Genomic DNA, 72,089 nt, shown 5'->3' on the forward strand with positions numbered 1-72,089 from the left:
CCCACTTTCCCATGTGTACTTCTTGGTGGTATATTGGCCTTTTTTGGAGATACAATCTCTTGTAAATACAGTGCATGCACTCAGGGTGTTCAATGTCTAGACTGTGTTTACACGCACAGCAAATGGGGAGATGCCCAATTTTAACAATGAAGGGTGTTAAGCTTCTGGTGGCCAGTGTTTTTTTTTTGTTTGTTTTGTTTTTTGTTTTGCTTTTGACAGTTTCATTCTACAGAGAATTAGATTCCAGTGGAATGAAGTAACTTTTGAATATTTTCTCACAATTGTATGCTACAAAGTGAAAGGGAAGTCACTCAGTCATGTCCGACTCTTTGCAACTCCATGGACTGTAGCCCTCCAGGCTCCTCCATCCATGGGATTTTCCAGGCAAGGATACTGGAGTGGGTTGCCATTTCCTTCTCCAAGGCATCTTCCTGACCCAGGGATCAAACCTGGGTCTCCTGCACTGAGAGCTTGAGAGCCTACACTAGGGTATTTTGTCAGATGAGAAAGGTCAAGAGAGGCCTCTAGAAAGGAGTGAAGCTTGAATTGATATCTCAAGAATAAGTAGGAAGAACCCAGTGGAAAAGAGGAAGGAAGCGCATTCTAAAAGACTGAACAGAACATGCAAAGGAACTGTGGCATGAGGAACACAGTAAGTATGGGGGACAGAAAATGTTACAGAATAGCTAGAAAAGGAAAAATAAAGAAGATACTTGGTGGAAAATTAAGGTCACAGAAATCAAAGGGGCAAATGGTTCATAACATATGTAAGGAGGAGAAAGTATTAAAATTTGGTTCTTACTTTGGCTATAATGTGAAGAGCAGATTTAAGAGGGACTAATATGAAAGCATGAAATTGTGCGGTAGGATGAGACAGAAATAAGGGAATGCCAATAAATGAGAATTTTGTTAAGTTCATAATGGATGAAATACAGAGCAGGAAGAAAGATGGATCTGAGGATCAGTTCTAGGTTTCTGACTTGTGCAGCTCAGATGAATTCTCAGTAACTGGTCTATCATCTACTTAACAGCATAGTATAGGGAATGTGCAATGGGAAAATAATTTTACTTAACTCATGGGGTTATTGCGAATATTAATGAAACAATGTATGAAAAACATTTAAAACAGTATTTCACATAAGTTATACCCAATGTATAGGTATTATTATTTTATTATTATTATTTAACTATGCTATTATCTTCCTTGTTGCTATTCACCAATAAACTCAAGAAATTTTCCGATTGACTGGACACCTTGTCATCTGAACCACAGTCTCTCATCATGCCAGCTGACTTCAATACCCTCACAGCCAAGCACCATAGCTTACTACACTCTTCTCCCATTGCCATATCTTTGGCCATGTCACTACCATAAAGATTCATTCTCAAAAAGCACTAATTCAAATATTTTCTTTGACCAAAGCCTCCATTCAACTTTCTGTTCAATTTTGTTCTCGCTCTGCTTTCTGACTACATGGGGAACTCATGACACATACATTGATGCCTAAATTGCTTATCAAGCTATTGGTCCTCTCCTCTCTTTACTTCCACAATATATCAGGCTTAAATTTCAGGGTATACTATTTCACAGATCTTCTTACTTTAACCCAAATTCCCTTGGCCATCTGACCTTTTGCCATCTTGCTCTAAACCCCATAGTCCTATATCAATCCAAGAGCCCTCATTTCTTTGCTGGAGAAAATTACAGGAAGCGGGCGGTGGTGGGGGGGATTCCATTAAAATTCAAGAACAACAATGAAATAGATCCTCATGCAACTGACTTTCCACAACAGACATTATTTAAAATGCACCCCACCACTTTCCACACAGCTTTCCTTCTCTAGGTTGCTAGCCTGTTGTATTAGAAAATCAGGGAGTTTTGATCATCTGGCTTCCATCCTCAGCCCTAGGTTTCATTGATGCTTTGATGATCGATAATCAAATGGGCAGATACATCTGTAGAATTTATAAACTGAAGTTTTCTTCAGACATGTTAGTGATGGCTTTATTATCATTATTACCTTTGCTGGTTTGCAGATTTATTGGATGATGGGGCTTTTCACTGGGACAAGGAATACTAAGCAAGACTGAGTATGGGGGAGGAGGTAGGAAATCTTAACCCTGAATAAATTCTACAAGTATATTACAGTTAGATTCCCAACATTCAGTGCTCGTTCGTCTCTAAAATTTAGCTAAGTGACAAAATATCAAAAACTATTTTGACAGATGCATTGACCACAGTTGCAGCAGAATCCCTGATCTTTGCTTTGACAATTCAGAACAGACGGATCTTTAGCCACAACTTAGACTGGAACAGAACATATTTCGTTTTCACTAAATACCAATGTGAAGATCGATCAATGTTTTAATCTGTTTTGACAGTAGCCAGGTGAGTTACTTTCCTTAGATGTGTGTTAGCATAATATTAATAACACACATACACACACACACACATTCTTGACACATGAACACCATTCCCTTTCAAAGATACTCAAAAGTGCACAACACACGTTTACCCTCTTAAGAGCAAGAGGTGAGACAGACTAAGCACTATGGATAATATTCAAAATATAAGGAAACTTAAAGATAAAACTGTACTCGAGTTAGCCAAAGATGTATGAAAAGAAATTGGTAGAACTCAAAAGAGAGCTCAGTTTCCTAGGTTCCCAGTCACCTCTGGAAAGTCCTGTTCCCAAAATTCCCCTTCCTTTTGCTGGCACTGCCATTGAAGACGATGAAATCTGGCTTTACATGTCTTTTTAAAAAAGTTTATCTTCTTTTAAATGCATCTTATTCTAATTAGCACTTTGCTTTTAACTATCGCTTCCCTCCAGAAGAGGAGAAATCTCTATTTTCAGGCAGCAAAATAATCATTAGTTATTGAGTACATATTGTGAAGGATCAATCTGTTCTTTACCTTTCTGATACACTGTCTTTAAATAGTTCCCCACAATACCCATCAGGTACTTCACCCACTAATCCTAAGTATTAAACATTGCATCTGTGGACCAGAGTTTTGAGAGTCAAGTAGTCTCTTATCTGACTATTTCAGATAGCAGCAAATTGCAGAAAGCTGCTTATCAGAACTCCAACACTCTGTAGTGTATTCATTTCATACAAGAGGTCAAGGGATAGACAGTGTTTCAACTGCCTCTAACTTTCTTGCTATACTGCTTTTACACCTCCTGCTTCCAAAAATCATCTGTTTACTATGGAAAAAGGAAAAAAAGAAGGGAAGGAAGACAATGGCAGACAGTGGACAGAACGTGGCTACTTGCAGATACAAGAGAGACTGGGAATTTGATGCTCTGTTTTATATGAGAGACAGGCAAAGACAAGGGGAATAGAAGTATGAAATGAGCAAACCCACTGTTTCTGCCTAGATAGTATATTGAAGAGTAGAGACATTACTTTGCCAACAAAGGTCTGTCTAGTCAAGGCTATGGTTTTTCCAGTGCTCATGTATGGATGTGAGAGTTGGACTGTGAAGAAAGCTGATCGCCGAAGAATTGATGCTTTTGAACTGTGGTGTTGGAGAAGACTCTTGAGAGTCCCTTGGACTGCAAGGAGATCCAACCAGTCCATTCTGAAAGAGATCGATCCTGGGTGTTCATTGGAAGGACTGATGCTAAAGCTGAAACTACAATACTTTGGCCACCTCATGCGACAAGTTGACTCACTGGAAAAGACTCTGATGCTTGGAAGGATTGGGGGAGGGAAGAGAAGGGGACGACAGAGAATGAGATGGCTGGATGGCATCACCAAATCGATGGACATGAGTTTGAGTGACCTCCAGGAGTTGGTGATGGACAGGGAGGCCTGGCATGCTGTGATTCATGGGGTCGCAAAGAGTCGGTCACGACTGAGCGACTGAACTGAACTGAACTGTTTCTGCCACACAATCTCTCCTCTTCCTCTTCCTAATTCTATCTTGCCTAGTCAAACTGAACAGACAGCCACTGATGCAGAGAGAAAAATCAGGGAGATGTTTAGGGAATATAACCTAGAAAGCTTTCCTATATTAGTTCTTCTTAAGTAATGCCTGTACAAACTCTCTGATTCCCAGAGTCACAAATTGAATTTTTCACAAAATAGGCACCCAAAGATACTGAAAGAATTAATAAAAGAGCTATACAAGCTATTCTAAAAAGCAAAAAAAAAAAAAAAAAAACTCAGAATACCCAAGATATCCTTGATATGGGCTATATTAAGGAGCTTCTTCTGCAGCATTGTTCACACTTTAAGCCTGCCTGTTGAGTCTGTTTAACAATACAGAGACCTGTCAGTAGCAAGGCCAGCAAGTCATCCTCATGAGGATTATTTGTATTCACATTTTTAAAATGACTTACTCCTCTTTTCCACTCAGGATTATCCTGCCTTTTGGAAAAAAAAAAAAAAAAAACAACTGAGGTCAGAAACATCTAGCATGCCTAGAATAATACAGAACAGTTTGAAGTACTTGTTACATGACCTTGAGCATGATATTCTTTCTGAATTGTACTTGTATCATCTATTAGCAAAGTCTTTATACCAGAAAGAGGCTACAAATGTCAAAGGAACCAACATCTGTCACTTTACAGGTAAGGAATTATTAGCCATACATTATTTCATTCCCAGAGAATTCTTTAAGAAATAGTTAAAAGTTCTAGAGGTGTGAGAATGAAAGTTACTCACCAATGAAATTGCTCACCCTCTTGAAACCAAAAGATTATCAAAACAACAACTATCATTACTCTTATTATCACAACATCTATGATTTCCCATGTGTCCACTGTTAGCTAAGAATATTAGACGTGGTGTTCCTCCTAAGAAACTCACTTTACAGATGGAAAAACTAAGATCTGTGGGATTCTCATGAGCCCAAGATAACCTTACTACCAAGTGATGGCCCTGGATTCATACCCTAATTTTTTAAAATTTGAGTCCCAATTACTCCCTGGTCTCTAGGTATTCAGTAAAAGGCTGTGAAAATACTCCATTCCATCTTTTGCGCCTTCGAATCGTGCATCTCCTTAACTGAAATATGAGCTCTTTGACAGCATACAACCTATGAATCTGGTTCATTGCTGTATTTCAATAGTCTAGGACAGTGTTCTCAGTGGATAAATGAATAAATGATGAACAGTTGAATCAATGTTTTATTAAAACGAAAATGCTTCGGTTTGGTGGCTTAGTTTGGCTCAGTTGTGTCTGACTCTTTGTGACCCCATGAACTGCAGCACACCAGGCCTCCCTGTCCATCACCAGCTCCCAGAGTTTACCCAAACTCATGTCCATCAAGTCAGTGATGCCATCCAGCCATCTCATCCTCTGTCGTCTCCTTCTCCTCCTGCCCTCAATCTTTCCCAGAAAAATGCTTAGTTATAGGAGGCCTTTCTTCTGATGTTCTGGAAAATATTTGCACAGTTTTTTGTAACCCCTTGAACTGAAAAAGATCATTTACATATTGAGTCACAGGAATAAAGACCTTCATAGTTAATTCCCCATTTTAAGTTATTTGAAAAAATCTTTGAAACATTCCTCATAGTACTGTGTTTATAACCAATATGGTGCTACATATCGATTGCTTTAGAAACTAACAGGTATTTAGACAGCAATAAAAAATTAATGCTATATAAAGTGTATACAGGCTAAACAAAAACATGTAAAATATTTACATTTGTGCACAGAAAAGGTTAGAAGGGACTATTCTAAGGCCAGCAAAGACTTGGAAGAAAGACTTCTCAAGAGTACTAGTAAGGTAGAGGATGAGCAGACACTGAGTGGGAGGAAAAGCACTCAGCTGGGTGTGTCCAGCAGCTAGCTGCAGGCTTATAAGGAAAGGTGAAATCTGAAATGCTGCTTACAGTCAGATGGTAGAGTTATGTCGATTCTAGGCCCAGAAGACTGATTTTTACTTGAAGAAAGTTTAGAGGGTGTTGGGGAAAAGAGGGTCATAGCCCTTTTGGTTACACTGAATTTCAAAACATTTAAACAAGGACATAGCAAATGCCAATTGGAAGAATGGATTAGAAACTCAATGAAAAAATTTGCACAGAAGAAAGAAAAGCAGGCATCATCTCTACATAAGTGGATGTGATGTCCCAAGGAGGTGGTTTAGCGTGGGCAGCGTAGAATCTAGAACTGAGTCTTGGGGGCCACAACAGTTAATGGCCAAGTGGAATGAGGATCAGAGGAAACCAGTTACGAGGTTGTTAAATAATTTCAGGCCATTGCTAGTGAAGAGCTGATCTGGCATGATGACTATAGAACTGGAAAGAAAGGGACGAATAAAGATCACTTCTGTTATCATTTATATTTTAAATACAAAGGAAAACTATCTACTATGTGAATGACCAGTTTGCATCTATACCTGTAATTCCCAAAGCTGGCTACCTATGGCCATTACCTGGACATGCTTTTAGTGATGCTAATTCCTACCTCAACTTTTCCCCAATATTGCCTCCCCAAATCTGATTCAATAGGTTTTTGATGGGACCCAAGGAGCTGGTAAATTTACAGAGCTCTAAAGTAAGCTCAATAAGCAGCCAGATGTGAGAACTGCTGGTCTAAGTAGTCCATTTCAACCCCATTCCAGCCCAGCAATCTAAGTGACCTTAACTGAAGTTGATAGGGCTGTGCTAGGATATTCCCCAGTGGCATCAAGTTCAAGTTGCCATGGAGGTAGCTCACATGATAAAACTTCCTTTATGAGCTGCCTGCCTTTTCCAGTCTCATTGTGTCTTTCTTTAAAATGTTTCCTTCACCTTTCAAATAAATGGTTTTCATTTAAATCTTTTACTTAGGGACTGCTTCTGGAAAACCAAAACTAAGATCCCTGGTTTTGAAGTGCAGAAATAGTGTCTTTGCAACCATAGTATAAGACCACTGATCATCACAGTCTAGAGACTGGTGATGGAGCAACAGAGCTACTATAATTAACAGTGGAGAAGAACCAGACACCAGTGACCACGCTTGGCAGACCGTCAAGAAGAAACTCACAGTATACTCTTGAACCCCACCCCTGCCAATTTCACCACACACAGCCACACACACACACACACAGCCACACACACACACACAGCCACACACATGGGGACACACTCACAATCCCAGTGATTTTTAGAAGGAATAAGTGGAGAATGGAAAACTAAGGAAAGACTGCAGTTTTGTTAATCAAGTGACTGGAGTGTTAGATTTTTGTGTAGTATCTCAGTAAATGCAATATGCTTTTTAATTTCATTGTGAAGATCTGAAAATTACATGTTACATATATATGCATATGCATATGGTCAGAGATCAGTATAAAATATGCTAAAATGATTACCATTTTATGTTGACTTTGTTACTTTATTACCAAGGAGGGAGCAAGATGGCAGAGGAATAGGATGGCGAGACCACTTTCTCCCCCACAAATTCAGCAAAAGAACATTTGAACGCTGAGTAAATTCCACAAAACAACTTCTGAATGCCGTCAGAGGACATCAGGCACCCAGAAAAGCAGCCCATTGTCTTCGAAAGGAGGTAGGAAAAAAACATAAGAGATAAAAAGAGAGACAAAAGAGGTAGGGACAGAGCTCCGTCCTGGGAAGGGAGGCTTAAAAAAGAGAGAAGTTTCCAAACACCAGGAAACACTCTCACTGGCGAGTCTGTGGCGAGCCTTGAAAGCTCAGAGTGCAACATAACCGGGAGGAAAAAGAAAGAAATAATTAAAACCCACAGATTACCCGCCAAACGGTAACTCCCAGTGGAGAAGCAGCGCAGATGCCCGCATCCGCCATTAGCAAGCGGGGGCTGGACAGGGAGGAGCCGACTGAACCACTTAGAGAAAGGACTGGGCCTGAATGACATGAGAGCAATCTGAGAGAACTAATTGGGGATAGCAAAGCACACTGTGGGATAGCTACCCCGCGAAACGGCGAAAAGCCCTAACCTAAGACTCTGCCAGCCCAGCTCACAGAACAAAGGACTGAGCAGAGCTAGCTGGTTGCGGTCAGCCCATCCCCTGCCGAGACAGGCAGGGGATGGCAGCCAGAGCCGGAAGGGAGCAACCGTGGCCCCAGAGAGGCATCCAATACCAAACAGCAGACAGGCTTCATTGCTCACCAAGACTTCATGGGTTTCTGACCGGTCAACATCAGCCTAAGAAGGTGCGCTGGCTGTACACCCAGAAAACCAAGTGGGAGGGACTGGGGAGGCGATGAGTCTCAGCGACTGCGCTCAACAAACACCTGGTCACCTGAGCTGCTCAGACCAGGGAAGGCACAAAACGCAGGCCCAACCAAGTCTGCACCTTTGTGGAGTACCCGAGTACCTGAACCTGAGCCTGGGAAGTGCATACAACCCAGAGCTGGCCTCGGACAGTTCCCAGCAGAGCAACCTAGAGCCTGTGCAGTGTAGACTGGGACAGCACACACGCCATGAGCGGGGGCAAACCCAGTGTGGCCGAGACATTGCGAGCACTCCCCACAGATGCCAGAGATATTTGTCTGCAGCGTTCCTCCCTTCCCAGAACAGGACTGAACAACTGAGCCTTAAAAAGTGTCCACCACCGCCCCCTAGTGTCAGGGCGGAAATTAGACACTGAAGAGACCAGCAAACAGAAGCTAAAACAGAGGGAACCACCTTGGAAATGACAGATAGAGAAGTCTAGAGGTTACTCCAAGAATAAGACCAAAAACCAGAGGCAAGAGGCTTAAGCACAAATCTTGAGAACACCAGAGAACTTCTGACTCCAGGGAACATTAATCGATAGGAGCTCATCAAATGCCTCCATACATACACTGAAACCAAGCACCACCCAAGGGTCAACAAGTTCCAAAACAAGACATACCATGCAAATTCTCCAGCAACACAGGAAAATAGCCCTGAGCTTCAATATACAGGCTGCCCAAAGTCACTCCAAACCCACTGACATCTCATAACTCATTACTGGACACTTCATTGCACTCCAGAGAGAAGAAATCCAGCTCCACCCACCAGAACACCGACACAAGCTTCCCTAACCAGGGAACCTTGACAAGTCACCTGTCCAACCCTGCACACAGCGACAAAACTACATAATAAAGAGAACTCCACAAACGGCCAGAAGACGGAAAGGCCACCCCAAGCACAGCAATATAAGCAAGATGAAGAGGCAGAGAAATACCAGCAAGTAAAGGAACAGGATAAATGCCCAACAACCCAAACAAAAGAGGAAGATATAGGGAATCTACCTGATAAAGAATTTCGAATTTTGGTGGTGAAAATGATTCAAAATCTTGAAAGCAATATGGAGTTACAGATAAATAACCTGTAGAAATGAGTGAGAAGATGGAAGAAAGGTTTAATAAGGACTTAGAGGAAATAAAAAAGAGTCAATAGACAATGAATAATGCAATAGATGAGATCAGAAACACTCTGGAGGGAACAAACAGTAGAATAACAGAGGCAGAAGACAGGATAAGCGAGCTAGAAGATAGAATTGTAGAAATAAACGAAACAGAGAGAAAAAAGAAAAACTAATTAAAAGAAATGAGGACAATATTAGAGAACTCTGGGACAATGTTAAACATCCCAACATTCGAATCATAGGAGTCCCAGAAGAAGACAAAAAGAAAGACCATGAGAGAATACTTGAGGATAATATAGTTGAAAACTTCCCTAAAATGGGGAAGGAAATAATCACCCAAGTCCAAGAAACACAGAGAGTCCCTAAGGATAAACCCAAGGCAAAATACTCCAAGACACATATTAATCAAATTAACAAAGATCAAACACAAAGAACAAATATTAAATTCAGCAAGGGAAAAGCAACAAATAACAGACAAGGGGATTCCCATAGGATAACAGCTGATCTTTCAACAGAAACTCTTCAGGTCAGGAGGGAATGGCAAGACATACTTAAAGTGATGAAAGAAAGTAACCTATAGCCCAGATTACTGTACACAGCAAGGATCTCATTCAAATATGAAGGAGAAATCAAAAGCTTTACAGACAAGCAAAAGCTGAGAGAATTCAGCATCACCAAACCAGCTCTCCAACAAATGCTAAAGGATCTTCTCTAGACAGGAAACAGAGAAAGGGTGTATAAACTCGAACCCAAAACAATAAAGAAAATGGCAACGGGATCATGCTGCTGCTGCTGCTGCTAAGTTGCATCAGTCGTGTCCAACTCTCTGAAACCCCATAGATGGCAGCCCAACAGGCTCCTCTGTCCCTGGGATTCTCCAACAAGAATACTGGAGTGGGTTGCCATTACCTTAAACGTAATTGGGTTGAATGCCCCAACCAAAAGACAAAGGCTGGCTGAATGATCCATTCATTCAGACCCCCCATATATGTTGTCTACAAGAGAACCACCTCAAAACGAGGGACACATACAGACTGAAAGTGAAGGGCTGGAAAAAGTTATTCCACACAAATAGAGACCAAAAGAAAGCAGGAGTAGCAATACTCATATCAGATAAAATAGACTTTAAAACAAAGGCTGTGAAAAGAGACAAAGAAGGAAACTACATAATGATCAAAGGATCAATCCAAGAAGAAGATATAACAATTATAAATATTTATGCACCCAACATAGGAGCACCGCAATATGTAAGACAGTTACTAACAAGTATGAAAGGGGAAATTAACAACAATGCAATAATAGTGGGAGACTTTAATACCCCACTCACACCTATGGATAGATCAACTAAACAGACAATTAACAAGGAAACACAAACTTTAAATGATGCAATAGACCAGTTAGACCTAATAGATCTCTATAGGACATTTCACCCCAAAACAATGAATTTCACCTTTTTCTCAAGCGCACATGGAACCTTTTCCAGGATAGATCACATCCTGGGCCATAAATCTAGCCTTGGTAAATTCAAAAAAATTGAAATCATTCCAAGCATCTTTTCTGACCACAATGCAGTAAGATTAGATCTCAATTACAGGAGAAAAACTATTAAAAATGCCAACATATGGAGGCTGAACAACACACTGCTGAATAACGAACAAATCATAGAAGAAATCAAAAGAGAAATCAAAATATTCATAGAAATGAATGAAAATGAAAACACAACAACCCAAAACCTCTGGGACACTGTAAAAGCAGTGCTAAGGGGAAGGTTCATAGCAATAGAGGCACACCTCAAGAAACAAGAAAAAAGTCAACTAAATAACCTAACTCTACATCTAAAGAAACTAGAAAAGGAAGAAATGAAGAACCCCAGTGTTAGGAGAAGGAAAGAAATCTTAAAAATTAGGGCAGAGATAAATGCAAAAGAAACTAAAGAGACCATAGCAAAAATCAACAAAGCCAAAAGCTGGTTCTTTAAGAAGGTAAATCAAATTGACAAACCACTAGCCAGACTCATCAACCAACAAAGGGAGAAGAAACAAATCAATAAAATTAGAAGTGAAAATGGAGATATCATAACCGACAACACAGAAATATGAAGGATCATTAGAGAATACTATCAGAAATTATATGGCAATAAAATGGACAATTTGGAAGAAATGGACAAATTCTTAGAAAAGTACAACTTTCCAAACTGAACCAGGAAGAAATAGAAAATCTGAATAGACCCATCACAAGCACAGAAATAGAAGCTGTAATCAGAAGTCTTCCAGCAAACAAAAGCCCAGATACAGTCAGCTTCACAGCTGAATTCTACCAAAAATTTAGAGAAGAGCTAACACCTATTCTACCCAAACTCTTCCAGAAAATTGCTGAGGAAAAGAAACTTCCAAACTCATTCTATGAGGCCACCATCACACTAATACCAAAACCTGGTAAAGATCCCACAAAAAAAGAAAACTACAGGCCAATATCACTGATGAACACAGATGCAAAAATCCTTAACAAAACTCTAGCAATCAGAATCCAACAACACATTAAGAAGATCCTACATCATGACCAAGTGGGCTTTATCCCAGGAATGCAAGGATTCTTCAAAATCCGCAAATCAATCAATGTAATACACCACATTAAAAAACTGAAAAATAAAAATCATATGATTATCTCAATAGATGCAGAGAAAGCCTTTGACAAAATTCAACATCCATTTATGATAAAAACCCTCCAGAAGGTGGGAATAGAAGGAACATACCTCAACATAATAAAAGCTATATATGACAAACCCACAGCAAACATTATCCTCAATGGTGAAAAACTGAAAGCATTTCCCCTAAAGTCAGGAGCAAGACAAAGGTGCCCATTCTCACGACTACTATTCAACATAGTTCTGGAAGTTTTGGCCACAGCAATCAGAGCAGAAAAAGACATAAAAGGAATCCAAATTGGAAAAGAAGTAAAACTTTCTCTGTTCGCTGATGACATGGTCCTCTACACAGAAAACCCTAAAGACTCTACCAGAAAACTACTAGAGCTAATCAATGAATACAGTAAAGTTGTAGGAAATAAAATCAACACACAGAAGTACCTTGCATTCCTATACACTAATAATGAGAAAATAGAAATATTAATTAAGGAAACTATTCCATTCTTTGTTGCAACGAAAAGAATAAATACTTAGGAATATATCTACCTAGATATATCTACAAAAGACCTGTGCATAGAAAACTATAAAACACTGGTGAAAGTAATCAGAGGACACTAATAGATGGAGAAATATACCGTGTTCATGGATTGGAAGAATAAATATTGTGAAAATAAGTATACTACCCAAAGTAAGATTTGAAATAGCTCAACTGGAATTCCATCACCTCCACTAGCTTTGTTCGTAGTGATGCTTTCTAAGGCCCACTTGACTTCACATTCCAAGATGTCTGGCTCTAGGTCAGTGATCACATTATCATGACTATCTTGGTCATGAAGATCTTTTTTGTACAGTTCTTCTGTGTATTCTTGCCACCTCTTCTTAATATCTTCTGCTTCTGTTAGGTCCATACCATTTCTGTCCTTTATCGCATGAGGTGGCCACAAGACAGCAAAGGGACACAGGTTTATAGAACAGTCTTTGGGACTCTGTGGGAGAGGGTGAGTGTGGGTTGATTTGGGAGAATGGCATTGAAATATGTATATTATCATATGTGAAACGAATCACCAGTCCAGGTTCGACGCATGATACAGGATGCTCGGGGCTGGTGCACGGGGATGACCCAGAGGGAGGATAAGGGGAGGAGGGAGTTGGGAGGGGTTTTCAGGAAGGGGAACTCATGTACACCCGGGGTGGATTCATGTCAATGTATGGCAAAACCAACCAATATAATATTGGAAAATAATTATCCCCCAATTAAAAAAAATTTCATGACCATAAAAGACAATAAACTCAGACATAAAAATGACCGACAATCATTTAGATAGTGGAAAGAAATACAGTGTCTGCTATTGGCATTTGAAAAATGGTAGCAACTTTTTGAAATCTAAATAAGCACAGATTTGGGTTATGCAGACATAGTAACTCTGTGGGTTGAATGACTTTTCTCCTCTCTTCCTTAGGCACAGCATAGCTCCCCTAGAGTGAAATGGGCTCCAGTGGTTACAGATACCCAAATCAGGTCTCCTGGGCCTAAAAACAGGGGCATTTCTCTTGGATAATGGTCTCCAACACAGCTGGCTTCATGAGCATGCAACCTGGAACTCAAAGAATATGAAGCTGTTCCTGAATCCCTAGGTACAACTATGAATGCTCCAGGCTATGGTGCACTGGCTGCAAGAATATAGTTATCTACTGGGGGGTAAGAAGTCCAAGGAAGAGTCCAGGGGAAGCTAGGAGGAAGGGAGCCAGAGCAAAGCAAGAGATGTAGCTTTAAAATAATATGTATACATTTCTCTACTCCACAACATGAAAGGCTCCAATGTACTGATTCTGTGACTGCAGCATGCTGAGTATCATCATATGGGAGGTAAGAGGGTGTTACTATCAACAGTATCTACAAGAGAAGGTATAGTGGGCATGCTATAGATTCCCAGCTGCACTTGGATCAAATAAAAGGCAAATGAGCTTTTGTTGTGTTTACCCATGTTTCTGGAATTACTTTCTCCTCCACTGCAACCTGCTTTTTCTATTGAAAGAAAGGTTGTGTTAACATTATATTACATGTTTCATGCAACATGTTTGCCTCAGTTTCTCCATGCAGGATATAATTTAAAGTTGGATGGGAAATGATCATGGATCCCTTCATTCATCCAACCATCCAAAAAATCTTTGTTGAGTATTCTACTAGATTTTCAATCATCTTTCTAGAGTAAAAATTGATTCTTTTAGGATTTTTATACCGTGCATCATAATATAATTGGAAACTGAATAAAATTTTAAAAAATGACTGACCTAAAATTTTAAGATTGTGTTAGTTATGTGAATATACATTCCAGAAGCTCTTAGCAATTACTGTTGATTAATATAATTTAACCAGAGATGATCCCTCAAACATTTATGGCTTTGATTTCAATGGCTCTAAAATTCTTGCAAAGTTGGTTAAAAATGATGATATAGTTCATGATACAAAAGATATGTAATTGCTTAAATGAATTAGTCATTAAATCTTACCTTCAAGGTGGGCATTACTTTACCTTAGATTGCTACATTACAGACAGATTAAAAAATAAAACTAAAATTAACCTCTTTAGTTGAAAAGAAACTGGAGGAAACTAATTCAAAGAGATACATGCGCCGCAATGTTCACAGGAGAACCATTTACAATAGCCAAGACATGGAAGGAACCTAAGTGTCCATGAACAGATGAGTGGATAAAGATGTGACACATATTACTCAGCCATTAAGACAGAATGAGATAATGCTATTTGCAGAAACGTGGATGGACCTAGAGATTATCATATTAAGTGAAGTTAAGTCAGACAAAGGCAAATAATATATGATATCATTTAAATGTATAACCTAAAAAATTATATAAATGAACTTATTTACAAAACAGAAATAAACCCACAGACATAGGAAACAAACTTACAGTTATCAGAGGGGGCAGTGGTGGGTGGGAGGTAAATTAGGAGTTTGGAATTAATATATATACATTCAGTCAGTTCAGTCGCTCAGTCATGTCCGACTCTCCGCGACCCCATGAATCACAGCACGCCAGGCCTCCCTGTCCATCACCAACTCCCGGAGTTCACTCAAACTCATGTCCACAGAGTCGGTGATGCCATCCAGCCATCTCATTCTCCGTCGTCCCCTTCTCCTCCCGCCCCCAACCTTTCCCAGCATCAGAGTCTTTTCCAGTGAGTCAACTCGTTGCATGAGGTGGCCAAAGTATTGCAGCTTCAGCTTTAGCATCAGTCCCTCCAATGAACATCCAGGATTGATCTCCTTTAGAATGGACTGGTTGGATCTCCTTGCAGTATAAGGGACTCTCAAGAGTCTTCTCCAACACCACAGTTCAAAAGCATCAATTCTTCCGCGATCAGCTTTCTTCACAGTCCAACTCTCACATCCAAACATGACCACGGGAAAAACCATTACCTTGACTAGACGGACCTTGGTTGGCAAAGTAATGTCTCTGCTTTTTAATATACTATCAAGGTTGGTCATAACTTTCCTTCCAAGGAGCAAGCGTCTTTTAATTTCATGGCTGCAATCAGCATCTGCAGTGATTTTGGAGCCCAAAAAAACAAAGTCTGACACTGTTTCCACTGTTTTTCCATCTATTTTCCATGAAGTGATGGGACCAGATGCCATGATCTTTGTTTTCTGAATGTTGAGCTTCAAGCCAACCTTTTCACTCTCCTCTTTCACTTTCATCAAGAGGCTTTTGAGTTCCTCTTCACTTTCTGCCATAAGGGTAGTGTCATCTGCATATCTGAGGTTATTGATATTTCTCCCAGCAATCTTGATTCCAGCTTGTGCTTCTTCCAGCCCAGCGTTCCTCATGATGTACTCTGCATAGAAGTTAAATAAGCAAGGTGACAATATACAACCTTGACGTACACCTTTTCCTATTTGGAACCAGTCTGTTGTTCCATGTACAGTTCTGACTGTTGCTTCCTGACCTGCATACAGGTTTCTCAAGAGGCAGGTCAGGTGGTCTGGGATTCCCATCTCTTTCAGAATGTTCCACAGTTTATTGTGATCGACACAGTCAAAGGCTTTGGCATAGTCAATGAAGCAGAAATAGATGTTTTTCTGAAGCTCTCTTGCTTTCTCCATGATCCTGTAATATATACATTACTATGTACAAAATAGATAAATAACAAGGATATACTCTATAGAACAGAGAAATGAATTCAATGTCTTGCAATAACTTATAATGTAAGAGAATCTGAAAAAGAATGTGTATATAAACATATACATATATAACTCAATCACTCTGCTGTATACCTAAAGCTAAGGCAATACTGTTCATTAACTATACTTCAACAAAAAAGAAAGAAATTAGTTACTGTTTTATTAAACTGTAGATATTACTAGTTAAATGCACATAGAATATTTATTTTCCTCTGCATTATGGGAAGATGAAGAAAAATTAATGCTACTAGAATGCTTTACTTCTACAAATGTCTATATTCTTCTAATGTTGAATATCTAACAGTAAAATGTTTGCTTTTATATGAAATAAAAATGAATATATAGTTTCAATGGTTAATTTGCATTCCCATGCTAATTTCCCCAAAGAAATTTTGCTTTAGTGAGTATCCCTTTTGAGACTGTTTTGTAGAGAGTCTTTAGGACCTAAGTATAAGCAAACTATGTGTTATCCATCAACATCTGGAGGTCTCTATAAACTACAGCTTGAATGGAGGCAAGAAAATGACCCTGGACCTAAGAAGGCCCAGCCTAATGTCACTGGAGCACTTAATACAAAAATGAGCTTGGCAAGCAGCCTCATTTTTACAGTTCCAGTTCTTCACCCATGAATTAGAGATAATCATTTCTACTATAAAGTTTCCATTTCAGCACTCAGAGATATCACTTAGAGAACTAATTTTATCAGTAACCCTGATGGATATTAGTGATGGAAAATAAAATATCCACAAATTCCATTTGTAAGAATGAAATAATGAACAGAATAGTGGTTTGTAAACTATCTTTGCTACACATGCTATCAGTATTATTATATTTGTATAGTTATGTTTCATTACATAATAAAAAGAAAAATGGAAGTATTTTGAGGCTCAAAGATGACGAATATATGTGTGCATTTCATCACTATAGCAAAATATTTGTAACACAAGACACAGACGTTCCTGTCTGGTGCTGGCTGGGCAACAGTAATGGGGCCTCTCTTCATGCATTTTCTGCCATGAGCATAACACTTTTTAAAGGGTGTTCTTTCTGTAAAAAATGAGATTCAAATTTATCAATCTGGGTCACAGTTTAAGGTATGGACAGGGGCTGAATTATTATTAGACTGGTTTGAATACTCCAGATTAACATTTGTCTAAGAAATGTTTATTGAATTGTAGCTTTACACTTAATCCTCCTGAAATCTGAGATTTTCATGTAAAACATCTCTTTCTAATAGTTTTTTTCTAAATAATCATGGGTGGGAAAAGAAGTTGAACAATTTCTTTGCTCTCTCAACCCCCAAGGACGTTATTTATCACTATGCAGTCTAGATGATTAAATGGACTGTATGCTCAGAGTAAATTAATTTTCCTCTGTATCCACATCTACCTATTTTGGAAAATAATGATATTCAAAAGAGATTGAGTATTAAAGCAGCAATTCAGTTCAGGCCTGCCTTAAGATCTATACAATAATAGGGTTACTGCATGTTTGATGGAGTAATTCAGGGAGGATTTGATCAGACCTACCAATTATTCTTCCTTTCTGTTAAAATTTGTCTAATACCATAGAAAGTGGATTACAGTAAAATAGGTATCATAAGATAATATATCTGCTCAAATATATGTACTGCCCCCATACTTTTTAAATCACTGCTGCACTTTAAATAAGTATTCATTACTTCCTTGTGCATTGCTCAAATCCAAATAAAATATTTCAGAAAACAGTCTATTATTTCCTTAAAACAAAGACTGACATATTATATTTCAGTATTTTGTACAATACTCTTTAAAGTAAAAATCATAATACTTTGGCTATATTTCCATATCAAAAACAAGAATAGGATCTATTTCCAATAGTTTGAAATAAAATTCAGGCAACTTGTTTTCTATACTTTCTGTTAATACCTCCTGATACTGCTGGTGGGAACCAAAGCATGCAGAATTCATAGTATGAAATCATCTCTTTGAGAAATCATCTTGATGCCTCATTATAAAAATAATTTATTATAATTATACCAAAAACACATTAAAAAAAATAAGCACTGTGTCAAGAGGTCTAAATGGAGTAAATGTAAGTAAGTATAGATAATACAAGTATTAGATAACTGGAAATATGTAAAGCAAACATTCAAGGCAAATATTTGGGTATCAAAAATGTCCACAATTTAATGCATTTTTCAATATAAACATTTGGAATTATTCAGATTAACCATTCTAAATTGAGTAGATTTTATATAGAGATCATATTTAGATATTTGGCAGCACAATGTTAAAAACTTTGGGGGTAGAAATACTAGCTCACACTTAGGGTCATACTAATTTGGAAATTAGAGAAATCAAAATTATAATCCATTTTGGAAGCAGAAAAAAGGACTACTATTAAATTTTGCTTTTAGCTTCAGTTCAGTTCAGTCACTCAGTCGTGTCCGACTCTCTACGACTCCATGAATCACAGCACGCCAGGCCTCCCTGTCCATCAACAACTCCCAGAGTTCACTCAAACTCACGTCCATCGATCGGTGATGCCATCCAGCCATCTCATTCTCGGTGGTCCCCGTCTCCTCCCACCCCCAATCCCTCCCAGCAACAGACTCTTTTCCATTGAGTCAACTCGTCGCATGAGGTGGCTAAAGTATTGCAGTTTCAGCTTTAGCATCAGTCCTTCCAATGAACACCCAGGACTGATCTCCTTTAGAATGGACTGGTTGGATCTCCTTGCAGTCCAAGGGACTCTCAAGAATCTTCTCCAGCACCACAGTTCAAAAGCATCAATTCTTTGGCGATCAGCTTTCTTCACAGTCCAACTCTCACATCCATACATGACCACAGGAAAAACCATAGCCTTGACTAGACAGACCTTGGTTGGCAAAGTAATGTCTCTGCTTTTTAACATGCTATCTAGGTTGGTAATAACTTTCCTTCCAAGGAGTAAGCGTCTTTTAATTTCATGGCCGCAATCAGCATCTGCAGTGATTTTGGAGCCCCAAAAAATAAAGTCTGACACTATTTCCACTGTTTCCCCATCTTTGTCCCATGAAATGATGGGACCAGATGCCATGATCTTCGTTTTCTGAATGTTGAGCTTCAAGCCAACCTTTTCACTCTCCTCTTTCACTTTCATCAAGAGGCCTTTGAGTTCCTCTTCACTTTCTGCCATAAGGGTGGTGTCATCTGCATATCTGAGGTTAATGATATTTCTCCCGGCAATCTTGATTCCAGCTTGTGCTTCTTCCAGCCCAGCATTCCTCATGATGTACTCTGCATATAAGTTAAATAAGCAGGGTGACAATGTACAACCTTGACGTACTCCTTTTCCTATTTGGAACCAGTCTGTTGTTCCATGTCCAGTTCTAACTGTTGCTTCCTGACCTGCATACAGGTTTCTCAAGAGGCAGGTCAGGTGGTCTGGGATTCCCATCTCTTTCAGAATGTTCCACAGTTGATTGTGATCCACACAGTCAAAGGCTTTGGCATAGTCAATGAAGCAGAAATAGATGTTTTTCTGGAACTCTCTTTGGTTAAGAGACATGATAAGAAACATTTCAGGAAAACTGAAACAAAGTAATCAAAACCTCATTTGTCCTGTTCAAGTTTGATTTACTTTTAAAGTTTTTCTTTTTGTCTGGCTACTAATATCATGTGGTGATAGCTCTGAATTAGTATGGCTATAAATACCCTATAAACTTTTTTCAATTTGTCTCCTGTATACATACATTAATCAATAACTCATCACTGGAGAATAAGTAAATAAAGTAATTAATAAGTAATTAGTAATAAGTAAATAATGTAAATAAGGTTACTGGAAGTGTTGTTGCTGTTTTATATTTATTAACCAAATGTGAAAAACAAAATACAGTCAGAATAAAAAATGTCATCTTTCTGTGGTCTAAAAGTGTTCAAGTTAGTATTTTATTATCAAGTTAATCCATTTGTGCATTTTAACTAGCTTCAATTAGAAACTCAGTCATAGTTTTGTTTTCTTTTTTACTGCAAAATCTATGTAGGTATTCAAGGAGTACTTCCGTAAATAATCACTATAAGTGTGTCTTATAGAAGACAGACATACAAATATGTTAGCTGCTTTGATGGCTTTGTATTCTTTTTTGGCTCTGATTTATCTATTCTTTTCCTTTCTGTACCACAAGGAAAAAAACATATTTGTCATAAATCAGGAAATTCTAAGTGCAGTTCCCAAATCAATTTTATCATTTGGGACCAATGAATATTTCTTGAAAGAGAGGAATGTTAGCGTTTTAGACTTTTAGGAAATTCTCTCCACACCATACCCCTATATTACAACTGAGTCAAGTTACACTTGAATCATGCACAGACTTGGGTGTGTGGTAGAGGGGGTGACAGAGGGCAGGCCTGAGGGACAGACATCCCGCCAGGGGACTTTCTGGAGCCACTTGGCCCCCTCTTTCCTTTCAGTCACATTCATGGAGTAGTATCCCCTCACCATTTTTCACTTTTAGAATTTTTTGGGTAGATGTGTAAGACTGAGAGTGTGACCGCCTCCCCAGCCCACATCCATCCCTGTCTCCTTTGTTCTACCCCTGCCACCTCACCCCCACGCTGCTCTGCTTCAACCCCGTGCTCCTCATACAGTATAAACATGCTTCTAGACTGTCTCTGAGGGAGAAGAAGGATTATTTATTAAGTTTCCACAAAGATTACATCGGGTCTTGCTGTGATGAAGTCTCAAGTCTCCACAATCTGGATATATAGATACGTGCCATGTTAACAAGCCTCCTATCACTAGTAGGCTTCTAGAGATATTCATAAGAAGTATGGCAATCTTTAGTTCAAGAGGGGAACATTTTTGAGTTGAAGAGTTAACAGGGCCACATGTTTCACTTGGAAAGCTACTGCTATAGTGTTTCATACTTACTAATCTGGCTTTACATGCAGCAGATCACAAACAAATATAAAAACCTAGTATGATTTCATAAGAATTTGAGTATTTGCCACCTAGGGGTACAACGACAAAACATACGTTTGCATTATTTACAACTAGCCCCCCAACACACACATACACACATGCCATCCTGACCTCAGATATGGCATCCATTAAATAAAATTAATATCAGGCTATTTCATCTGCTGTTCACTAGTCAAGTGAAAGAGGAGCATGTTTACTGTTACAACAGTGGATTTAGGGACATGTGCATGTCTGATGTCTTCTGACTTTATGTCATCAAGTCATTCCTCTAAAAGAAACAGGAACAATTTTGGAAATCAAGATTTATCAGCAACCTCTGCAGGTTTCACGTGATTCATCAGGTTTGAATTTCCTGGGAGAGTATCTTACAAGAGTTGCTTGAGGCCTTTACTTAATGTTTAGTATTCACTTGATGATTGTTTCTCTCTGGAGGGATTCTTACTGTCACATGGGTCATTTCATAGTTTTAAGATTCAAGGGTATCTCTCCCTTTGGTGGTAGTTTACTCCAGTCATCTGCTTCCCTTTAACATAGACTTTATCTGGATCTTTGCCTAACTGCCTTGGTGAAAGGCCTCTCCAAGCTCCCTATGTCTGCGATCAAGAATTGAGTAACTGTGTGCTGGATGTATCTCTCACAACTTCAATTTAAATTAACTTTCATTAAGGCCAAGTCTTTAAACTATTGAGGTAGTTAAAACAATTAAGCAATGCTATTTGATAGCCATGTCTCAGCATCTTGGTTTTCAGATGATAAGAGAAAATCTACCTGTTTGGGCTATTGCTCTTGCAAAAATGTGCAAGCATCTGATATTCATTTTAACAGTGCATAAATCATGGCAACATCCATAAATCAAAGCAATGTTTCCCATTTCAGATTCCAAGAGCCAAGAGAGATAAGCTGATCTTAAAAGATCCAACTAAATGAGGGAAACAGATGTCAGAGACTGCATTTCAGTTTTTTCCTCTGTAAAAATGTTAATTTGTCCCCTTGGTCATAAAGCCCTGAGAAAGCAAAAAGTTGCATGCCATACCTTATCATAATAAGCACTGTATCACCTAACATTAAAGTACAAAGGAGAAGAGCTAAATTCAGTGATATAGACCAAATAAGTGATCAGAAGCATTATATTTCAGTGCCTTATTTGTATAAGAGGCTAAGAATAGGGACCAAATTCACATGGGTTTCTTTTGGGAACTACTTAATTGAGTGCTTTGGAAAACAAAGTATAAACACATTACTTTTAAATTAACTACATATATTATACCAATCAAAAAACCAATAGTAGTATGTTGAGCAAAACACTGGAGTATAAATTAGGGGATGTGGGTTCTAATCTTTACCGTTCCACACTAATAACCATGGTCTGCATTCAGACAAGTCACATAAAACCTCTCTCCCATTTCTTTAGCTCTTAAATTAGGATAGGGCTTCACTGGTAACTCAGCTGGTAAAGAATCCACCTGCAATGCAGGAGACCTGAGTTCAATCCCTGGGTTGGGATAGATCCTCTGGAGAAGGGAAAGGATACCCACTCCAGTATTTTGACCTGGAGAATTCCATGGACTGTATAGACCGTGGGGTCACAAAGAGTCAGACACGACTGAGCAACTTTCACTTAAATTAGGATAATATACTTCTGTCAGCTAATTAGGATGGATGTTGTGAGACTCAAACAGGTAAATATTCTAAACTTTTTTGAGAACTCAAAATATGCATAAATATATTTTCAATATAAAATCCATTTTGTGGTCACCAACAGAAATTTTATAGTTTGGTCATTTAATTTAGTCATTCATATGTTCATTTAACAAAAATGTATTTATCCCTGCTCTTTCAAGCACAATACACAATTTAAAGTAATAATCTAGAGCTTCCTCCATAATCTAGTGAGGAAAACAGGCATACAAGTAATTATGTTACAGTCAATAACGTACTCTTGCCTGGAAAATCCCATGGATGGAGGAGCCTGGTAGGCTGCAGTCCATGGGGTCGCTAAGAGTCGGGCATGACTGAGCAATTCACTTTCACTTTTCACTTTCATGCATTGGAGAAGGAAATGGCAACCCACTCCAGTATTCTTGTCTGGAGAATCCCAGGGACAGAGGAGCCTAGTGGGCTGCCGTCTATAGGGTCACACAGATTTGGACACGACTGAAGTGACTTAACAGCAGCAGCAGCAGCAGCAATAATGTAAAGCCTCAGACTTCTATGAGAATATGGATACAGGATCCATTATACCTTCCTCAAAGAGGCATTTAAGAAGATATAGAAAGATGACTAGGAATCTACCATGCAGAAAAGTCAGAGCTTACTTCAGAAGCTAAAAGTGAAAGCTAAGAGAGAAGAACTTTTTGAAGAACTTGAAGGATTTCAGTGCAGTGAGGACGTAGACTGAGGACTGAAAGCACTGTTGGTTTGGGGAAGAACACTGGTGGTGGTATTGGTCTAGTCACTAAGTCGTGTCCAACTCTTGAAACCCCATGGACTGTAGCCCTCCAGGCTCCTCTGTCTATGGAATTCTCCAGGCAAGAATATGGTAGTGGATTACCATCTCTTTCTTCGGGGGATCTCCTTGACCCAGGGATCAAACCTGAGTCTCCTGCATTGCAGGCGGATTCTTTACTGCTGAGCCACTAGAGAAACCGGAAAAAACATAGGACATGTTGAATTTGAGGTGCCATGAGCCAGCCAGATGGCTGTGGACTCTAGGGGGAGAAATCTGAGTGAAATAGAGGTCTCCAGGTCCTCAAGGTAGCTGTAGCCATTATATAAGAGTTGGTGCAAAGACGCAAAAGGAGTGTCCACTGGCATACCTGGTATTTGTCAGAGAGAAGTTTTTAAACTTTTTGCTTTGAAATAATCACAAATTCAAAGGAAAGATAGTACAGAGAAGATACCAAGTTTCTCCCAATGGCTATATCTTAAGTAATTGTGGTAAAATATCAAAGCCTGGTAACTGACATTGGTACAATGAATGTATGTAGTTCTATGTCAATTTATCACATGTAACCATGTCCAGAATCAGGATACAGAACTATTCCAATAGCATGAAGATGTCTCATGCTTCCACTTGAGAGCCACACCCTCCTCTCCATCAGTAGGTTGATCAAACAATGAACATTTATCTCTCATGGAATGGAGGTGAGACTACCACACACTCTGCAAGCTTGCCAGTTAGATTCATAGGCTGAGATTCCTTTCCAAGAGATGGAACTAATGGTCCATTGTGAGGATGTATCATATGTGATCCATCATAGACCTCTTAAGTGAGAATACAAATCCAAAAACTTGAAGAGGCTGAAACTTAAAGTCAAAATTCCAGGTTAACCTTATAAGGAAGAAATAAAAAATTAACCTCTCACTCACACACACTCATGTATTCATTCAAACCACAGTTATGAATAGTTTCTCATTTCAACAATTCTCAGGAGAGGCTGAGTGAAAGAACATTGAATTAAATCATATTAATTCTCTTATTAGGCCTGATATCAGTAACTCTGAATAAAAAATGTTCCCTTTGATTTGTCCTAATCTTATGACTCAGCCATTAAGAGGAAATAACATGGGACAAATCTGACTGAGCCCTTTGCTTTTACACAAATATTATACTTTATTTCCCTGATTATACTCCTGCATTTTGTATTCTTCAACAAATAGCCAGAGTACTCATATGAAAATGTAAATCAGGCTATGACACCCCATTTTGAAAACTCTTCAGTGGCTTCCCGTTGTGCTTGAAATAAAATCCATATGCTTGGATCTCCCTTCAGCAACAAAGGACTCACTTCACTAGCTGCTGGGAATGAGGCCAAGTCAACCCTCAGGCTGACTCCTTGTGGACTGCCTTGGCTGAAGAATATTGCTGCTGCTGCTGCTGCTTTTTCCTTCTCTCAGGAGCAGCCCATGTTCAGTGCCTAAATCAATGTTACAACGTGGCTTGGGACAACTCTAAAGGGCCATCCCAGCTCCACTGCCCCCATGGGAGTGGCTGACAGCTTTGTCAGAACTACAGAAGAGCTCATTATCTCCCTTTGCCTCCACCTCGGGCACCCCTGTCCACCAAAGTTGGTCCTAAGAGCACTTCTCATCAATGTTCCCCATACTCATTTCTCTCTTAAAGACTGCTTCTCAGAACTCAGCCGGGGACCCTGATCACTGCCTACAGGGATCTAATACTCTGGCCCTACCCAGCTTTCCAATTCATCTCACTTCACTGCCTTTCGCTCACTACTAGACATGATACCTTCCTATAGCTCTTTAATTGCACCTCCCCTTGAAGACCTCTGCATTTTCACTGTCCCCTGCTAGATCACCCTCCTGCCTCTTTATTCAGCTAGATGTTTCTTGCTTTTCAGGCATCAGCTCTTCAAAGTTCTTTCCAGACCACCTTAACTCTAATAACCCCTAGAAACTTCTCCTTTCCAAGTCACACTCTGTGCCTTTTTTTTTTCTTTCATTGTACTTATAACTCTGAAAAGATCCTGACTCTCTCCTCCTCTTGACTAGTAGCTCCAGGAAAGCAGGGACCTTGTGTGTTTCACCATTGCGCCTAGAAGGGTAGTTACCACATGATAGCGATAACGAATACCTACAGAATGAATGGAAAACTGGAAAACTTGATGCCTCAGGAATAAATTTAATTTTAGAAGACTCTTGAGAGTCCCTTGGACCATACGGAGATCAAACCAATCAATTCAAAAGGAAATTAACCCAGAATATTCATTGGAAAGATTTATGCTGAAGCTCCAATACTGTGGCCACCTGATGAGAAAAGTTGAATCATTGGAAAAGACCTTGATACTGGGAAAGCTGAAGGCAAAAGGTAAAGGGGATGGCAGAGGATGAGATGGTTAGATAGCATCACCGACTCAATAGACATGAGTGTGAGCAAACTCCAGGAGATAGTGAAGGACAGGGAGCCTGGAGTGCTGCAGTCCACAGGGTCAAAGAACCAGACACAACTTAGCAACTGAACAACAACAAAGAGAACTTTGTTTCCAACTTTAAGGTTCGTGAGTGGTATGAGAGTAGAGTCAGTAACACTTAACACCCACATGCCCCTTCAACACACACACACACACACACACCATTTCAACATTAGTCTACTGCATACAAGTCCCACAGTTTGAATGCGATAGTATTTTAGGTAGCTAAAATTTTAATTCAACTCATTAACCTTTATTCATGTATTTAGCTTTTTGTTTTTTTTGAGTTATTGGACTTTTTCAAAGACCTCATAATCACTTTAAATTGAGATATCATTTGTCTTGACTGTGTTATTTATGGGGGAAAATGTCCTTCAATAAGTAGAATTCAGTGTCCTTCCCCAGTGGTAAAGAATCTGCCTGTAACACAGGAGCCACAGGACAGGTTCTGAAGATCCCCTGGAGGAGGACATGGCAACCCTCCCCAGTATTCTTGCCTGAAGAATCCCATGGACAGAAGAGGCTGGGGAACTACAGTCCATAAGGTTGCAAAGAGTTGGACACAACTGAAGTGACTTAGCATGCATGCAGGTGTATTTACCTGCTTCTCTAAGGTGAAGATTATGTAAGAAAGTGACAGACAAGCATGACCTTTTACCATGCTGCTGCTGCTGCTAAGTTGCTTCAGTCGTGTCCAACTCTGTGCAACCTCCTAGACGGCAGCCCACCAGGCTCCCCCAACCATGGGATTCTCCAGGCAAGAATACTGGAGTGGGTTGCCATCGCCTTCTCTCCTTTTACCATGAGAGAATGTGATAACTCTGGGGAAGCAGAGGGCATGGAAGCATGCTGTAGAATAGCATGGGCATCAAACATTCACAAGTGAAGTCACTTATGGAAATTACTCTTTTGATGAATCAGAGCAATCTCTGTGAGACATTCAGATTTAAAGCAACAAGTAGAGCCTGACGATAAATCCTACAAAATGTACATCTTGGTACTTTCTGGAGGCCTGGACAGAATAGCAAATACTTACCTGTCAGATGACTACAGCTGTATTTTGCTATCAGGAACCTAATAGGCAAATGCACTTTGAAGTTCCTGGGACTCATTTGTGTCCACATGTTCTTTAATCGCATGCTCTCATTTTTGTGCATACCAACACCTGGCTCTGGCAGGACACCAGAAATAATATTCAAAGCAATTCCGTGCTGTCAGTACTGAGTACAAACAGCTTGGTGATGGATATTTTACTTACATTACTCCAAGTTTGAGTTTCAAGAGGCTGAATAAATCATCCCAGCCTCAATACACTAACATCCTTCAAGACAACTAATTTACTTTGCAACAGAAGCATCCTCCTGAAAGAAGGCACTTTTTGATGGAAAATAAATTCTTTCTCAGAATATGTTTCAGAAGTGTGAATGTTAATCATATAGGAACTGTATGGAGAAAACATGAATATGTTTGGTAGAGATCTAGTTTTATTAATAGAGACAAATATAACTCAATTTTGGCTTTATTCTAGCTCTTGCTTGCCAATCAGTTTTCCTAACAGTGACAGGATATTTTTTTATTTTCCCAGAGTTCTCACATTGATAGAGTTCTGTCCCATATATATCCGATCATATTAAAAATTACCACAGATTTTAATTCAAATTAGATTACTAAGGACTGTTACCAGAAAGATCTATTTTAAGTTAAATATCCTTCTATATACTTGCATTATGAGATAATTTTGTAACATTCTTAGGAAAGCGTGGCTCTTTTTTAACACTAAATTGACATATATCCATTAACAAATATTTCAGGACTTTTTATAAAAGCCACTCATTGAACAATGAGAGGCAAAAATTGACTCACTGTTTAAGATACCAAGTGTTTTAAAAAGCAAAATGGTGGTCATGCTCAAAACTTTTATAGTAATAAATAAGTCATCAAGATACATAAGGCAAATAATAAGTATTTTATGGAACAAGTTGAGGCTTTTCTACCCTCTCCCTTCTCCTATTTTTAAGTAGTGCCTGATGTAAATTAAAATTGCTATCCAGAGATCTTTTCCATGTATCCATCTTCTGAAGCTCAGTTTTTACTAAGTTTTACATATCAGTTAATCTTCAAAGAGAGACCCCATAGTCAACTGATATTGAAATTAATATTTTAAGAAAAATCAATAGCATATGTGGAAAGGGGCAATGTATATATGCAGGAAATCTTTTAAAAACTGTCATTTCCAGGTCTATATTGGATACCACTGAAATACATATATGTGGCATCATTTTAGTATGACAGAAATCTTGGAAACTTGGAATGGGGTTCTGAGCTCTAGTTCTCCAGTCTGGGCTCAGTGATCCCTCAGTAGAATCTCTTGTAGTGATTCTAAGTAATTTGTGTAATGCTAGATGGGTAGAGTAAATCTCTAAATTTATTGTCCAATGTAAAAGTGTTAGTCGTTCACTCAAATACGACTCTGCATCCCTGTGGACTGTAGCCCTTGAGGCTCCTCTGTCCATGGAATTCTCCAGGCAAGAGTACTGGAGTGGGTAGCCATTCCCTTCTCCAGGGCATCTTCCAAACCCAGGGATCAAACCCACGTTTCATGCATTGCAGGTGGATTCTTTACTGTCTGAGCCACCAGTGAAGCCCTTATTGTCCTAACCAGTATAAAATGTGGCACTTTAATAATTATACTGCTAGATTTTGTGAAAGCTTGGGCTGACTCATGCATACTGGGATGGGATAGACACTATTGATTGGGATAAATTAGAGAATCATCAGGCCAGTTTGTTCTTCTCTGGGCAATTAGACTGCAGCAGCTTAAAGAAGAGATATGCCTACCCATGTAGCAGATAATCAATAACTTTCAGTTAAATTAAAATGCATTCACTTTAGGACACTAAAGGGGTCTCATGTTTAGAAGATATCAAAGATACTGTCCGGGCTTCCCTGTTGGCTCAGAGGTTAAAGCGTCTGCCTCCAATGCGGGAGACGTGGGTTCGATCCCTGGGTCGGGAAGATCCCCTGGAGAAGGAGATGGTAACCCACTCCAGTATTCTTGCCTGGAGAATCCCACGGACTGAGAAGCCTGGTAGGCTACAGTCCATGGGGTTGCAAAGAGTTGGACACGACTGAGCGACGGAACGGAACGGAAAGATAGTGTCCTGAGAAATGCTTTCTTTCGTATTTCCATCATTGTATTAATAGCTGTTGCTGGGACATGCCCAACCCCTCAGTCCCACTTCTCTGCAGCTGCTTTACGACAGTGGCTAGCTCTGATGAGTAAAACATGAGCAAATTTTATGTGTGTAATTTCTGATTGACTTAAAACTGTGTTTCCTCTTCAGTGAATGAAAAGGCAATGGCCACAACAATCCTGCAAGTCATCTGCTGAAAGTAGCAAATCCATCATCAGGCTGAACCTCTGAATTACCATAGAGCAGAGTGCCCTCACATCTGAAAGTTGACTTGAGAACCACTACATGAAAGAGAGGTAACCTGTAGGTCCTTAAACAACAATATTGGCTGAGTTTCTTTATTAGGCACCCTTGCCTTTAACTCCATCTCACACAGGGCAAGAAGTTACATGGATCGTCTCTTTTTGATTAGAAGCAACAGACTTAAGGCCAAACAGATAGAGATGGATATGGGAAGCTGGTTCTTTTGGAGAACATGTCTGAAGTTTTAGCAACCCAAATGTTTAATTAGTACACTGCTTTGAGTGTCAGATGGGTGAGACCAAAGATGACGTTGTATTATACAATCTCAGGAAGCACCATTCACCTCTTGTCTAGCTGAATGATGGCCCATGGAGTTGTACACTGTTCAGAGATATACAGAGGCCAAGCTCTGCCAGAAGACATTTCAAATGATAGCTACAATCACACCATGTTGTCTATCCTAATTTGTCTACTGGGAATGCTAGACAAGCTAGATCTACAGTAATTTTTTTTTCATTCATTCCTGTTTTTAGCACTAATTGGGATATCCTTCAAGCTACCATCTCACTTGTCACAACTGTGCTTATTGTTCTGACTTCTAACCTCAAAGCAGCCTTCCACCTTGCTTTCTGACTGATCCCATTACTGAGTTACTTTTTCCACCAAAAGACTCCTGAATTTTTATTTACTAAGTAAAAGATTTTCTGCTTTTTGACAAATGATATTGAGGATATACAAGAATGCATGCACACAAATTGGGAAGCAATTCTAGTGAATGATTTCTCCTGTTTATTCTAGAAGGGGCCTTGAGCCAATGAAGAATGAAAGCCTGATGCTTAGTTTGGGGCTAAACGTAACTTGTGCTTCTAACAAGAAGAGGTTTGTTTTTTTTCTTCTTAAAATTCATATTAAAATTCTATTCCTCTAGATACACTGTTGGGCTACAAACTATTAAAATAAATATAAAGAAATAAAGTAGCTGTAGCTATGGGTTTTGGTGGGAAAATAATTAAGTTTGGATTAATTTCCTACAAAACCACTATTTTTTCTGCGTAACAGAAATGAGTACAATGCTGTAAAACCTAGTTAAAGAGTCATTAGTTTAAAGTTTTAAATATACTTACTTAGGGCTTACAAATTTTCCATGAAGGGTACTGCTGTACCAGTATGGTTAAGAAAGAAAGAAAAACTATCACACACAAAGTTTAAGGGATCCAGGGGATTGTAAAAACAATTACAGTGAAACAGAGAACTCCAGCTCTTCCTACATTTATTACACACACAAAAGCAAATTTGAGGAGCTCTGAAACCAAATAAACCAAACTTCCTTTTAACCAGAACTAAACCAATTCCAGAATAGTAGACTGTGTTGGAAGGGTTGGCAACTAAATAGGAAATAGGAACAAAAGAAGGGCATTAGGGATCACTTCAAGTGGACATAAATCAAAGCAGCTTGGGCTGGAGCAATGCCTTTAAAGTAAAGCCAGTGAGGAAAGCCAACAGCAGACCTGCCAAAACGGTTCTCATTTTTTTCATCCCTCCCTTTCATGAAAATAATAATAATAATGACTAATATCACTTTGTTTTAAGTAACTAATTCTTAAGTGCCTTATGAAATTTTGTCTATGCTATAGGTACAACTCTACAAAGAGCCACAAAAAAATCTCACTGGTACTCTGTTGGGAGGAAGATTTTTTTTCCTGGCTGGTGTAGAGAGTAGAGGAGGTAAAGAGATTTTATAGATAATTAATGTCACCCCGAAACCCATCTAGAGGTCAGAAAATCACACTCATTAGTTTAACCATACACTAATTGAAGTTGCGAGCACCTACTTAAATGGATCTACTATCTTTGACTTTTCAAAAACCTCTTCAATGAATGCCAATTCGGAGAATAAAAAAAACTTCAACACACCACAACCCTGCCAAGGATGCTTGTGGGATGCTATTTTGATCATTTCTCTGCCTTTTAAGTAGAATCCAAAAGAAAATTTCCAAATAAAGAGTCTTGTTCTGAAGCTTTTATTCTCTAACTCAAACACCAAAGCAAGAATCCCAAACTCTCCCTCATTCTTCAAAGGCACATTCAAATGCACATAATGGGATAATGGGTCTGCCCTAGTGAAGGATTAGGGAATGCATCAAAAATTCTTTGAAAAGTACCCTAAATGGTGTAGTGAATTCTAAATCCTAATATTTGGGTTATTCGGACTTCCTGATGGAGACAAGGAAATTGTTTGGTGAGAGATGTTAATCATCAAAGGAAATACTTGGACAAATGTCAGGAAATGCCATGGTCACAGCCAAACATACACATGCTTCTATTATTATTTATCCTGTTAATATGCCTATTGAAGAAAAAAATCAAAGTACTGACACATTAAATGAATTTTTCAACTATTCAAATAGAACTTTTTTTTAGCATGTTCTTTCCTGAGTGCACATATTTTCATTGTTCAGCATAATGTAAATGCCATTTTGTATTTGCTAGTTTTATTTAACTTTCTATCATAATTTCTACTTCTGTCAATGTTTACATTAACAGGCATATAATACTCTATTTTGTTGTTGGAAAACGGTATATTAAATAATATCGCATAAGATAAGTAAACCATTTCTATGTTTTCTTTATAGATATCGTGAATAATACTATTATGTAGTTTGCAGCTTTTTTGCTTCTTCAGAATTATTTCCTTAGTATGCACGCTTCAATCTCAAATTTCCACATCAAGATATTTACTTATGATTCCTTTTACAAATGCCTACATTTATTTTCTAAAAGCTTTTCCCAATTACACTTCCACCAAAAATTAATAAGGGTAGCACCCTCAGAAGAATTTTTTTGACAATTATTACTCTCCTAAAAATTTGACTGTTTAAATATTAAGCTATATTTTCTTTAGCTGAGTTTTTTAAAAAATTTAGGTAGGCTAAACTTTTTTCACTCACTTTAAAATATCATTTATTTATACAAAAACAGTAAATGAAACAAAGATGTTACTGGAATTATTATATGTATGGGATCACACATATTTCCTTTCTATGAACTGCTAGTTCAAATTCTCAGTTTACTTCACACTGAATATTGAATTTTATTTACAATCCAAATGAGTTATTATTATATTATAGTTATTATCCATCTTATTAAATGAGAATATCTTTCCTAATCTATTTTCTTTTGGGTTTTGTTGCATTTAAATTTAGTTTTGTTAAGTTCCATTAGAGTACATAAACTTTGAAGTGAAGTTGCTCATTCGTGTCCAACTCTTTGTGACCCCATGGACTGTAGCCTACAAGGCCCCTCGGTCCATGGGATTTTCCAGACAAGAACACTGGAGTGGGTTGCCATTTCCTTCTCCAGGGGATCTTGCCCACCAAGGGATTGAACTTGGGTCTCCCACATTGTAGGCAGACCCTTTACCTCCTGAGCCACCAGGGAAGTCCCACATAAACTTTAGATTTTCTAAATAATCTGTTAAGCTATTTTACAAAGACTGTTTTTTAAACTTTAAAGCATTAACATCCTTTCTATACCAAATGCCGATGCAAATTAAAACTGAAAACCACAGTAGATAAAAGGGAAAATGAAACAGAAATCTTAAAATGAGAAATGAATGCAAGCCATCAAGGGGGGAGGGGAGCTATCCTTATTTGTGACAGTAATCAAAAATGCACATTTAAAGCACAATTAGATATCCTCTGTTGCCTGCCCACAAGCTGGATATGACATGGCAGCTGAGCCTTCCACTTGCACAGTCTTCTGTCCTCTTCCTACTGCCTTCATTTCTGCCATTCCAGGGACCACAGGACAACAGAGGACAGCAGTGCTCACAGCCAGAAGGGAAGACAGACAGGCTAGATATGTAACCATTTCACTCCTGACACATGGAAACCAACATACAACAAACCCTGCGAAATGCAAATAACAGCCAGAAGACAAGGAGGGTAAACTCTGACAAAAAAAAAGGAAGCTCTGAGAATGAAGACTTCATATTAGATAGAGGACTGTGCTGTGCTGAGTTGTGTCCAACTCTTTGGGACCCCATGGACTATAGCCTGCCACACTCCTCAGTCCATGGGAATTCTTCAGGCAAGAATATTGTAGTGGGTTGCCATGCCGTCTTCCAGTGGATTGCCACAACTCAGGGATCGAACCCAGGTCTCCCAAATCGTAGTTGGATTCTTTACCATCTGAGCCACCATGGAAGTCAAAAGTTTCATAACTGAACTGGATTAAAAACTGTTCTGAGTCTCCAGATTAAGTTTGGTTTTCCCATCCCTGAAGTGAAGTACTAGTCACTCAGTCATGTATCCCTGTGACCCCATGGACTGTAGCCTACCAGGCTCCTCTATCCACTGAATTTTCCAAGCAAGAATACTGCAGCGGGTAGCCATTCCCTTCTGCAGGGGATCTTTCCAATCCAGAGATTGAACCCAGGTCTCTTGCATTGCAGGCATATTAATCTGAGCCACCAGGGAAGCCCTACACATGCCAGAGAAGGAATAATGACTTTTCAAGAAATTTAAGTGGTTAGCAAAATAAAGCAGGTCTTATCACTCATATCTAAGTAATAACCATCAGGTGATATACTGTATTTATACAAAATTAGCCAATACTTTATTTTCCATTGTGAATAATCGGTACTGCCATGGAGTCATGAACTCAGGACTCACGAGTATGGTTCTAGAGGATGAAGCATTGCACAGTGCTACAAGTGCCCCAGGCTCCCCTCTGAGTTCCTTGATTCCTGATCTCCTCTTCCTTCCTCTGGTAAGGTTTATTTTTCTTCCTCTTCCAGATTTGCCATCATCTCAAGCCAGCCAGTCTATCTCCCCCTCCAGGGGAATTGTCCATGAACATCTCTCTCCTGCCTAGAGAGAATCCCTCATCACTCCAAAATGAATAAACTCTGTTTCCCCTATAAATCCTTATTTTTGGCTCACTTAGAATCTCTGACAATTAAACTGTCCATTCTCTTGGTGGAAGCTTCATATCTCTAATATCTTGTGGTTTGACTTTTCCCAAGCCTTCACAAAGACAAGCTAACTCCAATATAAAACTTCACATCTTCTCTGAAGTAACTCATTTTGGTTAATTCACCATCCTTAGTTGCCCACAAGGTCAGCACACAGGTAATTGTCTTAAATCAGCATAATTAATAAGATCCTGCCAGTTCAGTTCAGTTCAGTCGCTCAGTCGTGTCCGACTCTCTGCGACCCCATGAATCACAGCACGCCAGACATCCCTGTCCAACAACAACTCCTGGAGTTCACTCAAAGTCATGTCCACAGAGTCGGTGATGCCAGCCAGCCATCTCATTCTCTGTCTTCCCCTTCTCCTCCTACCCCCAACCTTTCCCAGCATCAGAGTCTTTTCCAGTGAGTCAACTCGTCGCATGAGGTGGCCAAAGTATTGCAGTTTCAGCTTTAGCCTCAGTCCTTCCAATGAACACCCAGGATTGATCTCCTCTAGAATGGACTAGTTGGATCTCCTTGCAGTCCAGGGACTCTCAAGAGTCTTCTCCAGCACCACAGTCCCAAAGCATCAATTCTTCGGCGATCAGCTTTCTTCACAGTCCAACTCTCACATCCATACATGACCACGGGAAAAACCATAGCCTTGACTAGATGGACCTTGGTTGGCAAAGTAATGTCTCTGCTTTTTAATATACTATCTAGGTTGGTCATAACTTTCCTTCCAAGGAGTAAGTGTCTTTTAATTTCATGGCTGCAATCAGCATCTGCAGTGACTGTGGAGCCCAAAAAAATAAAGTCTGACACTGTTTCCGCTGTTTCCCCATCTATTTCCCATGAAGTGAAGGGACCAGATGCCATGATCTTTGTTTTCTGAATGTTGAACTTAAGCCAACCTTTTCATTCTCCTCTTTCACTTTCATCAAGAGGCTTTTGAGTTCCTCTTCATTTTCTGCCATAAGGGTAGTGTCATCTGCATATCTGAGGTTATTGATATTTCTCCCAGCAATCTTGATTCCAGCTTGTGCTTCTTCCAGCCCAGCATTCCTCATGATGTACTCTGCATAGAAGTTAAATAAGCAGGGTGACAATATACAGCCTTGACGTACTCCTTTTCCTATTTGGAACCAGTCTGTTGTTCCATGTCCAGTTCAGACTGTTGCTTCCTGACCTGCATACAGGTTTCTCAAGAGACAGGTCAGGTGGTCTGGTATTCCCATCTCTTTCAGAATGTTCCACAGTTTATTGTGATCCACACAGTCAAAGACTTTGGCATAGTCAATGAAGCAGAAATAGATGTTTTTCTGGAACTCTCTTGCCTTCTCCATGATCCAGCGGATGTTGGCAATTTGATCTCTGGTGCCTCTGCCTTTTCTAAAACCTGCTTGAACATCTGGGAGTTCACGGTTCACATATTGCTGAAGCCTGGCTTGGAGAATTTTGAGCATGACTTTACTAGCGTGTGAGATGAGTGTAATAATGCGGTAGTTTGAGCATTCTTTGGCATTGCCTTTCTTTGGGATTGGAATGAAGACTGACCTTTTCCAGTCCTGTGGCCACTACTGAGTTTTCCAAATTTGCTGGCATATTGAGTGCAGCACTTTCACAGCATCATCTTTCAAGATTTGAAATAGCTCAACTGGAATTCCATCACCTCCACTAGCTTTGTTCGTAGTGATGCTTTCTAAGGCCCACTTGACTTCACATTCCAAGATGTCTGGCTCTAGGTCAGTGATCACGTTATCGTGACTATCTTGCTCGTGAAGATCTTTTTTGTACAGTTCTTCTGTGTATTCTCGCCACCTCTTCTTAATATCTTCTGCTTCTGTTAGGTCCATACCATTTCTGTCCTTTATCTAGCCCATCTTTGCATGAAATGTCCCCTTGGAATCTCTAATTTTCTTGAAGAGATCTCTTGTTTTTCCTATTCTGTTGTTTTCCTCTATTTTTTTTGCATTGATCACTGAGGAAGGCTTTCTTATCTCTCCTTGCTATTCTTTGGAACTTTGCATTCAGATGCTTATATCTTTCCTTTTCTCCTTTGCTTTTCATGTCTCTTCACAGCTATTTGTAAGGCCTCCTCAGACAGCCATTTTGCTTTTTTGCATTTCTTTTCCATGGGGATGGTCTTGGTCCCTGTCTCCTGTACAATGTCACGAACCTCCGTCCAGAGTTCATCAGGCACTCTATCAGATCTAGTCCCTTAAATCTATTTCTCACTTCCACTGTATAATCATAAGGTCCCCAGCAGCGCAGACGCGAGAGATGCCGACCCTGGCGCAACCGACCACGCAAAGAGGCGCGGCAGTGAGGATCTACCCCATGCCTGAGGCCAGGGCCAGCGGCGGAGAGGAGCTACCCCACGTCCAATAGGCGGTGGCTGCCCGGGCGCAGGAGGGCCGAGAGGAGTTACTCCACGTTCAAGGTCAGGAGGGGCGGCCTGGAGGAGATACCCCTAGTCCAAGGTAAGGTACAGCAGCTGCGCTTTCTTGGAGCAGCTGTGAAGAGATATCCCATGCCCAAGGTAAGAAGAGAGTGAAAAGGTTGGCTTGAAGCTCAACATTCAGAAAATGAAGATCATGGCATCTGGTCCCATCACTTCATGGGAAATAGATGGAAAAACAGTGGACACAGTGTCAGACTTTATTTTTTGGGGGCTCCAAAATCACTGCAGATGCTGATTGCAGCCATGAAATTAAAAGACGCTTACTCCTTGGAAGGAAAGTTATGACCAACCTTGATAATATATTAAAAAGCAGGGATATTACTTTGCCAACAAAGGTCCGTCTAGTCAAGGCTATGCTTTTTCCCATAGTCATGTATGGATGTGAGAGTTGGACTGTGAAGAAAGCTGATCGCCAAAGAATTGATGCTTTTGAACTGTGGTGCTGGAGAATACTCTTGAGAGTCCCTTGTACCACAAGGAGATCCAACCAGTCCATTCTAAGGGAGATCGATCCTGGGTGTTCATTGGAAGGACTGATGCTAAAGCTGAAACTGCAATACTTTGGCCACCTCATGCGATGAGTTGACTCACTGGAAAAGACTCTGATGCTGGGAAAGGTTGGGGGCGGGAGGAGAAGGGGATGACAGAATGAGATGGCTGGATGGCATCACCAACTTGATGGACATGAGTTTGAGTGAACTCCGGGTGTTGGTGATGGACAGGGAGGCCTGGCGTGCTGTGATTCATGGGGTAGCGGAGAGTCGGACACAACTGAGCGACTGAACTGAACTGAACTGAACTGAAGGTAAGAGAAACCCAAATAAGACGGTAGGTATTGTGAGGGGGCATCAGAGGGCAGACACACTGAAATCATAATCACAGGAAACTAGTTGATCTGATCACATGGACCACAGCCGAATGTGGTCCACTGGAGAAGGGAATGGCAAACCACTTCAGTATACTTGCCTTGAGAACCCCATGAACAGTATCAAAGGGCAAAATGATAGGATACTGAATGAGGAATTCCCCAGGTCGTTAGGTGCCCAGTATGCTACTGGTGATCAGTGGAGAAATAACTCCAGAAAGAATAAAGGGATGGAGCCAAAGCGAAACAAATACCCAGTTATGGATGTGACTGGTGATAGAAGCAAGGTCCGGTGCTGTAAAGAGCAATATTGCATAGGAACCTGGAATGTTAGGTCCATGAATCAAGGCAAATTGGAAGTGGTCCAACAGGAGATTGCAAGAGTGAACACTGTCATTCTAGGAATCAGTGAATTAAAATGGACTGGAATGGGTGAATTTAACTCAGATAATCATTATATTTACTACTGTGGGCAGGAATCCCTTAGAAGAAATGGAGTAGCCATCATGGTCAACAAAAGAGTCTGAAATGCAGTACTTGGATGCAATCTTAAAAACAACAGAATGATTTCTGTTCATTTCCAAGGCAAACCATTCAATATTACAGTAATCCAGGCCTATGCCCCAACCAGTAACGCTGAAGAAGCCAAAGTTGAATGGTTCTATGAAGACCTACAAGACCTTTTAGAACTAACACGCAAAAAAGATGTCCTTTTCATTATAGGGGACTGGAATGCAAAAGTAGGAAGTCAAGAAACACCTGGAGTAACAGGCAAATTTGGCCTTGGAGCACGGAATGAAGCAGTGCAAATGCTAATAGTTTTGTCAAGAGAATGCAAACACCCTCTTTCAACAACACAAGAGAAGGCTCTACACGTGGACATCACCAGATGGTCAACACCGAAATCAGATTGATTATATTCTTTGCAGCCAAAGATGGAGAAGCTGTATACAGTTAGCAAAAACAAGACCAGGAGCTGACTGTGGCTCAGATCATGAACTCCTTATTGCCAAATTCAGACTTAAATTGAAGAAAGTAGGGAAAACCACTAGACCATTCAGATATGACCTAAATCAAATCCCTTATGATCCTGCCAGAGTTTCCTCCAAAAGGGTGAAATCATGTCTTGATCTTAGAAACTCAAACTTTTATGACTTTTTAAATGATTAATCCATTCTTCAATAACAAAGATGCAGTCTCAGACAACCCATGACATAACAACTCCATAAATAACGAAAATAGCTACTGTTTATCTTGTACAAATGAACTTATTTATAGAACAGAAACAGACTCACTTAGAAGACAAATTTATGGTTACCAAAGGGAAAAGGTGAGGAGGAATAAATTAGGTGTATGGGATTAACATATACATATTCAGTTCAGTTCAGTTCAGTTCAGTCGCTGAACAAGGAGCTACTGCACAGAACAGGGAACTCTACTTAATACTCTGTAATAACATATATGGGAAAAGAATCTGAAAAAGGATATGTGTAACATATATCTGAATCACTTTTCTGTATACTTGAAACTAACATAACATTGTAAATCAATATAAAATAAAAACTTTTTAAAAATAAAATTTAAAAGTAGCGATTGTTTATCTTGAATGCTCATTTTCTAAATGAATGTTAACCAATTTTTAAATATATTTCCACATTTGACTCAGCAACAAGCTCACTGTCATTTAGTCACTAAGCCCTGTCCAACTCTCCATGACCCCATCAGGCTGCTCTGTCCACAAGATTTCCCAGGCAAGAATACTGTAGTGGGTTGCCATTTCCTTCTCCAGGATTAACTCTTGTGTTACCATGTTTCTACTTCATCAAAAAATAAACGGTTTACTTAAATATCATAACACAGACTTGTGAGTCTGTGAGGAACATGGAATTATCCATGCTATATAGATGAAGGAACTGAAGTTTCAGAAGGATTTCAAATGTTATATTATATATTCAGTACCCAGCCACATGATTGCAAAGTCCTACTGCTTTCTGTCTGCACCAAGGCCATCTTTAAAGGGAAGATCATTTATTGAGAGCTGGCCTGGTGATGATTCCTTTGAGGAATCTGCTTTGTAAATTTTTATTAGCAGTTAGCAGGGCTGTCAAAGAAAGGGAAGTTCCAGGGAATTGCCTTTATTGTAGCAGGAGAAGCTCTGGATCCACTACTGGAGAATTCCCGCTGAAAACTCAATGGTTTTGCTAACAATAGTATAGATTCCAAGCTAGAACACAATGTGTTTAAAGTCTTTCCTTGGCTGAGAATAGATCTTCTTTTAAAATCTGAATATGGCAAATATGCTCAGTCTTTTCTAGAGTCTATTTCTGCTTGATAGATCATTTTTCTTTGGTAAACATAATTTCTGTTTGAAATCAGATATTTTGCTTTGCATCAGAATCTTATGTTCACATTCCTGGTTCTCATGAATGCTTAAAATATTCTATGAGCAAAGAAACAAACAATCCTAAGTAAATAATTCACTGTTCTGCTTTCAAGTACACCAGATTTTAATTAGCTGTTTGTTTGTTTGCTTGTTTATTTATTTCTCTGCTTGCTCTTTGGAGGAGAGCCCAGTACAAACAAGGGTTAATGTAAAACCTTCAATTTTTTGTAAAAAAGGAGCTTTCTTCTTTGGATCTGAATAACAACATATCTGTCCTGCAAAATAAACCACTCAACTGTCGCAGATATTTGGGAATGAAAGCTTAGCTACTAATTGGCTTCAGCTGTTTTTTCTCATCATTATTTGAACTGAGAAAACAGCTGTTTTGGCAAATGGTTAAGCCCTGAGTCACATGGGCTGAAGTGATTTATGTACTTCAATGTGCTAATGGATGCCTTTCAGAGCATGGTTTTGTTTATTTGATTGTTACAGGCCATGGTTAATGAATCATGACTTTCTTTAAACAAAAGGGTGAACCCAATCTCATGGAGGCTCTTAATGTGGAAGGTTCATTTTCAGACCATGTTTTTAGCTTATCATCATTTGCTTGATTTTACCTCTCCAGGATAACAAGAAAACAAGGAGAAAGGAGATAAGAGAGTTAGGCTTGTATGAAACCTGATGTGCTTGAAAGTGAGCAGGAAATAGATTGTCAGAGAACACAAAACAAGTGGGGAAAACAGAACAAAATATTTGTATTTTTAATTATTTGAGCTAACGGTACTTCCTGTAGTGTTGTTCTTGTAACAAGCTTATTAATATAAAGAGCTTTGGCATTCAGTACATTCAACAATTAGGGCATTAACAGACCAGTGCTGACAAGAAATCCTTAAAAATTTTATCTAAAGAATATTTTCTTTCTCAGAAGAACTCAGAAGACACTCATAAATGTTGACACTCTTCTATGATTAAAATAAGTACAGTCATCCCAATAATATTTATATTAGCAATAAATACTATGACTAGATATGACCAGCTACAATCACATTTAAAATGAATAGGAGGTGAAAGCAATGAATGAAATAGCAAAATTTAATAGCAGACTTGTTCCAAATAGGAAAAGGAGTACATCAAGGCTGTATATTGTCACCCTGCTTATTTAACTTATAGGCAGAATACATCATGAGAAACGCTGGGCTGGATGAAGCACAAGCTGGAATCAAGATTGCCGGGACAAAGATCAATAAACACAGATATGCAGATAACACCACCCTTATGGCACAAAGTGAAGAAGAACTTAAGAGCCTCTTGATGAACATTAAAGAGGAGTGTGAAAAAGTTGGCTTAAAGCTCAACATTCAGAAAACTAAGATCATGGCATCTGGTCCCATCACTTCATGGCAAATAGATGGGGAAACAGTGGAAACAGTGGCTGACTTTATTTTTTTTGGCTCCAAAATCACTGCAGATGGTGATTTCAGCCATGAAATTAAAAGACGCTTACTCCTTAGAAGGAAAGTTATGACCAACCTAGACAGCATATTAAAAAGCAGAGACATTACTTTGTCAACAAAGGTCCATCTAGTCAAGGCTATGGTTTTTCCAGTAGTCATGTATGGATGTGATAGTTGGACTATAAAGAAAGCTGAACACCAAAGAATTGATGCTTTTGAACTGTGGTGTTGGAGAAGACTCTTGAGAGTCCCTTGAACTGCAAGGAGATCCAACCAGTCCATCCTAAAGGAGATCAATACTGGGTGTTCATTGGAAGGACTGATGTTGTGAAGAGCTGACTCATTTGAAAAGACCCTGATGCTGGGAAAGATTGAAGGCAGAAGAAGAAGGGGACGATGGAGGATGAGATGGTTGGATGGCATCACAGACTCAGTGGACAAGAGTTTGGGTAAACTCTGGGAGTTGGTAATGGGCAGGGAGGTCTGGTGTGCTGCGGTTCATGGGGTTGCAAAGATTCAGACATGACTGAGCGGCTGAACTGAACTGATTTTATTTTTAAAATCTGATATCTTCAAGTAGACTTAGCCCACCAGGCTACTCTGTCTACAGAATTCTCCAGGCAAAATATTGGCATGGTTAGCCATTCCCTTCTCCAGGGGATCTTCCAGACACAGGGATCAAACCCATCTCCTGCATTTCACTCAGATTCTTCACTTGTGTGAGCCACTCGGGAAGCCTTAGACACCTGAGATGTCTTCAAAGACTTTCAATATGGGTTCTGCAGCCTCCTTAAGTAACCAATTCTCGCCTTTAATCCTTGACATCAGAAAATTACTATTTTCTCTAACAAAATTTTTCTGATTTTGATTAGTTGAACTCTCATAGGATAATAGCATGTTTATTACTGAACAGAATGCTAGAACTCAAATTACTCAGTTCTCTCATTCTATGATAAAGAAACAAAGCCTCTGAGAGGTTAAGAGTAGGCTTAGATGTAAGCTGGATGAAGCACAAGCTGGAATCAAGATTGCTGGAAGAAATATCAATAACCTCAGATATGCAGATGACACCATTCTTACGGCAGAAAGTGAAGAGCAACTAAAGAGCCTCTTGATGAAAGTGAAAGAGAAGAATTAAAAAGCTGACTTAAAACTCAACATTCAAAAAACTAAGATCATGGCATCCAGTCCCATCACTTCATGGAAAATAGATGGGGAAACAATGGAAACAGTGACAGACTTAATTTTCTTGGGCTTCAATATCACTCAGATGGTGACCCAGCCATGAAATTAAAAGACCCTTGCTCCTTGGAAGAAAAGCTATGACCAACCTAGACAGCGTATTAAAAAACAGAGACAGTACTTTGCCAAGAAAGGTCCATATAATCAAAGCTATGGTTTTCCCAGTAATCATGTATGGATGTGAGAGCTAGACCGTAAAGAAAGCTGAGAGCTGAAGAATTGATGCTTTTGAACCATGGTGTTGGAGAAGACTCTTGAGAGTCCCTTGGACTGCAAGGAGATCCAACCAGTCCATCCTAAAGGAGATCAGTCCTGAATATTCATTGGAAGGACTGATGCTGAAGCTGAAGCTACAATACTTTGGCTACCTGATGCAAAGAACTGACTTATTAGAAAAGACCCTGATGCTGGGAAAGATTGAAGGCAGGAGGAGAAGGGGATGACAGAGGATGAGGTGTTTCGATGGCATCACCAACTTGATGGACATGAGTTTGAGCAAGCTCCGGGTGTTAGTAATGGACAGGAAAGCCTGGTGTGCTGTGGTCCGTGGGGTCACAGAGTATGACATGACTGAGCAACTGAATTGAGATATAAACAAGTTCACTGACGATGGAATATTATCAACTTTTGTAGAACGTTTTTAAGATTCTTGTTTTGCCTATATACCCTGGCTCTTACCTTCCCTGCCCTTGTTTTTGCCTCTGTTCCAAATTCTGCCTTGGTTATAACCATGGCTGGAGTGAACTTGCATGAACATAAGACAATAGCTGGTAGGAATAAAGACCAAGAACAGCTGAAAAGTGAAGTTTTTAGAAAGAGCTGATAATTATTACCCGAGAGAACAGAATCATCAATTGGCAAGTGTGAATGTTTTTTCTTTGTTTGTTTTTAATATGAAAATGTTAGTGGGAAGTGTGAGCCTTGGATGTTGAAGGGGTTAACGACACTAAAATTATATGACAGCAGTATAAAGGCAAAGATGAAAGGAGAGAATCAATATGACCATTTTCAAGAGTAGAGTGAATTTTCACTAATATTTTCATTGATGCAGAGGAATGTCAAAATGTACTTTGAATCTCAGTGTGATACGGTACATAGCATAGGACAGATGGTTCCCAGGGACCTGTAACAGGCCTTTACCTCTTCTCCCTCTCTGGACCAAGCTTCAGAGTAGGGTATACATTGACTAAAATAAAAATAAAACATAATGACAGGAAGATAATTTGCTAACTTAAAGGGAGTTTTTTCTCAGTTCCTCTAGAGCACACCTCACTTCCCTGTAGTCCTTCCTGCTCCTCTGTGCTCTTCTTTTCCTCTATTCACCCTGAATGGATATCTGAGTGTGCCGCAGTCAAAGTCAAAGGGTACGGACAAATATACAGACGGTGTATCTTAGGGTGCTTGATGAAAAGAGCAAAATATCTTTGTAAGCAAAGGAGGAGATACACAGCTGGAGGCTGTGCATACTGGGTCTACTGTGTTGAACAGTGTGTCCTTCCCCCAAACGTCATGTCACTCTTGAAACCTCAGAATGTGGCTTTATTTGGAAATAGAATCTTAGCAGTTGTAATTAAGATGAGATCATACTGGACTGGGGCTTCCCCGGTGGCTAAGACAGTAAAGAGTATGCCTGTAATGCAGGAGACCCAGCTTCAGTCCCTGGATCAGGAATATCCCCTGGAGAAGGGAATGGCTACCCACTCTGGTGTTCTTGCCAGGAGAACTCCATGGACAGAGGAACCTGTGGGCTACAGTCCATGGGATCACAAAGAGTCAGACACGACTGAACAACTAATATTTCACTTCATGCTAGATGAAGGTAGGCCCTAAGTCCAATATGATTGTTGTCCTTATAAAAAGAGAAGACACAGAAACAGACACACAAGGAAGGAAGATGGCCATGTGAAGACAGAGGTAGGGACTAGAGTAAGATATTTACAAGCCAGGGGTGGCCAAGTAGAAGCATGAATGGAGCTTCTTCTAGAGCGTTGAGAAAGCATGCCCCCACACCTTGATTTCAGACTTCTAGATTTCAGTAGAAATTTTTCCAGAGAAAAATTTCCATTGTGTAAAGACACTGAGTTTGTAGTACTTGTGCTGCTATAGCAGCCTTAGGAGATGAATTCACTGGCAATAGTGAGGGCTGTGGAAAGATTCAATACATTGAAAATTAAGTGTTCTAAAATTTTTACAGCAAATCAAACTTGCTATGGCATCCAACTGAGTGAATGGCAGACTTGTCTACTTTGGAAGAGTATGGTAAAGACTCTGCCAGTCAATGCAAGAACCACCTGGGTTCTATCCCTGGCTTGAAAAGATCCTCTAGAGAGGGAATGGATACCCACTCCAGTATTCTTGCCTGGAGAATTCCATGGACTGAGGAGCCTGGTGGGCTATAGTCCATAGGGTCGCAAAGAGTTGGACACCACTGAGTGACTAACACTTTCACCACTTTCACTTCATAACCTATTTCAGCTGCTCAAGGTCATGTGATAAGTCTCACAGCTCCTGAGTTGATTACTAATCATGAAAAATAAGATGTTTTAATAAGTGATATTTGTCCAGCTTTACTGAGATATTACTGATGCAAAATAATAAATTTAAGATGTATAATCAATGTGCTGATTTGATAATGTATATACTAGGAAACCATTATCACAATAAGGTTAGTTAAGACCTATATCCCTTCACTTAATTACCATTTTTGTGTGTGTGAGGTGATTAACTTAAAAAAAAATTTTTTTATTGGACTAGAGTTGATTTACAATGTTGTGTTAGTTTCAGGCATACAACAAAGTGAAAAAGTTATACATAAACATATATATACTTTTTTATATTATTTTTCCATATAGGCCATATACACACTGCTGCTGCTGCTGCTGCTGCTGCTGCGTCACTTCAGTCGTGTCCGACTCTGTGCGACCCCATAGACAGAAGCCCACTAGGCTCCCCCATCCCTGGGATTCTCCAGGCAAGAACACTGGAGTGGGTTGCCATTTCCTTCTCCAATGCATGAAAGTGAAAAGTGAAAGTAAAGTCGCTCAGTCGTGTCCGACTCTTAGTGACCCCATGGATTGCAGCCTACCAGGCTCTTCCATCCATGGGATTTTCCAGGCAAGAGTACTGGAGTGGGGTGCCATTGCCTTCTCCACATATACACACTAGTACATATAAAATAGATAACTAATAAGGTGATTAACTTTCAAGTTCCACTCTCTGAACCACTTTCAATTATATGATACATTGTTATTCATTAGTTACCCAGCTGTACCTTGGAAGGAATTCCTCTTATGGCCAGAGATCTATACCCTTTCTTCAACATCTCCCTATTCCTCCATCCCCTTTCCCCTGGCAACCAATATTCTACTCTCTAGAACTTGATTTGATTCCATATATTAAATAAGAGCACACAGTATTTGTCTTTATCTGGCTTATGTCAGTTAGCAAAATGTCACGTTCTATCCACATTGTCTCAAAAGGCAGATTTCCTTTTATTCTGGCTGAATAATATATATGAATGAATAATATATATACTATATACATATATCACATTTTCTTTATCCAGTCATTCACTGATGGTCACTTAGGTTGTTTCTATGTCGTTGCAATTATACGTGATGCTGGAATGAACATCAGGTTACAGGTGTCTCTTTGAGACAGTGATTCATTTCCTTCTGAAACACACCCAGACCTGGGATTGCTTGGAGGGATAGGGTAGGGAGGGAGGTGGGAGGGGGTGTCAGGATGGAGAGGACAGCATGTATGCCTGTGTCTGATTCACACTGATATATGGCAAAAACCATTACAATATTGTAAAGTAATTATCCCCCAATTAAATAAAAAGAAATAAATAAAAGTTAGTATTTTTACTCAGATGTATGATTCCTCGTATATTACATTCAGCTTGGTAGTTTTGATAATGAAATACTAAAACAATAGTATTATCTCTATGGCTGTGAATTGGCTAATAAACAACGCAATCTTCAGTTTAAGGAGACATATATAAAACATATGGGAGGAGGAAATGGCAACCCACTCCAGTATTTTTGCGGGAGAATCCCATGGACAGAGGATTCTAGTGGGCTACAGTTCATAGGGATGCAGAGAGTCAGACACAACTGAAGCGACTTAGCACACACATATAAAACATAAGGAAATAAGTTGAAAACAGAATATTTCAAAAGGAGGGATGCTGATTAGTAATTTTACAAAAGCAGATGTGCAATATTCCATGTATAAATATTATTCCTTTATACATTTCTTTTAAAGTAGTACTAAAATTTGCTAAGATTGAAAAGCCATAGGAATTGGCTCACACAAATGGTTAAAGATTACATGAGTAAGAGACTGTTCTGAATATCGGATAAATCTGGACAAAGAATTAAGCAGCACTTTCCAATGACAACATAACTCCAAGATCTAATGAATTACGTGTCAAACCAAGTCATAAAACTAATACACTGTCAAAGTATTTTTATAGCCCTTTGACAAATACACAGACATTGCTAACATGGCGATTATTTTTAGTATACAGGTAGCCTGAATATGTTGGTGCTATGAATGAAAAGTTATTACTATTATTTTTTTAGTTCATTGTCAATAAATGCAGCTAGAACTGAACTTTATAAACAGGAAAACACCAACAAATTTTTTGAGTAGTAGCAGGCTCTGATGACACAGTTGCAATGATAATAAAATATCCTCTAGTAGCAACCAGATTAACATTTGAATATAAATTACTACTACACTGTTTCCTTCATTTTGAGAAACTGCTGTGTAAAAATGATGTCAAGAGAACTCACAATGCACCTAGTAGTGCAATAAAATTTATGAAATAAAGGTTAAATAGTATATTAAGTTCAAGATTTGTCTCTTTATAAAACTATCAGTCTACTAAACATAAACAACTTATATCCTCAGAATGATAATGAAGGGAAAAAATATTTCAGAAATTAGAAAATAAAGTCTTAAGGTTTCTAGAGAATAAAAATGCAAAACAGTTTATTCTCAATGTTTTACAGATGTGAAGTACTCAGCCAGACTAACTTATGTGTTTATCTGGTAACTTGAAAGAAAGTGTTAGTTGCTCAGTTGTGTCTGACTCTGTGCAACCCCATGTACTGCAGTCCGCCAGGCTCCTCCACCCATGGGATTTTCCAGGCAAGAATACTGGAGTGGGTGGGCCATTTCCTTCTCCAGGTGATCTTCCCAACCCAGGGTCAAACAGGGTTCTCCTGCACTGTATGCAGACTCTTTATTGTCTCAGCCACAATTTAATGATCTTAATATTTCCACACAAGAAAAATATCAAAATGTTTTTCAGTGGCAGATAAAGTCAAATGCAAACTTTAGTACTTTATAAGAATACATTTTGTACAGAAAGTGATTATGTGTTACATAATTTAATAATACCAGTGAAGTAGGTGATGATCTTAATATTGCACATCTGCAAAAAGTTATCAAATACCTTAAAGAATTTGATAACCTTTAAAATTTGATTTCCCATCAAAGAGAAAATTAGTCTTACAGCCCAGGGCACATTAAAATTAATTATAAAGTTCAGGTTAAAAAGCTAAAATAAAGATATAATTAATAATGTCACTAGTGTATCAGATCTGGATGTCCTAAATACAGACTATATGTTATGTCACATGACATATATCACTTATTTATCCAAACACATTACACACAAATGTATAGACACAGATATAAACACACACACATACCTACATATATACATACTTATAGACACAAGGAAAGAAAACCTAGAGCTAATATAGGAAAATGTTTAAACTAGAAATAGAAAAACTAGATTTAATTAAATTTAAATGAATAAGACTAAAACTAAACTAGAAATTCTAAAAAACAAGAAGACAAAACAACTCAATCATCTTCAAATTTTAAGATGTTCTATTAATCTATTCTTGTATCCAAAAAGAAAATCAAAACCAAATTTATGGTCTATCTGGAACAATATGATCATGAAAATATAATATAAAGGAATTTATGCCATATAGCCAAAGTAGTGGTCAAAAAAAATTGAAGTCCAGCTTATAATAGCTACTTTGTTAGTAACTGGTTATTATTAAAATAAAGACTGAATATCATGAATTTATTATTTAACTCAAGAAGGAAGAAATATAAAAATGGCATAATCTGAAAAAAGAATAAGTAGAAACTAATTTAAAACATAAATTGCTGCTGCTGCTGCTAAGTCGCTTCAGTCGTGTCCAACTCTGTGCGACCCCAGAGATGGCAATCCACCAGGCTCCCCCTTCCCTGGGATTCTCCAGGCAAGAACACTGAAGTGGGTTGCCATTTCCTTCCCCAATGCATGAAAGTGAAAAGTGAAAGTGAAGCTGTCCAACTCTTAGCGACCCCATGGACTGTAGCCCACCAGGCTCCTCCATCCATGGGATTGTCCAGGCAAGAGTACTGGAGTGGGTTGCCATTGTCTTCTCCAAAAGATAAATTAATCAATTAGAAAACAGAAAAATGTAAGAATAACCAAATGAAATTTGAGAGAAATAAATCAATAAATCTTGAGAGAATAAACAAGATGTTAGCCAGCCTAATCATAAAAACATAGCAAGCATATCAAGCACACAATATAAGAAAAGAGGAGAAAATAGCTACAGACACTAAAGAAATTAAAAAATATATTAAAATACTTTTCACAACTTTTAATCAAATAAATGTGAAAAACTGAATGTAATAGATGAGTTCCTATTAATATAAACTCCTAAATTTAAACAGACACCAAGATGAGATAGTTTTATGCTTTAACTGGACCAGTTATGAATTAGCAGCCACTATGTTATTTAAACAGTTATACAGTTCAGAAAAGGGTAACCTACAGTTTTTAGGGGCCCAGTTTATACCAAGTTCAGTTCAGTTCAGTTCAGTTGCTCAGTCGTGTCCAACTCTTTGCGACCCCATGAATCACAGCATGCCAGGCCTCCCTGTCCATCACCAACTCCCGGAGTTCACTTAAACTCATGTCCATCAAGTCGGTGATGCCATCCAGCCATCTCATTCTCTGTCGTCCCCTTCTCCTCCCACCCCCAATCCCTCCCAGCATCAGAGTCTTTTCCAGTGAGTCAACTCTTTGCATGAGGTAGCCAAAGTATTGGAGTTTCAGCTTTAGCATCAGTCCTTCCAATGAACACCCAGGACTGATCTCCTTTAGAATGGACTGGTTGGATCTCCAAAGCCTCCCCTGAAACTTATTTTTAAAAAAGACTGAGGACAGTCTTATTGAATACAGATGCAAATGTTCTATATGAATGTTAACAAATAGGACCTAGCAGCATACTGAAATACCACACAATGACTAAAGTGGGTTTTAACCAGGAACAATGAAAAACTGTCCAATATTATAAAATCTATTAATAACATTTATCATTTATTTACTCAATTGAAAGATTCCTAATTTGATAATTTTTTTTAAAAAAATCAGTGTCCAGATGCAGTAAAACAGTTCTAAGAGGGAAGTTTATAGCACTATATTATCCTACCTCAAGAAACAAGAAAAACATCAAATAGACAACCTGGCTTTACACCTAAAACAACTGGACAAAGAACAAAATAAACCCAGAATTAGTAGAAGGAAATAAATCATAATGATCAGAGCAGAAATAACTGAAAAAGAAAGGAAGGAAACAACAGTGAAGATTAATAAAGTGAAAAAGTGGTTCTGTGAGCAGATGAACAAAATTGACAACCATTACCAGACTCATCAAAAGAGAAAGAATCAACAAAATTAGAAATGAAAAAGGAGAGGTTACAACAGACAATGCAGAAATACAAAGGATCATAAGAGACTATTTTGAGCAACTATATTCCAATAAAATGGACAACCTGGAAGAAATAGACAGATTCTTAGAAAGTTCAACCTTCCAAGCCTGAACCATAAAGAAACAGAAATTCTGAACAAGCCAATTACAAGCACTGAAATCTAAACTGATTAAAAATCTCCCCAAAAACAAAAGGCCAGGGCCAGATGGCTTCACTGCTAAATTTTATGAAACATTTAGAGAATGCTTATTCTTCTAAAACTCTTTCAAAAAATTGCAGAGGAAGGAACACTTCCAAACTCATTCTACAAGGCCAACATCACCGTGGTAGCAAAACCAGACAAACACAACACAAGGAAAAAAATTATAGGCCAGTATCACTGATGAACATAGATGCAGAAATCCTCAACAAAATTCTAGCAAACAGAATTCAACAGCACATTAAAAAGATCATACACAATGATCAAGTTGGGTTTATTCCAGGGATGCAGGATTCTTCAATATATGCAAATCAATCAGTGTGATACACCATATTAACAAATTGAAAGATAAAAATCATATGATAATCTCAATAGATGCAGAAGCTTTTGACAAATTTCAGCACCCATTTATGTAAAAAAAAAAAAAAAACTCTTCAAAAAATGGGCATAGAAGGAACTGCCTACCTCAGCATGATAAAGGCCATATAGGATAAACCCACAGAAAACATTATTCTCAATGGTGAGAAACTGAAAGCATTCCCTCTAAGATCAGGAACAAGACAAGGGTGCCCACTCTAACCATTATTATTCAACATAGTTCTGGAAGCCCTAGCCATGGCAATTAGAGGAGAAAAAGAAATAAAAGGAATATATATTGTAAAAGAATAAAACTCACTCTCACTCTTTGCAGACAACATGATACTATACATAGAAAACCCTAAAGATACTATCAGAAAATTACTAGAGCTAATCAGTGAAGTTAGCAATGTTGCAGGATACAAAATCAATACATAGAAATCACTTACATTCCTATACACTAACAAAAATCAGAAAGAGAAATTAATGAAAAATCCCATTTACCACTGCAACAAAAATAATACCTAGGAATAAACCTAAGGAGGCAAAAGAGCTGTATACAGGAAACTATAAATCACTGATGAAAGAAATCAAGGATGAAATAAACAGATGGAGAGATATTCCATGTTCCTGGGTTGGAAGAATCAATACTGTGAAAATGACTATACTATCAAATGCAATCTACAGGTTCGGTGCAATCCCTAACAAATTACCATTGGCGTTTTTCACAGAACTAGAACAAAAAATCTCACAATTCATATAGAAACATAAAAGACCCCAGTGGCTAAAGCAATCTTGAGAAAGAAGAATGGAGCTGGATGAATCAACCCTCCTGACTCCAGACTATATGACAGAGCTACAGGCATCAAGACAGTATGGTACTGGCACAAAAACAGAAATATAAACCAAACATAGAAAGCCCAGAAATAAACCCATGCCCCGATGGATGCCTTATCTTTGACAAAGGAGGCAAGAATATACAATGGGACAAAGATAGTCTCTTCAGTAACTGCTACTGGGAAAATGGACAGCTACATGTAAAAGAATGAAATTAGAACACCTCCTAACACTGCACACAAAGGTAAACTAAAAATGGATTAAAAACATAAATATTAGACCAGAAACTATAAAATTCTTAGAGGAAAACATAGGCAGAACATTCTATGACATAAATCACAGCAAGATCCTCTATGACCCACCTCCTAGAGGAATGGAAATAAAAACAAAAATAAACAAATGGGACCTGTGCTAAGTCGTTTCAGCCATGAGAAACTCTTTGAGATCCTGTGGACTGTAGCCGACCAGGCTCCTCTGTCCATGGGATTCTCTAGGCAAGAATACTGGAGCAGGTTGCAATTTCCTCCCCCAGGGGATCTTCCCAACCCAGGGACTGAACACACATCTCTTACAATGCACAATTCTCCTGCATTGGCAGGTGGGATCTTTATCACAAGTGCCATCTGGGAAGGCCCAAGAGTATGTGAAGGGTATCACTTAGCCATGTCCAACTCTTTGGAACACAATGGGATATATGGCCCCTTTGTTCATGGAATTCTCCAGGAGAGAAAACTAGGACAGGAAAAAGGGAGTAGGGAGTTCCTCCTGACCCAGAGATCATACCCAGGTCTCTTGTACTGAAAGCAAATTTTCTGCCATTTGAGCAACCAGCGAAGCTCAAGTGGAACCTAAGTAAACTTAAAAGCTTTTGAACAGCAAAGGAAACTGTAAACAAGGTGAAAAGACAACCCTCAGAATGGGAGGAAAAAATAGCAAAAGAAACAACTGACAAAGGATTAATTTCCAAAATATACAAGCAGCTCATACAACTCAAACAGAAAAACAAACAATCCAATCAAAAAGTGGACAAAAGACCTAAACAGACATTTCTCCAAAGAAGACATACATATGGCTAATAAACACATGAAAAGACACTCAAGATCGCTCATTATTCAGTTCAGTTCAGTTCAGTCGCTCAGTCGTGTCCGACTCTCCGCGACCCCATGAATCACAGCACGCCAGGCCTCCCTGTCCATCACCAACTCCCGGAGTTCACTCAAACTCATGTCCACAGAGTCGGTGATGCCATCCAGCCATCTCATTCTCCGTCGTCCCCTTCTCCTCCCACCCCCAACCTTTCCCAGCATCAGTCTTTTCCAGTGAGTCAACTCGCCGCATGAGGTGGCCAAAGTATTGCAATTTCAGCTTTAGCATCAGTCCTTCCAATGAACACCCAGGACTGATCTCCTTTAGAATGGACTGGTTGGATCTCCTTGCAGTCCAAGGGACTCTCAAGAGTCTTCTCCAACGCCACAGTTCAAAAGCATCAATTCTTCAGTGATCAGCTTTCTTCACAGTCCAACTCTCACATCCATACATGACCACGGGAAAAACCATAGCCTTGACTAGACGGACCTTGGTTGGCAAAGTAATGTCTCTGCTTTTTAATATACTATCAAGGTTGGTCATAACTTTCCTTCCAAGGAGTAAGTGTCTTTTAATTTCCTGGCTGCAATCAGTATTTGCAGTGATTTTGGAGCCCAAAAAAATAAAGTCTGACACTGTTTCCACTGTTTCTCCATCTATTTCCCATGAAGTGATGGGACCAGATGCCATGATCTCCATTTTCTGAATGTTGAGCTTCAAGCCAACCTTTTCATTCTCCTCTTTCACTTTCATCAAGAGGCTCTTTAGTTCCTCTTCACTTTCTGCCATAAGGGTGGTGTCATCTGCATATCTGAGGTTATTGATATTTCTCCCAGCAATCTTGATTCTAGCTGTGCTTCTTCTGGCCCAGCGTTCCTCATGATGTACTCTGCATAGAAGTTAAATAAGCAAGGTGACAATATACAACCTTGACGTACACCTTTTCCTATTTGGAACCAGTCTGTTGTTCCATGTCCAGTTCTGACTGTTGCTTCCTGACCTACATACAGGTTTCTCAAGAGGCAGGTCAGGTGGTCTGGGATTCCCATCTCTTTCAGAATGTTCCGCAGTTTATTGTGATCCACACAGTCAAAGGCTTTGGCATAGTCAATGAAGCAGAAATAGATGCTTTCTATTTCTCTTGCTTTCTCCATGATCCAGTGGATGTTGGCAATTTGATCTCTGGTGCCTCTGCCTTTTCTAAAACCTGCTTGAACATCTGGGAGTTCACAGTTCACATATTGCTGAAGCCTGGCTTGGAGAATTTTGAGCATGACTTTACTAGCGTGTGAGATGAGTGCAATTGTGCGGTAGTTTGAGCATTCTTTGGCATTGCCTTTCTTTGGGATTGGAATGAAGACTGACCTTTTCCAGTCCTGTGGCCATTGCTGAGTTTTCCAAATTTGCTGGCACATTGAGTGCAACACTTTCACAGCATCATCTTTCAAGATTTGAAATAGCTCAACTGGAATTCCATCACCTCCACTAGCTTTGTTCATAGTGATGCTTTCTAAGGCCCACTTGACTTCACGTTCCTAGATGTCTGGCTCTAGGTCAGTGATCACGTTATCGTGACTATCTTGGTCATGAAGATGTTTTTTGAACAGTTCTTCTGTGTATTCTTGCCACCTCTTCTTAATATCTTCTGTTTCTGTTAGGTCCATACCATTTCTGTCCCTTATCGAGCCCATCTTTGCATGAAATGTTCCCTTGGAATCTCTAATTTTCTTGAAGAGATCTCTTGTTTTTCCTATTCTGTTGTTTTCCTCTATTTCTTTGCATTGATCGCTGAGGAAGGCTTTCTCATCTCTCCTTGCTATTCTTTGGAACTCTGCATTCAGATGCTTATATCTTTCCTTTTCTCCTTTGCTTTTCACTTCTCTTCTTTTCACAGCTATTTGTAAGGCCTCCTCAGACAACCATTTTGCTTTTTTGCATTTCTTTTCCATGGGGATGGTCTTGGTCCCTGTCTCCTGTACAATGTCACGAATTTCCGTCCAGAGTTCATCAGGCACTCTATCAATCAGATCTAGTCCCTTAAATCTATTTCTCACTTCCACTGTATAATCATAAGGGATTTGATTTAGGTCATATCTGAATGGTCTAGTGGTTTTCCCTACTTTCTTCAATTTAAGTCTGAATTTGGCAATAAGGAGTTCATGATCTGAGCCACAGTCTGCTCCTAGTCTTGTTTTTCTAACTGTATACAGCTTCTCCATCTTTGGCTGCAAAGAATATAATCAATCTGATTTCGGTGTTGACCATCTGGTGATGTCCATGTGTAGAGTCTTCTCTTGTGTTGTTGGAAGAGGGTGTGTGCTATGATCAGTACGTTCTCTTGACAAAACTCTATTAGCCTTTGCCCTGCTTCATTCCGTGCCCCAAGGCCAAATTTACCTGTTACTCCAGGTGTTTCTTGACTTCCTACTTTTGCATTCCAGTCCCCTATAATGAAAAGGATATCTTTTTTGCGTGTTAGTTCTAAAAGGTCTTGTAGGTCTACATAGAACCGTTCAACTTCGGCTTCTTCAGCGTTACTGGTTGGGGCACAGGCCTGGATTACTATAATATTGAATAGTTTGCCTTGGACACAAACAGAAATAATTCTGTTGTTTTTAAGATTGCATCCAAGTACTGCATTTTGGACTCTTTTGTTGACCATGATGGCTACTCGCTCATTATTAGAAAAATGCAAATCAAAACTACAATGACATATCACGTCACACCAGTAAAAATCTGTTCAGTTCAGTCATTCAGTCATGTCTAACTCTTTGTGACCCCATGGACTGCAGCACCCCAACCCTTCCTGTCCATCACCAACTCCCGGAGCTTGCTCAAACTCATGTCCATTGAGTCGGTGATGCCACCCAACCATCTCATCCTCTGTCGTCCCCTTCTCCTCCTGCCTTCAATCTTTCCCAATATCCGGGTCTTTTCCAAGGAATAAGTTTTTCGCATCAGGTGGCCAAAGTATTAGAGTTTCAACTTCAGCATCAGTCTTTCCAATGATTATTCAGGACTGATTTCCTTTAGGATAGACTGGTTGGATCTCCTTGCAGTCCAAAGGACTCTCAAGAGTCTTCTCCAACACCACAGTTCAAAAGCATCAATTCTTTTGCGCTCAGCTTTCTTTATAGTCCAACTCTCACATCCACACATGACTACTGGAAAAACCATCGCCTTGACTAGATGGACCTTTGTCAGCAAAGTAATGTCTCTGCCTTTTAATATGCTGTCTAGGTTGGTTATAGATTTTCTCCCAAGGAGCAGGCATCTTTTAATTTCAAGGCTTCAGTCACAGTCTGCAGTGATTCTGGAGCCCAAAAAAATAAAGTCTCTCACTGTTTCCACTATTTCACTCTCTATTTGCCATGAAGTGACGGGACCAGATGCCATGATCTTAGTTTTCTGAATGCTGAGTTTTAAGCCAGCTTTTTCACTCTCCTCTGTCACTTCAATCAAGAAGCTCTTTAGTTCCTCTTTACTTTCTGCCATAAGGTCAGAATGGCCTTCAGGAGGGCCATTATCAAAAAAAATCTACAAACAGTAATTTCTGGAGAGTGTGTGGAGAAAAGGGAACCCTCTTGCATTACTGGTGGGAATGTAAACTGATACAGCTACTATGGAAAACAGGATGGGGATTCCTTAAAACCTAGGAATAAAACCACCATATGATCCAGCAGTCCCACTACTAGGCATATACCCTGAGGAAATCAAAATTGAAAAAGACACATGTACCCAATGTATTAAAAACCAGACATATTACTTTGCCGACAAAAGTTTGTACAGTCAAAGCTATGGTTTTTCCAGTAGTCATGTTTGGATGTGAGAGCTGGACAATGGAAAAGGCTGAGCACCAAAGAATTGATACCTTTGAACTGTGGTAATGGAGAAGACTCTTGAGAGTCCCTTGGACAGTAAGGAGAATAAACCAGTCAATCCTAAAGGAAATCAACTCTGAATATTCATTGGAAGGACTGATACTGAAGCTAAAGTTCCAACACTTTGGCCACCTTATATGAAGAGCCAACTCATTGGAAAAGATTCTGATGCTGGGAAAGATTAAAGGCAGGAGGCGAAGGGTGTGACAGAGAATTAGATGGTAGGATGGAATCACCAGCTCAATGGACATGAGTTTGAGCATACTCCAGGAAACAGTGAATGACAGGGAAGCCTAGCATGCTGTCATCCATGGAGAGGCAAAGAGTCAGACATGACTGACAGTGAACAACAACCCCACTGTTCATACAGCACTATTTACAAGAGCTAGGACATTGAAGTGACCTAGATGTCCACTGACAGATGAATGCATAAAGAAGCTGTACACACATACAATGGAATATTATTCAGATGTAAAAAGGAAGATGTCTGAGTCAGTTCTCACAAGGTGGATGAAACTAGAGCTTATTATACAGAAAGAGAAGTCAGAAAGAGAAACACAAATGTCATGTGTTAACACATATATATGGAATCTAGAAAGATGGTATTGATGAACCTATTTGCAGGGCAGTGATGGAGACCCAGACATAGAAAACAGACTTATGGACATGGTGGGGAGGATGGAGAGGGTGGCATGTATGGAAAGAGTTACATGGAAACATACATTGCTGCTGCTGCTGCTGCTGCTGCTAAGTCACTTCAGTTGTGTCCGACTCTGTGTGACCCCATAGACGGAAGCCCACCAGGCTCCCCATCCCTGGGATTCTCCAGGCAAAAACACTGGAGTGGTTTGCCATTTCCTTCTCCAATGTGTGAAAGTGAAAAGTGAAAGTGAAGTCGCTCAGCCGTGTCTGACCCCCAGCGACCCCACGGACTGCAGCCTACCAGGCTCCTCCATCCATGGGATTTTCCAGGCAAGAGTACTGGAGTTGCTTGCCATTGCCTTCTCCAGGAAACATACATTACCATATGTAAAATAGAAAGTCAATGGAAATCTGCTATGTGACTCAGGGAACTCAAACGGGGGCTCTGTAACAACCTAGCAGGGTAGGGTGGGGAGGGAGGTTCAAGAGAGGGAGACACAGGTGTGATTCATGCTGATGCTTGGCAGAAGTCAACACAATATTGTAGAGCAATTACCCTTCAAGTAAAAATAAATAAATTTAATTATTTTAAAAGTCAGTGTCCATTTTTGAAAAATATTTAAAAAATAGAAATTAGCATAAGTGGAAAATTCTTTAAAGCATATTATTATTTTATACAAATTTTGTTGCAGGTTAACTTTGCAATTTCGTGTAGAGATTTACAGAATATTCAAACAGACCTATGACTGTATTTGAGTAGTAATTAACATACAACAATGATGAACACAGAGATGTGAGGACCATGCCTCCACTTTTGGAAAAGGCTGAGAACTTGCACTGTATGAAGGATGTTTGTATATTATTAGGTTGAAACAGAGACTTGTTTTTGTTGTTGTGTGAAATTTCAGTTTGTGAGAAGGGTGAGTATAGATGAGTATAGATGCATTAACAGAGCCTAACAGAGGAGCTACAGAGGTGCACCAAGGCTGGAGGAAGAACGAACTTGCTTATCCCATGTGTAAACTATGGGCTCTCAGGTTGAGGTGCAAGTCACCACAGCAATCCTTCTTGGTCCCACCAACAGCAGGTCACTCCCAAAGCAGCATTTTAATCCAGTGTGCAGTTTTAGCAACACTCCCAGAATCCAACTTTATACCAGTCAAGCAGCACCCTCTTCCCAAATGTCCAAATTTCAGTTCAAAAGAGGCTCTCCTCCACACATCTAACTTTTAATAATTTCAGCTTGTTCCATTTTGTCCCTTAGCCCTAAGTAGCAGAGACTTCCTGCAATGCTTGCTCTTTGATTCCTCCATTTTCTTCTTTTTATTTATCCAGTATATAAATGAATGACTAGTTATAAACTAGTGTTTTCTTCAAATAACTGATGCAGTTCCTATCTACAAACTGGATCTTGATTGATTCATTGCATAAACAAATAATCAGAAAACAATGTTTAAGTCCAATACTGTTTATATTGATCACTACAATTTACTGAGCTATTGCCACATGACCCTCACTAGTCTAAGTTCATTATCAGTTCAGTTACTCAATCGTGTCCAACTCTGCAACTCCATGGACACCAGGCTTTGCGACTCAAGGCTTCCCAGTCCATCACCAACTCCCAGGGCTTGCTCAAACTCATGCCCATCGAGTCGGTGATGCCATCCAACCATCTCATCCTCTGTCGTCCTCTTCTCCTCCCACCTTCAGTCTTTCCCAGCATCAGGGTCTTTTCAAATGAGTCAGTTCTTCCATCAGGTGGCCAAAGCACTGGAGTTTCAGCTTCAGTATCAGTCCTTCCAATGAATATTCAGGACTGATTTCCTTTAGTGTGGACTGGTGGATCTCCATGCAGTCCAAGGGACCCTCGAATCTTCTCCAATACCACAGTTCAAAAGCATCAATTCTTCAGCTCTCAGCTTTCTTTATAGTCCAACGCTTACATCCATACATGACTACTGGAAAAATCATAGCTTTTGACTAGACGGTCCTTTGTTGGCAAAGTAATGTCTCTGCTTAAAAAGATATATGCTGTCTAGGTTGGTCATAACTTTTCTCCCAAGGAGCAAGCCTCTTTTAATTTCATGGCTGCAGTCATTATCTACAGTGATTTTGAAGCACCCCCAAAATAAAGTCTCTCACTATTTCCACTGTTTCCCCATCTATTTGCCATGAAGTGATGGGACTGGATGCCATGATCTTTGTTTTCTGAATGTTGAGTTTTAAGCCAACTTTTTCACTCTCCTCTTTCACTTTCATCAGGAGGTTCTTTAGCTTTTCTTCATTTTCTGTCGTAAGGGTGGTGTCATCTGCATATCTGAGGTTATTGATATTTCTCCCAGCAATCCTGATTCCTGCTTGTGCTTCAACTAGCCCAGCATTTCTCATGATGTACCCTGCATATAAGTTAAATAAGCAGGGTGACAATATATATCCAGATGTACTCCTTTCCTGATTTGGAACCCTTCTCATTATATTAGGGTCCTGTTGCAAAAGGCGTTAGCCAAAATGTTCAGAAAATTTAGATTTACTCTGTAGATAGTGAGGGTACTCCCCAAAGATTTGGGAAGAGGGGAATGAACAGATTCTTTCTTTAAAAGGATATTTCTGGCATATTTTAAGTGTGTGAATTTTAAGAAAGAGATATGGAGATGTGAAGCTGTCAATTACCAGTCAGCTAAACAATAACAAAGAGCTAACCTTCCCAGGCGACTCAGTGGTAAAGAAACCACCTGCCAATGCAGGAGATACATGATACTCAGGTTCGATCCCTGGGTTGGGAAAATCCCCTGCAGTAGGAAATGGCAATACACTCTAGTATTCTTGCCTAGAAAATTCCGTGGGCTGAGGAGACTGGTGGGCTACAGTCCATGGGGTCACAGAGTTGGAGATGACTGAGCATGAGCACAACAACAGCAACAAACCTAGAGTGATGAAAGCCTAATCAGGAAAGGAGGCAAGGACCTTAATGAGAAACAGTTCATAAATATCATCATGGAGCCTCATGGCTGACACAACACGGTGAGTTAAGAAAGTACAAAAGGATGACTCACGCTCTTAGATGGAGAGGATGGCGAGGAGGACAGGGGTACAAATAACTAGTGTACGAAAACAAGGGGGTGGGGATGTTAAGAGAGGAGAACAAAGAGTTACTAGGCTAAATGTCCCATCAATTGTGTTAATCTGCCTGCCTAGCCATCTTGGCTGGACCACGGGCCAGGCTGATCTCACTGCAAGCCTTATTCTTTTACACTGTCTTCCAAATCTGTCACCTGAGTAGCTCCATTGTGCTCCCAAGAATAAAAATGTGTGCACTACTACTGTATTTCATTGAATCACTCCTTTTTTTGTAAGCCATCCCTTTATTTTCATACCATTAAGAAAAATAAAACTCCATGTTAAAATAAGAATGAATTTTTTCACATTGATTATCAAATATACTCTTTTTCAGAGATGAAATATAATGCTGTGAAAACATTAGAAAAAAAATGTTTTTGAAAAGAGACCACTTCCCTAGCAAATGGCCTCAAGTTACATTACACAAACAGAAAATTGAAACTTCACAGCTTAACTATATTTTGACAATATTTCTAGGGAAATCTAATCTTAAGAAATAGGAAAGAAATAAACACTTTATTGAGATATTGGCATAAAATTCATCACATAACGGCTCAAACAGATGCTTGTGGGTTGAACTGAAAATATACTACTTTATATACATAAAAATACCTTTATAAAGTTCACAAGACTTTAAAAGTTTTATCAACTTTAAGCAATATATAAATGGAAAGCTGGCAAAGTATCTCAATATTCTTTTCATAAGAGACTTCAATCATAAAAAGAACCAAAATTTTCATTAGAAGATTTACCAAAAATTAAATAAACACTAAGGATTTGATTTTGAGAATTTATTTACAGAGTAAAACACACTCCCTGGAAAACAAAAGTCACTGACTCACTACAAACAGAAAACTAACAATCTGATTTAGATATCATCTATCAGAGCTTGACACTCTATGGATCACAAGCCATGCCTAATCTTGTAAATAAAGTTTTACTAGAACATATCCATGCTTGTTCATTTACCTGGTCTATGGATCAATCCTGGGTGTTCATTGGAAGGACTGATGCTAAAGCTGAAACTCCAACACTTTGGCCACCTCATGCGAAGAGGTGACTCACTGGAAAAGACTCTGATGCTGGGAGGGATTGGGGGCAGGAGGAGAAGGGGACGACAGAGAATGAGATGGCTGGATGGCATCACCGACTCTGTGGACATGAGTTTGAGTGAACTCCGGGAGTTGGTGATGGACAGGGAGGCCTGGCGTGCTGTGATTCATGGGGTCGCAAAGAGTCGGACATGACTGAGCAACTGAACTGAACTGAACTGATGGCTACTTTTGTGTAACAATGCAGAATTGACAAGTTTCCAGAGAGACTGTATTATCTAACCTTTTAGAGAAAACATTTCCTGATCATGGTCTAGATTCAGTTTCAAATTCTCTTGCTATTTCATTTCTAATGCTATATATTGATAATGCTATAGAAACTATCTTTTCATAATACATCATGAGCATCAGAGAACTTGCTGATCAATATTTCTCATAAAAAAAATAAAATATAAAATGAAAATGTGAATTTAAAAGCATATGTGAAAAAAGTATATGTGAATCTTTATATCATGAGCATGATCTTTTGTGTTTATTCATTGCATTATTTAATATATACTTACATGCATAATATACTTATAGAAAATGAAAAATATTTTAAAAAATAAGAGCAACTTAAGATTCTTAAGTAAATACATTTTTATTTGGTTTTTATTTCAATTATAATGTTCATTTTCATCATCATTGCCATTATCACCATATCATCACACAAGAAGTTAGGCGGTATGACTTTTGAACTCCCTTATGTTTGGTAGTCACTCAGTCATGTCCAACTCTTTGTGACTCATGGACTGTAGCCCACCAGGCTCCTCTGTCCATGGGATTCTCCAAGCAAGAATACTGGAGTGGGTTGAAGTCCCTTATAACTCCCTGTTGTCTGTGTCATGAAAAGTTTTGCAGCTGGTCTGAAAGATAAAACATACATTTAAAAGATAAACAGTAATACAGGGCAACCACACTAAATGATGGATCTACTGCAAGAGAAGGAATAGATCACCACAAGCTGAGAGTCTGAAAGAAATTCTCAGCAGAGGTAGAATTCAACGTAAGTTTTGAAGAACCATAGGACTTACGCAGAGAACACAAAAAAGTAGATTCAGGCAGTGGGAGGCTAAAGCATACACAGTAGTTATCAAGAATAAGCAGAACTAAAATACACTGGTCTTGTTTCGGAATATTCCTTTCTTTTAAATGTCTCATTTAAATTTTCAGTTCAGTTCAGTCGCTCAGTCGTGTCCGACTCTCCGCGACCCCATGAATCACAGCACGCCTGGAGTTCACTCAAACTCATGTCCACAGAGTCGATGATGCCATCCAGCCATATCATTCTCCGTCGTCCCCTTCTCCTCCCACCCCCAACCTTTCCCAGCATGAGAGTCTTTTCCAGTGAGTCAACTCGTCGCATGAGGTGGCCAAAGTATTGCAGTTTCAGCTTTAGCATCAGTCCCTCCAATGAACATCCAGGATTGATCTCCTTTAGAATGGACTGGTTGGATCTCCTTGCAGTCCAAGGGACTCTCAAGAGTCTTCTCCAACACCACAGTTCAAAAGCATCGATTCTTCGGCGATCAGCGTTCTTCACAGTCCAACTCTCACATCCATACATGACCACGGGAAAAACCATTGCCTTGACTAGATGGACCTTGGTGGGCAAAGTAATGTCTCTGCTTTTTATATACTATCAAGGTTGGTCATAACTTTCCTTCCAAGGAGCAAGCGTCTTTTAATTTCATGGCTGCAATCAGCATCTGCAGTGATTTTGGAGCCCAAAAATATAAAGTCTGACACTGTTTCCACTGTTTCCCCATCTATTTCCCATGAAGTGATGGGACCAGATGCCATGATCTTCGTTTTCTGAATGTTGAGCTTCAAGCCAACCTTTTCACTCTCCTCTTTCACTTTCATCAAGAGGCTTTTGAGTTCCTCTTCACTTTCTGCCATAAGGGTAGTGTCATCTGCATATCTGAGGTTATTGATATTTCTCCCTGCAATCTTGATTCCAGCTTGTGCTTCTTCCAGCCCAGCGTTCCTCATGATGTACTCTGCATATAAGTTAAATAAGCAAGGTGACAATATACAACCTTGACGTACACCTTTTCCTATTTGGAACCAGTCTGTTGTTCCATGTCCAGTTCTGACTGTTGCTTCCTGACCAGCATACAGGTTTCTCAAGAGGCAGGTCAGGTGGTCTGGTATTCCCATCTCTTTCAGAATGTTCCACAGTTTATCGTGATCCACAAAGTCAAAGGCTTTGGCATAGTCAAGAAAGCAGAAATAGATGTTTTTCTGGAACTCTCTTGCTTTCTCCATGATCCAGCGGATGTTGGCAATTTGATCTCTGGTGCCTCTGCCCTTCTAAAACCTACTTGAACATCTGGGAGTTCACGGTTTACATACTGCTGAAGCCTGGCTTGGAGAATTTTGAGCATGACTTTACTAGCGTGTGAGATGAGTGCAATTGTGCGGTAGTTTGAGCATTCTTTGGCATTGCCTTTCTTTGGGATTGGAATGAAGACTGACCTCTTCCAGTCCTGTGGCCACTGCTGAGTTTTCCAAATTTGCTGGCATATTGAGTGCAGCACTTTCACAGCATCATCTTTCAAGATTTGAAATAGCTCAACTGGAATTCCATCACCTCCACTAGCTTTGTTTGTAGTGATGCTTTCTAAGGCCCACTTGACTTCACATTCCAAGATGTCTGGCTCTAGGTCAGTGATCACGTTATCGTGACTATCTTGGTCGTGAAGATCTATTCACAGAGAAACTAGTGCTCAGATGGAACAAAGATTGGCCCGGGCCACACAGCTAGAAAGAGAGGATGATTTAAGCTCAGCACTGCTGGTCATAAAGTTCATTATACTAAATAAGACAAGCTCTGTTGAAAGAGTGGCTTCAAAGAGAGGAGTAATATGAAATGGGCCTTGGGAAGGTAATAAGGTTTGGGTCAGATTATAGAAAGTTCCATTTTATGCTACAGGGAAGGGGAGACAACTGACCATCCCCAAGCATGAGAGTGACACATCTCTTCTCGAGAGATGGGGAAACAGACCTGAAGCAGGCTGCTGTGGAAGACAGCACAGGCTTGTCTTAGAATATCATGAGACCCAAATGTAACCTTTATGAAAGGAAAATGAATTTTCACAATAATTCTTTCCAAAAAAGTCTTGTTTGGTAAACTTGTACCAATACAATGACTACCTAACACAAGTGACCACCTACTATTCTATTGTCTATCTCAGAAAGCTGGCAGCACACTTATTTCACTTTAAATCAGCTTTTCATTTTTTTCTTATAAGTACCATGCATGTGTTTATCACTCCCTCAAACCCCATCCTGAAAAGACCCTTTCAGATTCTGTCAGTTTCTTACGGGGATAATTCACGTGGAAGTGATCCAGGTCTCTGTTGCCAGACCATGACTTGTTCCCCTGACTCATCCTATTTCAATATCTGGGACCACTTGACTTGTAACTATAATCAAGCCTCACTACAAGGCGAACTGAAAGGAAGAAACAGCTCAACCACTCAGGACCTCAGCAAACCATTTGTCTTGCTGCTGCTTTTCCCCTGATCTTCCACTTCATTTGTAGTCACTGCTTCCTTATCTTCTCTGTTCTGTTAAAACTCTAGCCCTGATAATCTGCTCAAATTCCTAATTCTTCTACCTAGGCTTCCAAACTCCATGCTCTGACCTTGCAAGAATAATCACCCAGTCCCTGTACTTTTCCAGGTGGTGGGACGTCCACCACCTACCGTCAGGTCTTCTTGGTGCTAAGACCTTGAAAGGAGGATCTCAGCCCACTTCAAGGTAAACTGTATCTTCTACAACATAAGTCTCTATTGAACTTTTGGGCTTCCTTGATAGCTCAGTTGGTAAAGAATCCACATGCAATGCAGGAGACCCAGATTTGATTCCTGGGTCGGGAGGATCTGCTGGAGAAGGGACAGGCTACCCACTCCAGTTTTCTTGGGCTTTTCTTTTAGCTCAGCTGGTAAAGAATCTTCCTGCAATGCTGGAGACCTGGGTTTGATCCCTGGGTTGGGAGGATCCCCTGGAGAAGGGAAAGGCTACCCACTTCACTATTCAGGCCTGGAGAATTCCATGGACTGTATAACCCATAGGGTCGCAAAGAAGTGGACACGACTGCACTTTCACTTCATTGAACTTTTACTCTGAATTGATTCATGGTCACTTGTCTTAGTCAGCTTTTCCTGTTATGCTTATGTATAACAAACAAACCCAAATGCTCAGGCTTAAAACACATTTACTTTTTATTCAGGTGTCAGGGTTTGGCTACAGTGGGTCTGCCAAGCTGTGGTTTGGGTACAGGAGTGTTCCATGTGTCTTTTCATTCCATGACCTAAGAGAAAGAGTAATTCCTATCTGTGAAGTGATGATGTCATGGCAGAAGTGCAAGAAAGGGGAGCAGAAGGAAACCACATTATCAACTCAGCACTTTCCATTTGTCAGAGCAAGTCCTAAGACCAAGCCAAAAGCCCGTGTGATGCAGAAGTATAACATGCATGGGAAACTCTACCAAGGGCAGAGAAGGAAGGGGAATTGTGAACAAGCAGCTATATCTATACGCTTTCCTAGTGGCTCAGACGGTAAAGAATCTGCCTACAATGCCGGAGACCTGGGTTTCATATCCTGGGTCGGTAAGATCCCCGAGACGGGAGTGGCAACCCACTCCAGTATTCTCACCTGGAGAGTTCCATGCATAGAGGAGCCTGGCAGACTATAGTACATGGGGTCGCAAAGAGTCAGACACAACTGGGCTGCACACACAGCACAGCCTACCACCCCACCTGAAAGCCAGCCGAGTTTTCTAAAACAAGAGGGTGATCTATTAATGTAATATTAGAATGACCAGAAATTCTCAATGTTCTGCTTTGAAAGTGGTCAATCTTCACTTTTTCAAATAGTCTGAATATCAGCTTAAATGGGAGACACCCATTCATTTTCCATGTTGGATCCTTCCACAGGAATTTGTTGAATATGAACACAACTATGAAATTGTAGCCTTGTTAATGAAACAGTGATACAGGTGCTTATTTGTGTGTGTGTGTGTATTTTAGTGTTTTTAAAGTTCCGCCTCAGTCTACTGCATTACCTGTCAACCACTTGCATCACTGTTTCGTATGCATTTCTTTAATATAGAAGGGTCAGTGTAGAAAGGTAAACACTCAGTTCAGTCCCTCAGTCGTGTCCGACTCTCCGTGACCCCATGAATCACAGCACGCCAGGCCTCCCTGTCCATCACCAACTCCCGGAGTACACTCAAACCCACGTCCACAGAGTCGGTGATGCCATCCAGCCATCTCATTCTCGGTCATCCCCTTCTCCTCCCGCCCCCAACCTTTCCCAGCATCAGAGTCTTTTCCAGTGAGTCAACTCGTCACATGAGGTGGCCAAAGTATTGCAGTTTCAGCTTTAGCATCAGTCCCTCCAATGAACATCCAGGATTGATCTCCTTTAGAATAGACTGGTTGGATCTCCTTGCAGTATAAGGGACTCTCAAGAGTCTTCTCCAACACCACAGTTCAAAAGCATCGATTCTTTGGCGATCAGCTTTCTTCACAGTCCAACTCTCACATCCATACATGACCACAGGAAAAACCATTGCCTTGACTAGACGGACCTTAGTTGGCAAAGTAATGTCTCTGCTTTTTAATATGCTATCTAGGTTGGTCATAACTTTCCTTCCAAGGAGCAAGCGTCTTTTAATTTCATGGCTGCAATCAGCATCTGCAGTGATTTTGGAGCCCAAAAATATAAAGTCTGACACTGTTTCCACTGTTTCCCCATCTATTTCCCATGAAGTGATGGGACCAGATGCCATGATCTTTGTTTTCTGAATGTTGAGCTTCAAGCCAACCTTTTCACTCTCCTCTTTCACTTTCATCAAGAGGCTTTTGAGTTCCTCTTCACTTTCTGCCATAAGGGTAGTGTCATCTGCATATCTGAGGTTATTGATATTTCTCCCTGCAATCTTGATTCCAGCTTGTGCTTCTTCCAGCCCAGCATTCCTCATGATGTACTCTGCATATAAGTTAAATAAGCAAGGTGACAATATACAACCTTGACGTACACCTTTTCCTATTTGGAACCAGTCTGTTGTTCCATGTCCAGTTCTAACTGTTGCTTCCTGACCTGCATACAGGTTTCTCAAGAGGCAGGTCAGGTGGTCTGGGATTCCCATCTCTTTCAGAATGTTCCACAGTTTATTGTGATCGACACAGTCAAAGGCTTTGGCATAGTCAATGAAGCAGAAATAGATGTTTTTCTGAGGTAAACATTACTGGGATATGTTATGATTAATAACATGTCACTTTCTCTCTCATTTATTTTTAACTAAATTCCTTTGTTAAAAACTAAGCTTAATTCTAGGATATTGACCTTTTAGCAATTTGCACCACGTTGAAGCCCCTTTGAATTTTTTGGCTTAATTCTTTTCATATGCAAGTGGGAGTTAGGGAGAAATTGTTTATTAATGAACAATTTCATGAACATTCATAGAAGTAGAACCCACAAGAACCTTAAAAGCTGACCAAACTGACATCACAGTCCTCTCCACACAATTAATTATTATTATCTGTTTTCCCCTGAGATAGCATTTATATTCTTTATGGTAGTGGAGATATTCTCCAATCTGCCAACATTTAATTCTTGCTTTTTTACATAAAACAGAGAAACATAAAAGGAAATTCTTATTTTAAACAAAAACACATGTCTATGTAGCTAGCAGGCTTTTTGTTTTATTGTAATCTAGCTGCTGGATGAGGATCTTTCTTAAAAGCAAAGGATGAAGACTTTAGTACATTTGTATAAACTCAGGTCCTTTCACACTTAACAGAATACTTTAACTAGAAACAGTTATTCCAGAAAAATACTTGACGAATAGGGAAAATATATTTATCCAAAGCTACATAAACTTACAGTCTCAGGATATAATCCCAAAACTTTGAAACTGAATCAAAACCAAGAGGAGATTCATGCAGGATGAAAATTAGACCAGTAATTGCTCTGTGGAATGGTTATTATCTAACTTCCCACAAAAAATGGTGTACCTTAGTAAATTCTTCTTCTGATATCAAAGAGTTGATGCTTTCGGTCTCTTACTTGTTAAAGTAGAAAGAGAACTTTTATTCAAAATTAATTTAGCAGCAAGAAATACTTAAGTCATATTTAAAAACAAATACATATATACACACTGGAAAGATATTTAGGTACTCTAGATTTTGCCAAACTCACAGGGAACAAAATTCTTAAATGATAATAATCATGATGAATATTATTTTCCAGAAACCAATGAAGTTATACACTCAGGCACTCCTTACTTAAAGTGGCAAGATTATATGATTGATTCTGTAATTAAAAACAAGCACATAAATAAGTAAAACTAAAAATTGTTCAAATGGTATTATTTCTCCTTTTACTTACAGGATCCATTTGAATTTACATTTGAAATTTTAAAAATGACAAATAGAACATTTTACCTTCCATCTCTGCCAAATCAATGATTTTAGTAAGATGGCTACAAAAATCTATCCATATGGCCAATAAGAAATGCATAGTTAGGGAAGATTGGTAAATCATTTAAGCATTTTAAAAGTCACATATGATAACAATAAAGCTCCCATATTTTGGTCAGTGGACCACCCATCTTTTCAGAACACTTTTAATCCTTACAATAATCCAGCAGAGAAATGTTACTATACCCATTTTATATATGGGAAAGCTAAAACAAAATGAGGTGACTTCTCCAAATCTTAACTGCTTAGTGTCTAACTCAAATCCTGTGTTCCTTCTACTACACAGTAAAATCTAAAGGGGTGAATTGCTCATCCCTCATTCCAATGTAGACAATATTAAGTATGAAACTGCTGTGACAGTTTACAGGTATTTCTGAGTACTTCTCTCACTGGTAGAAGTGTCCATAAGTGCCCTTTATGTGTTAGTGCCATCTGTTAGGCTTTCTATCACAAGTTTAGATGTTAAACTTGAACAATGAAAAAAAAAAAAAACTAAGTAACATAAAATAAAGTGACAATTGCAGTTTCATCCCCCTAGTTGTGAGAAGATGCTGTACATCAGTGTCAACCATTAATCCTATTAATTAAAAACAAGAAACATCTACCATATTTCATTTCAGATCACAGCAAATGTTCATGATGCCCTTTACATTACCTAGTCTATAAATAAAATGTGAAGATGTTTATATTGACTTGTTTCCATAGTGATGGAAGAGTCTTTCCTTGAGTTGTCAAGGCAATGTGCAGTAGCCTAGCAAATTGGACAAGCACAGGACCCATTTGTCAAGTAACAGGTTTAAGAAAAGTCAGGATAATCCAATAAAGATGATCTAGCTATAAATAGAGCCATGAATCTCCAAATGTGAGCATTTTAGTTTTAATGACTTGCTAGGATCATTTTTTTTTTATGAAATAAATGTGAAGCCATAATAAGAAAGCACAAGATATGCTGTGCACATCCAGGTAGCCAAATTATCTTTACATTAATGGTGAGATTTTTCCCCCAGAACAGCAAAGCTTTTATTACAGAAAAGGAGTCAGAATTTTCTGAGGTTTAGTTGGCAAAAGTGAAAGGTTCATCAACAAATCTGATATATTCAAGGGGATTTTTGAAATCAACAGAATCCTAAACTATGAATATAAATTTAGGAAAATGATTCTTTGGGTGACGTATAGCAGGGAAATTGTTGAAAAAAGCAAAATACATTGTCTCTCTTTCTTGATAGAAGTAAAAAATAAATAATGCACAATTCAGCTTTGTATGTCTTGGCACATAGATGCCTGTTCTAAAACTACCAGGATAGTATGAACCTAATATTAAACAACAACAACAAACTATAACCACAATACAAGCACATCTCCTTGAGTTTACCTAGTGTCTATTCACTAACAGACAAACTGAACTTATCGGGTCAGAAAAAGCAAGAATGTTTTCTCAGAAATAAAAAATATATAGCAACTTACTCCTGACTGAACATGAGAGAAGAAAGATAAGTCACATTTTAAAACAAGTGTTATAAGGGTACTCTTGCCTAGAAAATCCCATGGACAGAGGAGCCTAATAGGCTACAGTCCACAGGGTCACAAAGAGTCGGACACGACTGAGAAACTTGTCAATGTCAATAAGAAGATGTCTGTTATATCCTTGCTCCTGTGAACTACAGAGTAAGAAGATTACCTAACTACAGGCAGCAAAAGACTGTCCAGCTAAAACTAAAGCATCAAGGCACTTTCTAATGAAATTTACAAAAAGAAAATGCCAGTGACAGCCTTAAATGACTACAATAACTAGAACTCTTCTTCAGATTATAAGGAAAGTTTTAAAGCCTTTTAAAATTTGAAGCCTTTTCTGAAACATTTTTCTTTAATAATGTCTAATGAGTTAAATAATTCTTTATGTTCAACTTCCTTTAGTTGTCTACTTAAGCCGTTGGCACAATGAAATCAGCTAATAATTTACAGTGAAAAATGGAGCCAATTTTCAAAGCATTTCATAACAATGTAATGGTCATTGTTGTTTTAGTCAAGGTATTTTTTCCATAAGCATTTTTGCCACAAGCAGTTTTGCCACACAACTGGCCATAAGACAATTTTGCCCTGAAAGATAAAAAGAACAATAAAAATGAAAAGGAGATAATTAAACATGGATAATAACAAAATTCTTTAATGATTTTATTGTGAAAAGTGAAAATACAAAAATTATTTGAATACATTTAAAATGTGTGTAGATTTATGGTTATAGTTGCATTCAGGTGTATCTTAGAGAAGCAATGATACTTCCTTTCTAAAAGTTGATCCAAAAAAAAAAAAAGTTGATCATTAGGGATACAGGATCTAATGTCTGATATAAGTTCCTTATGATGAAAAAAATAAAAACCTGCAGCAAGTCTCTTCAGATTTCTTTGGAAGGGATACTGCTATTTCTTATCAATACATGTAAACACACATAATTAGTAGTATATATCTAGACTATAATTTGGGCTTCCCCATTGGTTCAGCAGGTGAAGAACCCACCTACAATACGGAGATGTAGGAAACATGGGTTCAATCTCTGAGTTGGCAAGATCCCCGGAGGAGGGCATGGCAACCCACTCCAGTATTCTTGCCTGGGAAATGCAAAGAACAGAGGAGCCTGACAAGGTATGTTCCAAGGGGTCACAAAGAGTTGGACATGACTGAAGCAGCTGAGCACTGCACACAGCACAGACTACATATCAATCTTCCATCACATGCCTAGTCCCTATATTTCACCAACTCCAC

The sequence above is a fragment of the Moschus berezovskii genome, chromosome 10, assembly GCF_049115385.1.
Source record: "Moschus berezovskii isolate FMDL1 chromosome 10, NW_MosBer_1.0, whole genome shotgun sequence".
NCBI classification, from domain to species: Eukaryota; Metazoa; Chordata; class Mammalia; order Artiodactyla; family Moschidae; genus Moschus; species Moschus berezovskii.